Source organism: Agelaius tricolor, unplaced genomic scaffold (genome assembly GCF_023055355.1).
Source record: "Agelaius tricolor isolate 1412-34295 unplaced genomic scaffold, bAgeTri1.0.p SCAF_50, whole genome shotgun sequence".
In the NCBI taxonomy this organism is placed as follows: Eukaryota; Metazoa; Chordata; class Aves; order Passeriformes; family Icteridae; genus Agelaius; species Agelaius tricolor.
The window spans coordinates 309,358-379,481 of NW_027269310.1; the positions used below are offsets into that span (position 1 = coordinate 309,358).

The 70,124-nt window shown below is 50.8% G+C and overlaps 2 protein-coding genes and 1 pseudogene across 2 annotated transcripts; 1 reads left to right on the plus strand and 2 right to left on the minus strand.

Annotated features, from left to right (window-relative positions):
- Positions 1-11,883: 11,883 nt before the first annotated feature.
- On the plus strand, positions 11,884-34,077 carry LOC139604362 (synaptonemal complex protein 1-like; annotated as a pseudogene).
- Positions 34,078-37,175: 3,098 nt separating this feature from the next.
- Positions 37,176-40,911, minus strand: LOC139604363 (zinc finger protein GLI4-like). The gene is made up of 4 exons (XM_071455536.1): positions 40,731-40,911; positions 39,680-40,128; positions 39,386-39,464; positions 37,176-39,199 (listed from the first exon to the last, which is right to left on the minus strand). The coding sequence occupies exons 1-4, from the start codon at positions 40,909-40,911 to the stop codon at positions 38,736-38,738; spliced, it is 1,173 nt and encodes a 390-aa protein (XP_071311637.1). The 3' UTR covers positions 37,176-38,735.
- Positions 40,912-55,932: 15,021 nt separating this feature from the next.
- Positions 55,933-58,440, minus strand: LOC139604378 (serine/threonine-protein kinase pim-1-like; the record flags this gene model as incomplete). The annotated part of the gene is made up of 5 exons (XM_071455549.1): positions 55,933-56,039; positions 56,288-56,464; positions 57,110-57,476; positions 57,680-57,730; positions 57,856-58,440. Coding segments are annotated over 5 exons (1,287 nt in total), but the record flags the coding sequence as incomplete, so codon positions are not given.
- Positions 58,441-70,124: the final 11,684 nt, after the last annotated feature.

The following is a 70,124-nucleotide window of genomic DNA, read 5'->3' on the forward strand; positions in this document are numbered from 1 at the left end:
TACATTTTACTGCAAAAATTGTAATATTCATAATCCTTCCTTCCTCTTGGATCCTTCCCTCAGATCCCACCTTAACCCCTCCCCATAAATAAATGTATAAATATCCCTGCAGGACCCTAGACCCAGGCTTTTTTCTGCTTTGCTCTGTGTACTGTGCACGCCGTCCTGTTTGTTGTGTTTGCCTTCATTAAAGTTCTGTTTCCAGACAAGCAGATGAAAGCAGTCTCTGTCTGTAAAGTGGCCAGAGCTGGTTCTCAGGGAAACCACTGGCCAATGGTCCGGACGAGGACCAGAAGGTTTCACTGGTGTTTGCTGGCACCGCCAGTGCCCAGATCTGGAAATTTCCCTATTCTGACACAGCCCAAGGGCAGCAATTTGCTGGCACAGAAATCCAAAACCTGGCAACTTTCTACTACTGGGTCTGGCACTGCCCACATCTTGTGTTTGCTGTGCCAGTACCCAGATTTGGAAATTTCCCGGTGCCAGCAGAGCCCAAATCCAGCAGATTTCTGTTGCTGCCAACGACACCACCCAGATCTGGTGTTTGCTGGCAGCGCCAGCGCCCAGATCTGAAAACTTCCTGGTGCCAGCACAGCCCAAGTGCAGTGATTTGCTGGCACAGAAAGCCAAAAGTGTGAAATTTCCAGGTTCTGGCTCCAGCACCATCCAGATCTGGTGTTTGCTGGCAGTGCCAGTGCCCAGATTTGGAAATTTCCCGGTGCCTTCACAGCCCAGGTCCAGCAATTTGGTTTTATCTTGCTTAGGCAGAGAAGTTCCTGGGACTGTGACTTTCCTTTTTCTTGCTCTGGACTGAAAACCCAGAAAAACACCTGCAGCTCACACCTGTGGCCCACCGAGGTCTGGGACGCTGCATTCCAGCACCAGAGGGACTTAGAAGAGACCGAGTGAGCCAACTACAACCCACAAAAAAGGACTTTCTGAATTTGCCATCTCTTCAGCACAGTCAGAGGTTTTATTTAGTATTATTCATTTTTCATGCTTGTGAATACTTTACTTGATAAATAAACTGGGGTTTTATTACTTTTCCCGAGGGAAGTCTTTTTCTGAACTAGTAGGAGGAGAGGCCACTGGAACTTGATTTCTAGACGGACCCCTTTTGGAGGTTTCCTCCCAAAATTTGCCCTAAACCAGCAAAACAGTCACAATGGAAACTTCACCAGTGGCATAATTTCCTGGTGGCAAATCGTGTGACAGAAGCTTGAGCTTGTCCTCCAGGAGAGATTCTTGGCAAGAGCAGACAGGAGAAGATTCCTGGAAAACTGAAACAGCTTTCCAGAAGCGAAATTAAAATGAAAGAAACAATCCAAGATATTTTTCTCTATTTATTTCTGTGCTCCCCTTTTCCATGGGGCACTACTTCTCCATCCCAGTAATTCCAGATGCACTGCACCTCTAAGATCAGTGGCTTAGTGATTTTTAGACACTCTAAAGTACCATGAGCCACACAGAGTTTTCCTTCCCCTGTTTTTACTGGAAGGCAACACTGGAGATGTAAGTGCAGTGCTGGGCTCAGGTAGGAATCCTAGCCCAAGGGAAGGTGTCCCGCCAGTGTTTGCCCCTCAGCCAGGCCAATGCAGAGCAGCAAGCGAGGGGATTGCTGTGCCAGTGTGCAGGAGTCAGGGCTCTGCACCTGGGCTCAAGGCTGCAAAGTTCCCGTGTTTGGACAGACTCAGGGGCTGTGCCCGGGGCGCGCGGGGCTCGAACGTGGGGCTCGTGGGGCGAGCGGGGAACGGACACGGGGACGAACGGCCCCGGTGCTTCAGTTGCAGCGGCGGCAGCGGCGGCAGCGGCGGCAGCGGCGGCAGCGGCGGCAGCGGCGGCAGCAGCAGCGGCGGCAGCAGCGGCAGAAGCAGCATAACGAGATAATCGATAACGATCTTTCTCTTTCTCTCTTTCTTGGTCTTTCTCTCTTTCTGTCTCTGTGTCTCCCTTTCCCGTTGTCGGGCACCCTTCTCCCGGGGTCCCTTGCCCGGCGTCCCTCTCCTCTCCCCGCCTCCCTCTCGTGTCCCCGCCTCCCTCTCCCCCTGCCGGGCCGGGCCATGCCCCCGGCCCGCCCCCGGCCCCGGGCGGGGCTGCCCCGTGCCCGGCCCCGCCCGTCCCGCCGCGGTCTCGCCTCCGCCCGGCTCTGGCCCTACTGGCGGTGGCGCTGCTGGGCGGGCATCAGTGCCGTGTGCGGGGGCGGCATCGCCGCCCTTCGCCTCCGCCTGGCCCGAGCCCGGCCGCGGCCCCGAGGCAGGCTCCAGCCCCGAGCCCGGCCCCGGCCCCGGCCCCGGCCCCGGCCCCGGCTCCTCCCGGGGCCCGCGGAGGACACAGGCGGCGCGGCCGCTGCCGCCGCCTCCGCTGCGGCTTCCCCGGCCCGAGCTCCGCCGCTCGGCAGCGCGGCCGCCGGCCCCGAGCCTCCCGTGCCGCGTTGCGAGGAGCGAAGGCCTGGGCATGGCCGGCCCGGGGCGGCTGAGGGGCGCTCGGGGGCCGTTGCTGGCCCCGGGCCGAGCTCTGACAGCCGCGTCCCGCCCGCAGGGACGGCGCCCGAGGCCCTGCAGGAGCGCTACCGCCTGGGTTCGCTGCTGGGGCGCGGAGGATTCGGCAGCGTCTTCGCGGCCACGCGGCTCTCGGACGGCGCCCCGGTGAGCGGCGGGGCCGGCGGAGGGCGCAGGACGAGGGGACGGAGGAGGAGGAGGATGGGGCTGGGCAGGGCGGGCGGCGAGCTGAGGCCGCTGCTGTCCTTGGCTTGCAGGTGGCCATCAAGAGGGTGCCACGGAACCGCGTCCGGCACTGGGGCGAGCTGGTGAGTGAGCGGGGCCAGCGGCAGCAGCCGGGGCTGCCGGGCGGGGATGAGCCGAGGCCCGGCACGGTGGAAGCCGCCAGGACGCCTCGAGGGGGAGCGGGCGTGGGCGCAGCGCAGGGCGCAGAGCATCCCGGGCTGGCTCAGGGCTTCCCCAGGCCTGGCACGGCATCGGCCCCACTGAGGGCATCGTGCTCCTCCCGCAGCCCGACGGCAGCAGGGCCCCGCTGGAGATCGTGCTGCAGGCCAAGGTGTCCACTGGCTTCCCCGGCGTGGTGCAGCTCCTGGAGTGGCTTGAGCTCCCCAACGACATCGTGATGGTTCTGGAGCGGCCAGAGCGATGTTTGGACCTGCATCGTGTCATTCGGGCATGCCGGTTCGTGCCCGAGGAGGTGGCGCGGGAGCTGTTCCGCCAGGTGCTGGAGGCCGTGCGGCACTGCACCAGCTGCGGGGTCCTGCACCGCGACATCAAGCCAGGGAACATCGTGCTTGACCTGGCCACCGGGCAGGCCAAACTGATTGACTTTGGCTGTGGCACCTACCTGCAAGACACAGCCTACACCCACTTTGCAGGTGAGCCCACGTAAGGGTGTACTCCTGGTCCCGGGATCTCATGGCCCAACATCTCCCAGCCCAAGGTGGCTGTGGCAGCGGGGATTCTCCCTTTTGCTGCCAGTCAGGGGACTGAGTCTTCAGCTGAGTTGCTTTAGAGCGGGGCTGGGTGGGGAGCCATCTTCCAGCCCTGCTGGCAGCCTTTGCCAGCCACTCTGCCCAGGACTGGGGCTGGGCTGGGGCAGCCAGCCCGACCAAAACCCCCGTGGGTGGGGGTAGCAGAGAGGGGGGCGGAACCTGTGCCCCAGCCAGTTTGGTGTGCAGGCGAGAGGAAGGGCTTGCACTGCTCCACTCGCCCTGTTTGCCTTGGCTTCCTAATATTTTTGGGGCAATGCAGACAGGGAGGAAAAGGGCATGTTTTCCCCAGCACAGAGGGCTTTTCCTTTGCATGTCATGGTCAGGCTTAGCTGGGGCTTCCTCTGCCCTCTTCTGACACCAGTGGCTTCTTTTCCAAGCCTAAGTTTGTGCACAAGTCCCAGGTGCTGGCGAGAGGGCAGTGGTCACCCTGTGTGCCACTGATGCAGCCCCCACAGGCCCAGGGATGCTGGGGCCAGGCTCTGGGAGCAGCAGCATCCCCCTGCTGAACTCCATCTGTATTCCATAGGAACACCGTCCTACAGCCCCCCGGAATGGACCCACTTTGGCTGGTACCATGGCGAGGCAGCAACGATCTGGTCCCTGGGCATCCTGCTGCACCAGATGGTCTGCGGGGAGCACCCTTTCAGGAGGGGCCGGAACCTCAGCTGGGGCCAGCTCCCGCTGCCACAAGGGCTCTCTCAAGGTGGATCCTCTTCTCTGGGCACGGGGGGAATCCCAGTGCTGGGAGCCAGCAGCGGGCTCGTGAGCATCCCGCTCTGGCAGCTGCTGAGGAGGTGGCACATGTCCTGCTCTCCTCCAAAACAGGGAATTGATGGGAAAGTTTAGGCCCAGCCCTGAGCACATCCAGAATGGCCTGGGCATGGCAATAGTGGGGCAAAGCAGACAGGAGCCTTCTCTGGCTGACCGGCAATTTCTGCTTTCTGTGCCCAGAGTGCCAAGATCTGATCAGGTGGTGTTTATCCGTGAACTCCTTGGAAAGACCCACATTAGAAGACCTGTTCTGTGATCCTTGGGTGCAGGATATTCCTCGGCCGTAGAAGAAGGGAGAGAGCCACAGGCACACTTTCATCCAGGGCCCTGGTAAGTTGCAGCTCCACACATGCCTTGGCAATCAGAAGCAAAGGAACCCAGACCTTTTTGTGCTGCCTGTGTCACTGCACCGGGGTCATGGGATGGGCACACGCAGCCCTTGTGCTGCAGCTGAGCTGCTCTGCCCAGCACTGGTGGCTGCCATCCAAGCTGGTTTTGCTTGTGCTGGTTCCCTGACAGCTGGGGCCCTGGGCAGAGCCCTGAGAGCCTGGTCTCCCCCCAGGGAAGGAGAAGGAGCCCCTGGAGAAGCTGTACCGGGTGGGGATGCTGCTGCTGCTGCTGCTGCTGCTGCTGCTGCTGCTGCTGCTGCTGCTGCTGCTGCTGCTGCTGCTGCTGCTGCTGGAGACAGCCAGGATGGCACCAAGGATGAGAAGCTCTTCCTCAGCCTGGCCACTGGAGGCTGAAGGTGATGGACTTTGATTCTGGCACCTTCTTCAAAGCCAAACTCCACAGGGAATTTGCAGGTGAGTCCCCACCTGGGGAAATGCTGCCAGATTTGGGCATGGCCCAGCCTGGCTGGGAAGCAAAGGTTCCCCCTTTGCTGGGGCAGATGCAACTCATTCTTCAGTCACTGCCCAGCTGTTTTTGGCAGGGCTGGGGCATGGGCTGGGCTGGGTACAAATGGGAGTGGGCTCCTGGCCCTGCCAACAGCCCCCAGCAGCCACCGTGGCCTGGGCTGGGGCTGGGGCTGGGGCAGCCAGCCCGACACAAACAAAGCCCCATGGTGGGAGCAGAGGTGGGACTCCAGAAGCTGTGCAGGGGCTGCTTTGCTCTGCAGGCAAGGAAGGGCTGGGCTGCTGCACTGCCCTTGTTTGCTTTGGGATGACCGTGATTTTGGGGGGCAGTGCAGGGTGGAAGTGAGAAAGTGTGGGCTTCCCTCAGCCATGGCTGGGTTTTTCCCTAACATGTGGGAGTTGGGCCTTCCTCAAGGCCCTGACAGTGATAAGATTTTTTCCCGTTTTTCTTGTTTTCCCTTTTTGTCTCTAATCTCTTTTCAAGAATGTGTTGTTTGTTTTTCCAGAGGAAGCGTTCCAGGTGGTCCAGTGTGGATGGGGAAGTGCTTGGGAGCAGCTGTGGCGTGGATGGGCGGTGGCCTTGGAGAAGGCTGAGGCCATGGTTTGGGAGCAGCTTTTCTTGCAGCCGTGGCTGGCGTGAGGTGGGTCCCTGTGTGCTTGGCAGGGTGGGATCAGAGCTTTTGGGAGATGGCAGCGAGCACAGGAGCATCCTGCTCTGGGCAGCTGCTGAGGGCTGGATGTGCCGTGGCTGGCTGCAGGCTGGGCACATGTCCTGCCCTCCTGCTCTGCTGCCAAAGGCAGCAGGGATGGGCAGCTCTGGGCACAGCTCTGGGCACAGCCAGCATGGCCTGGGCACCGCAGGCCTTGGCACAAGGGCACAGGAGCCCTCAGCTGAGGGGCACTTTCTGCTTTCTCTCCTTGCAGCCGGGCTCTGCGGCTGCTGAGGCTGCTCTGGGCTCTGCCAGGGCTCTGCTGGGCTCAGCCCTGGGCCCAGCTGGGCTGGCTCTGCCCTCCCATTGCTCTGACAGCTTTGCATCAGACGAGCCCGTTGCCAGCACAGCGCCTGAGCTTTCTGCTTTGGCAGCTGAGTGAGACTCTGCTGCAGGCCCAGAGATTGCAGCTGGGGACACACATCCAATTGGCAAGAACCCAAACCCTCCACAGTCCCAGCTGAATACCTGGATCTGCACAGGGTGTTTGTCTGTCCCATTCTTCCTTCTTGTTTGGCTGGAATTGTGCAATTGCACTTTCTTCCTCCTCTAGAAGTGCCTGAGTGGGCCAAAGCTGGCGAGTGGGCCGTGTTCCTGAGGCAGTGCAGTCTGGAGCTGATGGATGGAGAATTGCCCTTCTGCACTGCCAAACCAGAGCAAAAAGCCCTAAGTGGGACTTGGTGTCTCTAAGAAATCCCTGACAGTTTCAAAGGGAATGTGCAGCTCCTTGCCAGGCTGGGAAGGAAGGGCATCTTCTAAAGGATTTGGGCTTTGACAGAGTTTCCATTCCCAGTCCTGCTTGGAGCGGGAAGGGCACAAAGCAATTTCCTCTTGCTTTGAGCAAAATTTCAAATGGCAATGTTGGAAACAAAGCCCAAAATCATTTAAAAGGCTACTGGGATAAGTAAGATGGATCCATGCCATCAGCACATTTACAATGTAAATAACTGAGTTCCCCTTTAAAAAAGATCATTTACCTCTTATTGCAAAGTTTCAGAAGTTTTTCACTAACACTTGGGTTTTGTTTTCATCTTTCACATTTTATATAGTTTTTTTTCTTTTTCCTTTTTTTCCTTTAAATAGAAAACATGTCCTAGAGAAGGAGTGTCCTTTGCTCCTGGTTCCTGTGTGGAGCAGCTCCCTTGCTGCTGGCTGAGCTGCTCAGGCAGAGCCCGGCAGCTCCTGGCCCTGCAGGGCTGAGGCTTTTCCCCGTTGCTGGGCACAGACTGATGGAGCAGCACTGCTGAACACGGGCACACACAGAGGGCCCAGCAGCAGCTGCCTTTGGCCACCTGAGGCTCCAAGGCCCAACCTCTGAGCAGCCAGGGCTGGAAGAGACTGGCAGCATCGGATCCCTGACTCTGGGCCAGGGCTGCACAAATGACCCCACAGCAGCAGCAGCAGCAGCAGCAGCAGCAGCAGCAGATGGAGCTGACTTTCAGCACAGCCCCTGGCCCTGTTCCCTCCTGTGTGCAGCGGTGTCAGAGCAGCCTGAGGCACCTGGGAGCCCCCAGTGCCAGCAGGGACTTGAGATGGCAGCCCTGGGCTCCTGGAGGCTGTGCAAGGAACGCAGCTGGGCACTCCCTGTCCATGGGGAGCTTCCAGATGGAAAAGGCTGCTGTGCCCAGGCAGCTCCAGGGGCACAGAAAGGAGGCTCTGGAGCACTGGATCTGTGCCAGTGCCACAGTCCTGGGCAGCAGCCAGCCAGCCCTGGGGGAACAGAGGGCACAGCAAGAGGGACAGAAGCAGGCAAGGGCAGAGACTGGGAAGAGCCCGGCCCGCGAGCAGGAACAGCTGCTCCATTGCACTCTTGGAGAAAGCTCTTGGCTGCTTCAAAGCACTGAAAGGCGTGAAGGGCAGAGAGGAGGCCACAGCAAACAATGCTCCTGTTTGCACAGCCTCCCCTCTGCGTGTCCCAGAAGGAATTGGATGGACTGGATTCGTCTCTCCGAGTGCTCTCGTTCAGCATGAGCAGCTCAGCACCAGAAGCTGAAGGAGCTGAAGCCTCAGGCCACAGGAGCTGGGCAAGAGGGAACTTCTGGAGCAAAGTAATGCTGCTGAAATAGCCCCAGCTGAATGCAGCGGATCTCATCATGGAATCACAGAATCCTTTCTGTTGGAAAAGCCCTCTGAGCTCACCCAGTGCAGCCGCTCAGCCAGCAGTGCCAAGCCCAGCACTAAAGCACGTCCCTGAAGTGCCAAGGCCTGGACAGCAGCCCTGAGTGAGGCCTGGACAGCAGGCCCTGAGCCCAAGGTGGCCTCTGGATGAACCTTCCAAGCAAAGGTTATCTTTGTATCTGCTCCCTGATGAGATATGCATGGTCATTAGCACTGTGATAGATGTAGCCACTCCTTAGTGAAACATGGATGGACCTTTGTGTATTTAGAAGCCAGAGAAGGCCATGAAATCTGACATCTGGCCTTGTGTGGGGCTGAAGGATCAAAGTCAGCTGCCTTGGCTCCTCCTTGAGGCCTGGCCAGGCTTTGGGAGGGAGCCAAGAGGAGGATGAAAGCAGATGTTGGCACACTAGCAGTGCTGTCAGTTTGTTCATGCAGCACTGTCAGAGCTGGGCCCTCTCCCAGCGGGCTTGGAGCCTCAGCTGGGGCTGGAGGCACCTGCAGGAATTGCCAGTGCCCAGGAGTGGCTCTGCAGCCCTTGGCTGTGACAGCTTCCCCAGCTGCTGTGTGCATCTGGGGGATGGCAAAGGCTGAGGGGAAATGCTGCTGCATCTTTCTTAATCACTGCAGGCAATCTTTGGTGGGGATGATTGGGTGCATTGCTGAGCTGCTCCTTTTGTGATTCTTTGCTGCTCTGAACTGCAGGAAATGACACTGATTCCTTCAGTTGGAGTCTGTGTCTTTGGTGCTGACTTTGGCCACTGGTCAAACCAAACTGGCCCAGTCTGGCCAGATCCCAACCAAATGTCACTTGTTCAATGTCAATGTGAGGCATCAGTGCCATCAGAAATTCCCAGATGGGAAGCCCTTCCCTGGAGTTCCCTGGCTCTGGAGTGGGCTGAGGTGGGAGCCCCGTGGCAGCAGTGGGGCAGTCGGGTAAAAGAAGCTGCAGCCCTGGATGTCTTCAAATGCATCCAAAAATTGTACATGGAAAAGGAAAAGAACTTGTGGGTTTGGGCAGACAAAGATGAATTTGTTAAGAGTCCATTGGAAACAGCACCTTCAGAAGGAACAATTATTGTTGGAATGCTCCCACATGGAGCAAGAGAAGAAGGTTTTAATCTTGAGCTCAGCTGCATTTGTACCAGTGAAATAACAATATAATAAATAACTATATGTATTTATTGTATAATAAGACCTTAATATATATATATAGTTGTGTATTTATGTATATATATATTATATATATGTCTGTATTTATCTGTCTATATGTATATCAATATGTATATCTACATATGAAATAATAATAATGTGATAGGATATTGTTTTACACATGCTGCCAGACCAAATCTCCCTGTTTGCCCCAAGGGCCCCTTTGGCAAATGCTCTGATCCACGGGGCTCCATGGGAAGGCTGCTGTGACACTGAGGGACTTGCACAGGAATTGCATCCAGGAGCCTGGGTGCCCCTCAGGGACTGGGACCCGGCCCCTTCCAGCCAGAGGGGAAAGGGCCCCCCAAGCCTTGTTAGCCCCAGACAACATGGTAAAGCTGAACAGCAAAGGGCCTGGGGGCATTATTCTGGAATTAAAAAGGTGCCAGCTCCATGGACAACAGAATTCTTGTTCCTAACTCCAAGGAGATTGAGAAAAAAGAATGAAGAACGGTGTCACTGAAGCACTACTGATGTTTGTAAGGTGTACCTTGATAGTCAGCCAGAATCTTTGTCTGCCACAAACACCTCTAGTGTTTGACCAAGGGGTTAATCATCAAAATGTAATGATGAGTTCTGAAGGATTGCTGAGCTTCTTTTGTAATTCTTTGCTAATGCTGATGTGCTTTGCTGAGCTTATCCTTTTGTAATGCTTTGCAGCTGTGCATGATATAAATGCCACAATTCCTTCAGTTGGTGTCTGTGTCTTTGGTAGTGACCCTGCCCACTGGTGAAACAGGGCCCCCTCTTGCCTAAGTGTTAGCTGGGAAGGCAAAAAGCCTCCCTCCAAAATTCCCCCCTTGCTCCTTGTTCCCCCCTTCATAGCCTGAGCATGATGTGCTCTGGTCTGGGCTGTGCCCGGGGTCAGCTGGGGTCACCTGTCCTGGCTGTGTCCCCTGCCAAGCTCCCCCGCAGCCCCAGCCCCTCCCCAGCGTGGCTGGACGAGGGGCAGGACAGGCCTTGGCTGTGCTGCAGCTCAGCAAGAACAAAACCATCTCTGCGTGCTCAGCGCTGTGCTCAGCACCCGGCCCAGCAGTGTCTCAGTGCCAGGGGCTGTGCCCTCAGTGCCTGCCAGGGCTTTCCATGGCAACTGCCAGGCCAGGTGCCCCAGGTGTCCCCCCCAGTGCCGGTTGCCATGGAAACAGTGCCCAGCCCTGCCCCTTTCTGTCTGGCTGACCTGGCCTTTGGCCCTGGCAGTGCCCTTGGCTGCTGGTTCCTGGTGCCCGAGCGGCCAGCGCGGCACAGGGCAGGTGGCCATGGCACAGCCCCCAGCAAGGGATCCCCTCTGGCTCTGGGCACTGACACCAGCCCTGAGCAAGGGGCCCAGGGCAGCTTTCCATGCCCACCAACCATCACAATGCTTTTGCCCAGAAAAAGGTACTTGGACATCCGTAACTCTTTGTTCTTATTGTCTCGGATTCTCCTAAATCCTAATTGTCCAAATTTTTATTACTTTAATTATATTACTGTTTTATAAAACAATTTAATTGTTTTATAACAATTTTTTAAAAGTTTAAAAACAAGTGATTGGTGTTTTTCACACAGTGCCCAACACACAACATCCCATGTACTGATGTTTCTGGGGGAGCCATTTACAACACCAGGGGGTCACAGGATGTGAAAAACGCCAATCACTTGTTTTTTGAATTTTTAAAAGTTTCATAGTTAGAAAATAGCAATATAATTTGAGTAATAATAACTTGGATAATTTGGATTAGGACAATATGAGGCAATACCAAGAAAAACTTACGGACATCTGGGTACCTTTTTCTGGGCAAAAGAAGCCTGAAAAAAGACACACTTTAAGAGAGGATTCACCCTTAAAAACAATAACCTGTTGCATATTCATACACCTCATACATGATGCATAAATTCCATTGAAACCAAGGAGTCTGTTCAGTGTCAACTTCTTCCTCTGAATCCTGACAGCATCTTCAGAGCTGAGCAGGCAGGAAGAAGTTTGTTTCCTCTGATAGGAAAGCAATAAATTCTCTTTCTCTGAAAGATTTAGGTGTCCTGTGACTGCTATCTTGCTGCAAGTCCTTTCTTTAAAAAAAAAGTATCTCACATAGCATAGTTTTTATTTTAACATTATGTTATACCCTAAAACTAGATTTAACACACTACTTAAGAAAATTAATACAGCATAACTTTCTGACATAAATACATATAATATTGATTTGAGTATTTGCGAAAAGCCAATCATAAAATACGCATTTTTCCCACAGGAGGACTGGGCTCCCCCAGTTATTCCCTGTACAGGCGGGACCCCCCCTTCCCTCAGACCTCTCCCGCCTTCCCCGCGACGGCCAAAGTCCCGCTGTGCTGCCCCCGGCCGGCGACCACGGCGACATCGCCAACCCGCCCGGGCCCCCGGGCTGCCCCGAGACCTCTCTGGCGTCCACGGGCGACGAGCAAGCCCCGCCGATGGCCCCGATGGTGCCGATGGCCCCGCCGATGGCCCCGATGGTGCCGTTGGCCCCGCCGATGGCCCCGCCGATGGCCCCGCCGATGGCCCCGCCGATGGCCCCGCCGATGGCCCCGCCGATGGCCCCGCGGCCGCCGCTCTGTCCGGCCGGGCCGTGCCTGGGCCGTGCCCCGCGAGCTCCGCTAGGCGGCGCCCCCGCCCCCGCGCTGAGGGGCCGCTGCCGCTTCCCGCCCTTCGCGCCCGCCCTCAGCGGCCGCCGGGAGCTGGGGCCGCTCCGCCTGCCCTTTTATCGGAGCCATGGAGAAGGAAAAACGCTTTAAATTGTTCATGCCGCCGCGCCTGAGCGCTGGGCAGGTGTCTGCGGGCAGATCCCAGGTGAGCGCTCGGCCGCGGGGCCGCTGAGGGCGGCCCCAAACCCCCCCTCCTCGGCCGCCCCCTCGGGCTGTGCTGCTCTGGAGGCCGCGGCTGAGGAGGGGACGGGGGGAAAGCGCTGGGGCCCTTCCCCGGGGACACGGGGACAGTGCTGGGCCCGGGGAGTGCCCCGGCAGAGTCCCGGGCTGGAGCACACACACACCTGCCCCTTGCCCCGGCACAGCCCCGGCCTGGAGCACACACACACCTGCCCCTTGCCCCGGCACAGCCCCGGCCTGGAGCACACACACACCTGCCCCTGCGTGGGCCGAGACGGCTCCTGCCTACTCGTTTCTGGCATATGCACAGACATCTTCGGTTTGAATTTCAAAGACTTCTGTTGTTGTTTTCCATCAAAACTGAAGGGAATCATCTCGAGCATCCGCTCTGTGCTGTAAGTCCGCGTTTGATGTGGGTGATTCAGCCAAGAGAGCGAGCAGGGCTCTATCGCCGGCCGGGCTCTGTGTACAAATCACAAACGGGACGGGACTGCTGAGGAACTGCCTTGAGCTGTTTTCTTTTCCAGCATCAGTCTCATTACATGGTGATGACAATGGGAAGATGCCAGCAGCTCACATCCCAGGCAGCAGACCAAGAACTTAATGTTACAACTTACTTTCAAAGTTTTTTGACCAATCACACAAAGCAAAAGCATATTGACAGTAGTTCTATCCATCCACTGTAAGCACAGGTACCTTTGGTTCAAACAATGCTTGCCTTTTTTGAATACAATACCTGCTGCTTGTAAGCCTTAAAACACAATGCACAGAGCTCCATTATTAAGCTTAGAACTTCCTAATATCTCGCTAGATAAACTTTTCTGTAATTTAGGGAGTTATTCTAGACAAGCGTTAATACACAGACCATTGTTCTATTTGCCCTTACTTTTCTACTTTTTAAATAATTTTTCTGCTGACCTATCTCATGGCTCCTGCTTGGCTCTAATCACAGTTCTGCTGTCTCTGAGGCTGCCTTTTGCAGCTTTCCCAAACCCCTCTGATTTGATGGATTCCCACTGGCCCCACTCAGATGCTCGCACTGGTGTTGGTGTCTTGGTCTCACCAGATCAGGTGTGCAGTGAAAATGTTCTGTCCCCACACTGAGTTATGGGAATTCAACAAGTTATTTTTTCATGTCAAAGCTCCTTATGAAATATGTTGAGATTCAACAGGATATTCTGACAGCAGATGAGTTAGCTGTTTACAGGATGAACCTCTGTGACTTAAAAACCTTGTAAAAGGGTATTTTCATGCTGAAACATAATCAGATATAGTTTAGAAGTGCCCTTGGAAGCAAAGCAAGAAAGAAATATCACTACTGGTCTTCAAAAAAATAATTTGTCTCCTTGAGTCCTTTGCCATGCACCAGGGCCCAGCCAGGCAGGAGCTGCTGAGTTCCCTGCATTGAAAGCTCCCCTTTGGCCACAGTCTATAAATCAAACTGCAGGACACCAACAGTTTGATCAACCACTGGGCAGGAAGAAGTGAGTTCCAAAGCCATTACCAATACCTTGGGCTTTGAAATTTGTAGGCAGCTGTTTTATTAATGACCAATTCTATTTTCACATCATCTGTAGGGATTTTTTATGGATTTTATAATTCTTCTTTACAAATGTACCCATAAGGAACTAATGTTTAAATTTGTGCAGGGTTTGAACAGATGCTCAGATGATGACTTTAAGCTGCCATTTGATGTGTCGAACCGTGGCGAAATCACTGATTCAGGTACGATTGGAATATTTGCCATGCACCTTCTTTAGATTTTTATATATTGTCAAGGTTTAATTTTCATGAGTAGTCTCACAGTTTCATATCTGTAACTGTTAAATACAGTTTCACTGTTACTTTTTTTAGAAAGACATTGATCAAAATCTCTTCATGTTTCAGATACAATTTCACAGCAAGTGAAACTTTGCTCTGAAGTAGATGAAGAGGTCAGCTAAGTATCAACTCTGCACATCTAATTCCTTGGGGTCTTTTGAATTTGTTCCCAAACAGTGCCTAAAGCATTATTCAGTAGATATTTCAGGGCTAAAGGAAGTAGTTAAAAGGGAATAATGTTTTCTGTCTCCTGTTTAAAGCTGAATCACTTAGAGGAGATATTTGTGATTTAGTGAACATGCCTGGAAACAAATCTTTAAAAATTAAGGTGATTGCAATATTGCTGTTGTTCTTTCTTTGTTTGAAGTGCCTGTGAAGTCCATGAGCTTTAATTAGAGTAAGATTTAAACACTTAAGTATCCTTGTGGAACTGTATCTGAATATTCTGTTGAGGGGCAGAAGGATTGAAATCAGAGTATTCTTTGGAAAACTGAAGTAGATTATCCCCATTGCCTTGTCTGGCTTTGTTTTATCTGTAAAACAATGAATTCAGTGGTTTCCAGCCTTGTCTGGCTTTGTTTTATCTGTAAAACAATGAATTCAGTGGTTTCCTCAAGCACTGGATTCTTTTGACAGTGTCTTTACCAGCAGATCTCTGCTTTAGCACAACTCAGTCCAGCTCATTTTTTTTTTAAATAGCTTTTGTACTTTGCAGCTACAAAACACTCTTTGCTACCACAAAATAAAACACATTTCTTGAACTCTCCCTGCTGATTTTCATACCCCTGACAACTTTTTAGACTTTTTTAATCCTAAGCTATTAAAGCACCATCAGGACTGGAACAAAACTGTGATGCAGCCAAAACAAGGATGGTGTTTGGGGGTGTTGTAAGTGAACCAAAGGGCCCTTTGGGCTCGTGTGTTGCTCTCCCTGCCTCGACCACTGGCCCAGCACTGCTTGTAGGACACTTTCAAGGTGTTCTAAGGGCACAAGGGGGGTGGTTTTCCTTCCTGCTCTGTGTGTGAGCAGAGAACTGCTGGGACACTTGGATATTTGTAAATCCCTGGGTCCAGATGGGATCCATGCCAGGGTGAGGAGGGAGCTGGCAGATGAGCTTGCCAAGCCTCTCTCCATCATTTATCAAGAGTTGTGGCTCACTGCTGAGGTTCCAGATGACTGGACACTGGCCAGTGTGACACCCATTTACACAAAAGGTAGGAAGGAGGATGCTGGTAATCACAGGCCAGTTAGCCTGGCCTCAGTGCCAGGTGAGATAATGGAGCAGTTCATACTGAGTGCTATCCCACAGCACTCACAGGATGGCCAGGCTATCAGGCCCAGCCAGCGTGGCTCTACGAAGGGTAGGGCATGTCTGACCAACCTGGTCTCCTTCTGTGACCAGGTGACCGCCTGGTGCATGCAGGAAAGGCTGTGGATGTTGTGTATCTGGACTCCAGCAGGGCCTTTGGCACTGTCTCCCCCAGCACACTCCTGGAGAAGCTGCAGCCCATGGCTTGGACAGGAGCACTCTGTGCTGGGCTCAGAACTGGCTGCATGGCCGGGCCAGAGAGTGATGGTGAATGGTGCTGCATGCAGCTGGCAGCCAGGCACCAGTGCTGTCCCTCAGGGCTCTGTACTGGGACCAGTTCTGTTCAATGTTCTTATAGACGACGGGGATGAGGGCATCGAGTCCTTCATGAGTAAATTTGCAGAGGGCACTAAGCTGGGAGCTTGTGATGATCTATTGGAAGGAAGGAAGGAAGGAGGGCTCTGCAGAGAGACTTAGATCAGTTGGATGGATGGGCAGAGTGCAGCAGCATGAAGTTCAATAAGTCCAAGTGCTGAGTTCCACATTTTGGCCACAGAAATCCCCCACAACGTTCCAAGCTGGGGACAGTGTGGCTGGACAGTGTTGAGACAGAAAGGGCCCTGGGGGTGCTGCTGACAGCCGGTTGAATATGAGCCAGCAATGTGCCCTGGTGGCCAAGAAGGCCAATGGCTCCTGGCCTGCATCAGGAATGGTGTGGGCAGCAGGAGCAGGGAGGTCATTCTGCCCCTGTGCTGGGCACTGGGGAGGCTGCACCTTGAGTGCTGGGTCCAGTTCTGGGCCCTCAGTTTAGGAAGGATGTTGAGGTGCTTGAGCACATCCAGAGGAGGGCAACAAGGCTGCTGAGGGGTTTGGAGCACAAGCCCTGTGAGGAACGTTGGAAGGAGCTGGGCTTGTTTAGCCTGGAGAAGAGGAGGCTTAGGGGTGACCTTTTTGCTCTCTCCAACTGCCTGAAGGGAGGTTGTAGCCAGGTGGGGTCGGTCTCTTCCACCGGGCAGCACTGACAGAACCAGAGGACACAGTCTCAGGCTACAGCAGGGGAGGGATAGGTTGGATATTTGGAGGAAATTTTTCACCAAAAGAATAATGAAGCACTGGAATGCTCTTCCCAGGGAGGTGGTAGAATCACCATCTCTGGATGTGTTTATAAAAAGACTGGACATGGCACTTGGTGCTATAGCCCAGGTGTTGGGGCAGAGGTTGGACTCGATGATCTGAGAGGTCTCTTCCAACCTCATTATTCTGTGACTCTGTGATTCTGTGTGTGTTCATGGCAAGATCACAGGTACTCTTGGGCAAAGTCTCTGAAGCTGCTTTTACTTAACTCAGCAGTGTCTGTCAGAAGGAGAGGACAGAAATGGTGTGAAGAACCTGCTAGAAGGAATTTTGGCTTCACTGATAATTCTGACAAAACTTTTATTGATTTTGGTGGACTGCAGTTATCCATGTCTTTAAGCCCATCTATTTGGTGATGTCTGAAGGGGGTTTGGGATATTTCATTGTATTTGTTTCTCCTGTGTGCTCTGTAAAGCCTTTTGATACATACATAGAGGATGCACAAAGATTTGTGCATCCTGTGCATAAACTTGGGCTCCTGATCATATATCAACTTATATCACCATCTGTAGAAAAATATTACTCTTGTGATATTTCTAAGAGATAAATACATTATCTACAACAGTATTAATTAGATATTATGTACTATTAATTAGATAGTATTTGAGATCAAATTGTGGAACCTGTTTCAATAGAATACAGAAACAATGAATGAATTGTTCTCAAAACTCTACAAAGAGGCTGAGAAGATCAAGCAGTGGAAACTGACTGTAGAAACTGAATTAAACCAGAAAGAAAGAAAGCTCCAGGAAAATAAAAAGACTATTGAAGCACAGAATAAAGCCATTCAAGAACTGCAGGCCAGTATTGTATAGTGTACATTCAATAAACAAAGTTAAGTGCTTCCTGATTCAGTATGACACTATTATTGATACAATTAAATCTTAAAGACTGTTGCAGTTTGGTTTGTGCCTTGAGAAAATGATTATTTTGAGAAGTTGCAGGCACCTGTCCCGTGTGAGTGTTTGTCTGAAGAATATACCTGTAAGTGTCTCATTTGCTGGTAAATTATTGTCCATTAATTATTGCATCTTTCATGCAAAAGATGACTCAGCATGTAATACCAGATAAAACAGACTTCTGTCTACTGATGCCCCAAATTACATTTTCATGAGGGATTTGAGAAGTCAAAGTGCATTTCTAATCTATTTTTCAATAACAGTGTCTTTTTGCATTTGTTCCCTATGAAATTAGTTTGAAAATGAAAAACTCCATTTGAAACTGGAAGATGAGATATGTGAAAATAAAGATCTCTTGAAAGAGTAAGTAATAGAACCAAGTATATATTCTTGTGGTGGAAAGAATCAGTTTCCATGTGGGCAGTTTTATGTAGCTGTGAAATTTTGAAGGTCATTTCCATTGTTACTCCTTAGGCACACAAAGTACTGTGCACTCCTGTGCAAACAGGATATTTTTTCCCTCCTTTAGAGCTGCTGCTTCGAGGCATCTGTGTAACCTGCTCAAGGAAACCTGCACTCGCTTCACAGAGAAGACCAGCAAACGTAAATGCTTTTTTAGCTTTTATTGATCAGAGTAAATGTACTTCTAGCTTGCTCTAAATTCACAAACAGAAGAAAGAAGAAGAAATTTCTCGTGCTGTTCAGAGAAGTTCTCCAGTTGGGATCGACTGGATGTGGCTCTCAGAGTGAAAAGTGAATTTTAAGTGGCTTACAAAATTGGAAGTGAAGCCCCAGGTCTAACAGACTTTTGGTTTGTAATGCTGAATGCAGAGGGCTTTTGAAGCCAGTGAAATTGTTTGCTGAAAGGTGCCAGCCTGGGAGCTCTTTGGGTGCCCAAACAGTGACCCAGGGTTGAGGCAGTGCCCACAGCCCTGCCTGGCCCTGGCAGCCGCTCCAGAGCAGGGCAGGGCTCCTCAAGGCTGCTCAGCCCATTGAAGGTTTGCAGGGCCATCCACACACTGGGAATATATTAAGACAGAAGAAGTGACCCTTCATGCCTGTTTTTAGGCAGTAGAATCTACTCTAAATTCCCAGCACTCTCTAACAAATTTCCAGAGCTGACATTTCCTGTTTTCAGCCATCACACATTTATGGGGAGAAAAGGTCTTAACCCCAAGGTATAATGAGTAACTGGAATTCTTCTCATGCAACTGAAGAAGCCAAGACAGTTGGATAACTTAATGAAGTTTAAATTCTTGAGGTTTTAAAATATGTTCTTGATTGGAAGTTCTACTTTATATGCAATTTAGAATTGTTATTATAATCATTAGAATTTTACTAACTTGATCCTGGATACTTAAGAAGTGTCTATTTCTTTTTAGCCTTAATTCTAGAAACACTTGTATATAGATGTACTGTTCTTGTTTGATAGCTGTTTCTATTACTGTTCTCTTTTTAATTGTTTTCTTGGGGAAAAATAGTATCAATTACAAAAGTGAAAGAAGGAAAATATGGACATGGAGTGTTGCAATTTTCTAATGGCAGCTCTGTGGTTATAGGTATCTGCTGATAGGAAGAAATTCAGTGCTAAACCCTAGATTACAGTTTAGAAATACTGACAGTGTTGATACATTATTATTCAACAGCATTAATACTGTAATAATTAATATGGTCACATCAACTGATCCAGAATTACATTTTTCACAGAAAAAAGTATCTTAGGAAGGAAATTTAAAAGCTGAGCTTGCTTAATGTTTCAATGAAATGCACATTTTCCCTAAATTCTGTAACTTTTGGCACCATGTTTCATAAGGACTTATTTAATAAGAATGGAGCTGGTAATTCCTTTTTTAATTCATGCTGATTAAGTATAATGACTTGGACAGCTGGCATTCTTGTTCAAAAGAAAAACTTTCTCATGTGTTCTTGCTTTGATAGATGAACAGGAAAAGGCAGAAACAATACAATTGTATGAGGAACTTCATAGCAACATAGAAGTAAGTGACCGAGCTTGATGAAAGGAATGTGAGTTATGTGAGCTGAGCTGAGTTCCATGTTTATGTTGGGATACTGTTTGTATCCATCATGTGTGGGTATCATGTCGTGTGTGATGCAGGAAGTTGGGTTTTCAATCCCTTTTCAAGAATGATTTTTGTGTTCCATAAAACACATTCAATGGAGAAAGTGCAGCAGTGTGTGGGATGTGGATCCCTGTGATCTGTGGGATGGGTGCTTAGTGCTGGGTCACTGCCACAACTTCTGGCTTCTTTCTGGGCTCTGTTTCACCTCCCTGCTGGTTCCTCAGAATGGCTGAGGTGGGCAGCAGCCCCTGGAGAAGTTCCAGGGTTTCCAGTATTGAACTTCAGATATTAAATTTTGTTTTTAGAGACTGACAGCGGCATTTGAAGAGCTTCGTGTGCAAGCAGAGAACGACAGATTGGAAATGAGTTTCAAATGTGAGAATTCAGTTTATTGTGTTTATGCAGCTGGCTCAATTTTGTACTTCATAGCTTGTGTTCCACATGCAGGGCCAGGGCAGACAGATGTGAAGGGCTGGAATGGTGAGCAGGTCACCCTGAGACACTGGGACCCTTCTTTTATTCATGCAGCCTTTGTTCACTGCCTGGCCCCTTCTGTTGCTGTTCCACTGGGCCAAATTTGGAACTTTATTTTTCAAACAGTCACTCAACATTGAAGTTTTGTCTGTGAAGTACAGTCTAGAGATCAGTGCTTATTTCACATAGTTGGTTTATTTAAATGATAATGCACTAGTGTATAGCTACAGAAACTTTAGCTAAATGCTCTCTCTCTGTATGTATAGCCTGGTGTGTTCCTGTTTCATTTTCACATGCTCTTTTCTGTTTGTATTTTGATTATAAAACCAAACATTGCCTCAACAATTACTCTTGGGAAACAAAAGGTACAGCTGTACAATTCCAAGCAATCTTAAAGTGGAAGTTGTATTGAACTTGGAGTATATTTCAGCTAGAATGTTAACTGTGGATGTTACTGTATCTCAAAAGTAAAAGAAGAAGCAGAAAAAGTGGACAAGTTTGAAAAAGAATGCAAACTGGAAGTCAGTCAAAAGGAAAAGCAGGTTTGCTCATTTTACCATCTCATATGTAGAGCTTTGTTTGTGACTAAAGGGGCAATGCAAGAGCCAAGAAGTGTTTCTGGGTATTAGTAAAAAAGACAAAATAACATCTGAAGCTGCATTTAAGTCAAATTCTGCTAAGTTTAGTGATCTTTCAGTACCTTTAGTCTACTGGAATTTATGGTTTGATTTTGAATTGGAGAACTTTTTTCTTTAGAGTAATGTGACTTGATCAATATTTGGCTAAGATTATATCTAGCCAAATATTTTCTATCTGTCTGTCTATCTCTCTATCTATCTCTCTATCTATCTAATCTAACTTGAATGACAGCAAAATGTCTGCTTATCATACCTGGGGTACAAATGAAAATTAGCATCTGTCCCTTTTCCAGACTTCATGATGATATTTCTTGCATTTTTCTAGATTTCAGCTCTCACCATAGAGAGAGATGAAAAAGATGATGTCATAAAAGACATCAAGGCTCAGCTGCAGACGTCACAAAATAAGATTGCTGACTTAATGGAAGCAAAATGTAAGAGTTCTGCCTGCTGTGTTTAAATGTAATTGTTTATAGAATTTAAATGTAATTGCTTATGATTGTTTATTTATGATATGTAATTGTTTATAGAAGCATAGGAAACAGGGTCATGATAGTTTTATTCTGTTGCTGGTTGGCAGCAGAATTTTGGGGCCTTGAAGGCCTTATTTTTGTTTGGAGCAGGAGCTGCTCATGTGGGAGCAGGACTGGCAGGGTCGTTTTTAGGGTGAGTCAAGCACTGAGAGCTTTGGAAGATTGCAAGGGGAAAATATGTTGCTTCAGTTTTGCAAATTTACAGTCAGGCAGATGTCACTGAGGAAACTTACTTTTCAGAACTTGATTTTCAATATGTTTAAGCCATCTATATTCAAATTTTATCTATTATTTTATAGTATATGATGTCAGTACCATTGGTCTTTGTTAAATTCTTAAATGTATGTAGTTTTCCATTTTTAGCAGTACTTTTTAGTAAATATCCTATTTTTTAAAATATTGACATCTTTTTTTGTTTAGTACATAATGAAGAAATGTTAAAGGAATCCCAGGTCAGTAAAGAACATTTGAGGACAGAGCTGGAAGAGGCTAAAATGTCATTGCAAAAGGCAGAGGTACCCCTTGCTTATAGTTTTACAGTAGAAATAGACTAGAGGAGTATTTGCATCAATAATTATGGATACTTTAGACATGAAACAGCTGTAGCTGTTTGTGCAAAACATGTTTAGAAATGATATCATGTCTTGAAGGTTACTCAAAAGAACTTGGAAACTGAGCTCCAGACTAGAGTGAAAACATTAATTCAGGTTACTGGAGAAAAGGAAGAGCAGGAGGAAGAATGTAAAAAAATGAAGGCTTTGCTTGCAGCCCTGACAGAGGAGTTTGAGACTTCTGTTGCCAATTTGAAAAGCTTGCTGCAAGAAGAGCAAAATAGGTAAATTAATGAGTTTCAATTCCAAGAGTGATCTTACAGGTTGCAGTCTATGACAAAATCAAGAACAATTGGAAATGAAGCTGAAATTTGGAGGTTTTTTCCACACAGTGGTCTAAATGCAGAGAATTGAATGTAAATTTTTTTGTTGGTGATAGTTGATACTGGTCTATAAAAAGTAAATTTTTGCCCCCTCCAACTTTCATAACTCTGTCTTTAAGAAATAGAGATTTCTGTAGGTATAGATTTGTTTACTTTTATGTCTACTGTTCTGAGGTTGTAAAAGTGTAATTTGATATGTGCTGCAGGCAGATAGATCATCTGCCTGTTGAAAGGTAAATGTTCTTAAAGTGCTTGTGCTAAGACTTTGTCTTATTGTCCTTGAAGTTTCAAATGCAGTGAGTGCTTTGTACCCTACATTTGGGGTTTTTAATTTACCATTTTCTTAGATTAAAGAAATATGAAGATGATTCAAAGCTGCTTACCTTGGAGCTCCAAAAGAAATCTGCTGAACTGGGTAAGGCTTGTAGAAAGGCAGAAAATGAGCCAGGCAGTAATAAAAATGCTTTCTGCTGTTGTCTGGAAATGGACTGTCTCTAGTAGGTGGAGAAATGATTTTACAGTACCTGTACCTATCAGGAATGCCTGAATTTATTTTGACTCAGCTGATCCCTTTTCTTTGGGGGTCATTGGTGCTGGCAGCAGCCAAAGGGCAGTGCTGTGCAGAGCTCCAATAGTGAGACCATTCCTGCATGAATTCTTCTGGAGGTAATTTTGGTTTCCAGCTAAGAGCAGCAGCACTGCAGGTGCCAGGAGTGACTTCTGTAGCAGAGATAAAACCCTCCCATTGAGGTTTCTGGGACCCTCCCCGTGCTGGAAGTGGAATGATGCTGGCAGGGGTTGTCTTTAAATATCATCAATGTGATATCCTGTGCTTTCTAGGGATGTGCTCCTTAGTCCCCAGAGTGAGAGCTCTGCCTTGCTGCTGAGAACTTGCAAAAAATACCAGCACTGTCAATGTGCACATAGAAACCATTTGGAAGTCAGTAACAACTGGTTTCCTTTCTCAGCATATCCATGTGGTACCTTCAGCAGTTCAGATTTTTTTCTGGAACAATGCAGGTGCATCAATACTTGCAGAATACTCTAGTCTAACAGTCCATGGTTATTTGAAGTTATAATTGTGGAAAACATAGAAAGGCTCTAAATTTTATTTAAGATAAATATTTAGTTTCTCTTCAGATAGAGATTTGCTAATGTCTGAATCATTTTTTCAAGTCTACATTTAGATTAAGTCATAAATTAGCTTTTCAGCTTCTTAACTTAATCCAACAAGTTTTGAGAACTGGGTATTGCAAAGGGGTAAATGTTTTATACTGCCTGCTAAATCTGAAAAATCATTTTTGTTCCATTAATTTTACATTCCATGTGCTGTAGAAGCGATGACTAAAGTAAAATGTGATAAAGAAGTGCAACTTGAAGAGCTGTCAGAAACTCTGGTAAATATTCATTTTATTAATCTCATGGCATTTGCTCTTCATATGAAATTCCTCTTGCTTTGTAAGCATCTTAAATGTCATAAATAAACACCATCTAGTCTACCTTAACATTTCTACTAAACTTTCTCACACACAATTTCAGTGTTTTCTTTGGAGAACTTTTTTATTGCCACTGTTTTTCTTGTCTCCTGTGCTTTTGGTTTTTCTTGTCTCCCATGGTTTTGGTTTTCCTTCTCAAGGTTTTTGGTTATTTCCTTCTTTGTTCATGCCCATTCAAATGCCACTCCCTCTGGATATAAAGTTTTCCCATTTGTTCTTCCTTACAGGCAGGTAATTAGCTCTGGCCTCTGTGAACCCTGCTGTACTGTGACACAGGCCCATTTTCTGTCACAGAAGTCTCAGCTGTATGAAATACACTCTGAACAGAGGTTTCTTTTCATTATGATTTTAGATTTACAAGCCTAACAAGAATCCATATCAACTCAAGTTAAGATAGTGGGAAATCAGGTGTGCATTTCACTGTGTTTGCTTGTTGTTCTAATCTGTGCATTGAGTGTTCTGAACTGAGTTTCCCTCATTTTCTAAAATGGGCAAATTGGAGGACTTTTACTGAAGAAGAGTCTTGAGGCTACTGTAGAAAATATGCAGAGAGAGAAAAATGTGGAGAGAGCAATGAAAATGCTCTCCAGATGAGAGAGGTCTGAAGTAGGGCAACAGTAACATGTTTTTAGAAATAGTGAAGTTGCACATCATGACTTGGACACAAGTTTCTGCATAAGAAACAGCACCCAGAGCAGTGTCCCACCCTAATTTTGCAGCCCAGGTAATTAAACTCACAGCAGGGGACAGACATGAACAGCACTGGTGTCACAGTTCACTGTCTCACAGCACTTCCAGATCCCAGCAGAGACTGGAAAGATCCAACCTGGATAATCCATGCCATGGATGTTGTTGGGTTCTTCTGAAAGCCTTGTGCTCTTAGTTCATGTCTGATAACCTCCAGCAGTTGGAGTTTGCACATGGATACTCAAAACTCTTCCTTTTCATTTTGCAGAAAGAATTCCAGGATTTGAAAGCACAGCTGACAAGTACAGCTGAGAAGGAACAAGATTATTTAAAGCAGCTTGTGACTCTGAAAACAGATCTTGAACAAGAGGCGTATGACCATTTTGAAAATATAATATTTAATTAGTTTTGGTGGAGTTGCTTTAATCCACAGTGAAATGAACTAGGATTGTTTTCTAATCAAACTTTTGAACTACATATATGCCATTAATTCTAGACTTACATTTCTAAATTCCACATTCTCCATTTGTATGTATTCTATGGCATATGTAGTTGTTCCATATCTCTTTGACTTATTTAACAAGAAGAGAAAGTTTCTGAATTCATGGTTAATCTTGCTTTGAACTACATCATCTTCACTAACCATGAGATTTATATAAAAGTTGACTCTGATTTTCTTTCCTTCTTCTGTCACCTTTTGACATCTCTCTGACTCTGCTGCAAAGCTCATATTTGTAGATAAAGGCCTGGACTTCTTTCAGCATGGAATAAGACTTGATAAGGGGTATGTTTAATTTAAAAGGAGATTTCAAAATGCATCTTCTTATTCCTCTTGGCCATTTGTTTGAAATTAGGTTAAGGAATGAACAACTAACAGTGTATCTCAGTAAGCTTTCACTAGAGAAAGAACAAACAGCACAAGAGAAAAATGCTGTGGCTGCAGAAGTCAAGAAACTGCAAGAACAACAAGAGGCAAGTTGTAAACTTCCAGGTTTCATGAAAGGACAATACTCAATTTGACAAATTACTCAGTTTTACAAATTAGATGATGAGCTGCAACATGACTTGGGTCTGTAGAGTACCTGAGCTGTTTTTTGTGTTTGAGTTGGAAAGGAAGTGTATTTACACTTGTGAGCAAGGCAGGTCAGTGTGCTTTGGATGTCTTTGAATTTTTTAAGAAGTCGCTTTGAATTTTATTTCTTTGCTGACACATGGGTCTTTATTTAGGATAGTAAGAAAAAAGAAGAAAATACAAAGCAGTTAGTTGAAAATCTAGAAGAGGCAAATAGCCAGCTAAGGCAAGTAAAAACAAATATTAAGAACTGATATTGTGAAAGGAAGTAGACTCAAATAGTTAATTGTGTTCAAATGCTGCTTTCTGGGATTTTTTGATTAATGTTTTTCTAGATTATATAGCTAAACAGAAACTATTCAGAATTGCTGTTGGCCAAGTAGAAATTTTCTCAGATTAGAAATACCAATTGCTGCAGGAACAGTGTTTGCCATCATTTTGTATTACATAGTAGGAGCTGTCTTGTTGTGCATTAGACACCTCAGGTGAGAAGGCAATGAAAATGGAAGGTGAAGGTTATGGATTAAATGTGACAAGGCAAAACTGGGTAAGAGTTACTCTCTGTATCACCAGTTCAATAGACAGGCAGCTCCCATGTTTCACAGCTGCATTGCAATAGTCCAGGTGAGGATGTATTTTCCTTGGCTTAGCTGGAACATCTTTTCCTACTTCAAAAAAGTATGGACAGTTCACACATTGACTTACTGGGCATGCTGCTGCATTTTAAGAACATTTTCATTGAGCAGCTTATGAAGTTCCCATCAACATTAGCAGCTCTTTTTAGAAAATAAAAGAAGGGTTTCTTAGAAGTACTGAAAATAAGTGAAAGGCAAGAAGGAAATATTTACTAATGCTTGTTAATTTGGCACTTAGAAATGAACTGGAGTCTTGGAAGGAGAAAATGGCAAAGACAGGTGAAGAGATGAGAAGTACCCTGGATGAAAGAGAAGAAAATGTATGTCCTGTGTCATGCAAATATCTTACAGAACCTGTAGGACAGCATTAAATGTAAAATCTGTGTTGGGATTTTTCTGCAAAGCTCTGCCTGGGGGATGTGATCTCTGCCAGAGGTTTCTTCTCTCTCAGCTGCTGCCAGCTGTGCCATTGTGTGTGCCCATGCTGAGCCCTGGTATTTCAAAAGACAAGCACAGTCACGGGGATCTTCACTCTTTGCTGCAAGTTTCATATTAAAGATTTGGTTCTTTTCAGGCAAACAGAGAACCTGCTTTTCTGATTTTTCATATACCCACACAGTGATGGATGGGCTCTGGATTAGCTTTTTATATGTAGTGTGAGTTTTAGCTTAAATAGATTCAAACATTTTTACTTTTCTTTCTATTGGTTCAAAGCCACCTGGGGTTTTTAGCAAATTTCAAAATTTCATTGTAACAGTCAAAGATTTACAATTGTCATTTCAGGTAAAGAGTACTGAAAATGAAATTTCAAGAAAGGAAAACCAAAATTCTAGAAAATAATTGGGACAATTAATTTTTTCATGGATGTAGGGAACTTCCTACAAGTGTATTTTTAAATTGTGAAGATATTGGGGTATTTTTCTTCTTCTTTCTTAATTCCATAACCACTAAGGAACTGGTTCACTGCTATTAATTAACATCTTGTGGTACTTTATGCCTAAAACTCTGATTATTCTAACATGTCAGCTGGTGTTGCAGTCCCATTGGAACAAACCAGACTGGTGCAAGTGCAGGTTTGAGAACATTTACAGGAATTGCTCACACAGGGAGTCATTTGTAGAACTTACTAATGAATGTCTGAAATCTCTCTTTCAGATGGACAATTTAAAGCAGCAGGTGGAAAATAAAACCAAATGCATTGAAGAGTTGCAGCAGGAGGTGGGGAGAGATTTTCATTTCACAAATACATAAACACATTATATTTTGGGTTGCCTTTTCAGCAGGTTTGTGTCTGCTGTGATGTCTTTAGATACACCTATGTAATTTAAAAATTCTCCTTTCTTATCCTAACCCTGAGCAAATTAGGGAGTCATCTCAGGAATCACTTGATTTGTTAAATGTGCCTTAATTTGAAAAGAGCAATTACAAAAATAATACCTTTAATGAACTTTTACTCTTTTTCATTTAGTGCATAGTGTTATTTTTGTACTTGTAATAAGTATCTCAGTTACCACTTGTAGAAAATAATTCTGCACTGGCACAAACTGTAGTAACTTCACTGTAAATATAAAGAACTTGTATTTTTTGTCATGACATCTTCACACCTTCTGTCAGCAGCATCTTAGTTGTAATTCCCATTCTGCACCTCATTTGTTATTCCCTGCTCTTGCTCAGGAGGAGCCTTTCTTAAGGTCCTGAAGAAACAGTAATTATCACAGAAATGAGTTGAACATTCATTTGTTTGAAGAATTGTTCTGGAACCTGAGCTGCACAACAGAGAGTTATTTGCCTGATGAAAGCTGGAATTTCTTGATGCAGTTAAACCATTACATAATTCTATTTACTTATTAAGGTACAGTGCTTGTTTTGTTTTATTTCACCAGAATAAGGTGCTGAAAAAGAAACTTACTGCAGAAAGCAAGAAAAGCAATACTTATGAAGGGAAGGTAGGTTTAAATAACATCCTGTAGAAGATGAGGTGAGTGTTTTTAAGTGCCACTGTAAGTAATGATAATACTTGTTAAACACGTTCTGAGCTGCTTTGGGATCTGGGATACAGACTTTGCAGGAATGAGCTCACAGTTTTTAGAAGATGCTTCCATTTTTAATCATTGGGCACTGACTGTTGGACATTTAAGAGATGGATTCACATTGCAATTAATGATGTTTCTAATCTGTTCCTTTTTTTTTTTCTTTTGTTGATAGTGGACTGAACAGGGTTCAGCAACCTCATTGTAACAGAAAAGCATTTAAAAGACATATACATATATGTATATATATATATATTACTTTTTTAAGGCTGTTCTGCAGTGGTAATCCCTCTGATGGGAATATTGTGTCCAGCTTTGGGTACTGCACTTGAAGAAAAGTGGACTTTTTTGAGGATATTCATATGATAACCTTAAAAGGAAAAACTGTAATCAAGATGCACAGCTGGGAGAAAAATGTACCATAAAAGCTGTGAAAATCTGATACAGATTTACAAGAGAGGGAATCAAATCTCCATCTGTATTTGTTTTTTTCTGAGGCATTCACAGCATTTAGGGTGACTGCTTAGGGCAGTCTTCCCCACTGGGCTGTTGCCATTCTTTCTTTGAGTATTTTCCAACTCACTTCAGGCCAAAGTTCAACTCTTTATTAAAAAAAAAGCTGAACTTTTAAATAGGAAACACTTTATTCATATACCTGAACAGTAACAGTGTGTTTGTGCTCAAAAACAAGAGGTAAGAAAAAATCATTAACACAGTAATTCCTAAACAAATAACAGCAGCAATTCTGCATTCTCAAAAGGTGAATAAATTGCAGTTAGAGATGGAAAATATGAACAAGCAACATAAGGAAGCAGTTGACATCTATCAAAAAGACATAGAAACAAGAAAAGGAAATGAAAATAAACTTCGTGAAGAGGTGAGAGGTGTTAATTTTTACTGCAATTTAATTTTTTTTAATTAAAAATGTTTTTCTGAAGCTTTATTGGCCAGAGTCCTTGCTCTTCCATTTCAGACATAAATGGAATTTGTGTATGCCTGTGAGCAAAGCTTCAGTACATGAGGTGCTTAGGCTGACGTATTTGAATATGTCTTTGAAAATAAGAACTCCATTAAAACTTCTTGCTTTCAAGATATAGTTCAAAGAAATTCCACCCTTGGTATAAAGTCAGCATAGTTAAATTAGATTATAACTTCTCCCATATTAGTATTTTTCTGCCCACACTTTTTTTTTTGATGGCAATGCTAAGAAATGTTAGGGCAGAGTGCTTGAAATGGCCTTTTGGTTTGAAGTGAACTTGCCTGCCATGGCTGTACCTTTGATCCTGCCCATTTTAACAATCTGCAGAAAAGATGAGGGATTTGAAAGGGATCTGAAAAGCAAATAAAGCCCAAGTGGGACTGCAAACTTTGCACCCACAGGGGAAAGAAGAAATTAAGATTAAAAAGAAATATATGGTTATGTTGATGAATGAAATGCAATTTATTACTGACAGGTAGAAAAGATGAGGTTGCTTTGTGATGAAACAGCAATGATACAGAGAGAAACTGATGCCAGATGTCAGCACAAGATAACTGAGATGATGGCACTGATGGAAAAGCACAAGGGAAGAGATTTTCCTGCTTGCTGTGGTTTGCAGTGTGTGATACCATGTTAACAGCATGTTTATAACTTGTGGTACCACGTTCATGACCTTTCCAAAGCAGAAACAGGCCTGAATCTGGGAAAAGGAAGCTGAACACATGCTGGACTTTGCATCATCTAAAATCAAATTCATTTGAAGATTTTCAAAAGATTCCTATGGGCAGATAAATTCCATTCATCCAAACTTCTGGGATTTTTAGATTTTTTTCAGTTCAGGCTTCCTTTGATACCATCTGAGTGCAATATTTTTCAGTATCAGTTTGGCTCTTTCTCTGAGATGCCTTAGTGACTGTCAGCAGTTTAGCTGACACATTTTAGTTTTCCTTTCTGTTCCTCTATTTTTCAATATCTTTAGCAGATACATTAATAAAGATGGCACAGCTGGCTCTTAGTCCTGAGCACATATTGCTGCACAGAAATCAAGCACTCTCTGCCAGTCCACAAAATAATACTTGAATTGAGCATTTTCTGGTTTACAGTTTCTGCAGAAGCATCAATGAATCTTTTCTTTCTGAATCTTAAGAGCCTGGTTTGAAAAAAATGATGTTTTAAGACTGGATAACTCTATAATTGTAACATTTAGTCACATGTTTTGAGTTTGTTGTTGGTTTGGTTTTTTTAACCCAGAATGAATATGATAAAATGGTTGAAGAAAAAGATGCAGAGTTAAAAGTCTATAAAATGAAACAGCAAAAGCAGTTCTCATCAGCAAGAGCACTGGTAAGGAGTACTTTCCAATGTTCAATAATTCAGTGAAGGGGCTGATGTCCTTGTGGAGTGGTTTTATACTGGCTAAGGGCCAGGCACACACAACAAAAACCATTCACTCATTTTTCTCTGCTGTAGTTGAGCAGAGGAGGGGAAAGAAAAATTCAAGTTGAGATAAGGATTAGGAGAAAAACACTTTGAGGGTAAAGCAGATTCGAACTTAAATAGCATCACAATTTTTATTATTAATAGAATTAAAAATGGGTAATGAGAATTAAAATAAACCTTTAAAACACCTTTTTTCCCAATCCCTGCCTCTTGCCCAGCGACAGCACAGAGAGACAAAAGATGTGATCTTCAGTCAGTTTGTGACTTCTAAAAATCTTTTTTCAGGTTGCTTAGAGAGTTTCTTTTTCCTGCTGTGCTCTGGGGTCTTTCCCACCAGAGACAGTTCTCTGGGAACTTTTCCAGTGTGGTTTTAATTTTTACCAGTAGCAGTCCCACCCAAGCTGCTGCAGCAGATCTTATTCTGGGCACTAAAAACTCCAAATGTTTCTAGAAATGAATTGGAGTAGCAGTGTGTTTGTGTCTGCTCTTGCAGATAGTGTGTCATGCTCTGACTTCCCACTTGGAATAGGAAACTTTTGTTTTAAATATTTCGATTGTGCCCTCTCAGCCGTGTTCTCCCAAGTGTTTTAAGGTCTTACCTTGAACATTTCTGATCAAGTTCCTGTTTCTTATAGTGCTTCAGTCTTTTTAAACAAGCTAAAGCAAAGCTTCAAGTATAGGGCTGAAAAGCAAATAGAATTCTCTTGTGTATCTAATGAGTGTCCCTGTTAATTACTGTCTCACCTGGGACTGTTTTCTTTTTTCTGGGCTGTGCATAGTTAACCCTGTCCTTTATTTAATGGTTTGTAGGAAAATGAGCTGTCATGTTTGAAAAGTGAACTGGCCTCCCTTAAGGAACAACTGAAAGCAGAAATTGAAGAGAAGGTGGAGTTTTTTATTCACTGAGCAGTGGGGGTGAGAGGTGTGGCCTGGGCTTGTGCTGTGGGAGGAGTTGGATAAGAAATGAAACTGAACAGAAAAACAGGGACTTTTGAATGCTGGGGTTGTGCTAAACCTGGTCATATATTTGTGTGAACTGTATAACACTCTGTGATTATAGATTATATATAAATTAACAACAAAACAAAACTCTCCTTTATTTTAGTTAACTTTAACTAGCTAAAGCAAAAAAGTTCCCTAAACTGTAGGGGTTTTTTCAGTGACTTTTGAATGCTGAGGTTGTGCTAAACCTGGTCCTATTTTTGTGTGAGCTTTGTAACAGTCTGTGATTATAGACTGTGCTCTGTAATTACACCAAGAAGATTTTTAACAACTGAATTCAAAGAAATATTTCCTTGCTCTCACATAACTCTTTTGTAGGAGAATCTTGTAAAAGAGCACTCTCACAGTATGATTCCTGAAAGTGAAAAGAAACACAAGGTAACTTCAACTTTTTAATTGCTTTTAGAATTTGGTAGTGTTTATATGTGTAGAATCAATTGAAGTGCCATGATAATTTATTTGCATTCAACAAAAGACACTGGAATGCTTTGGACTTCAAACTTTTTAAATTATAGAAAATAAAAATTTATGTTCCTGAGACTCCTAAACCTTGTTTAGATCTATACAGTGAATCTACTCATGTAAAAATAGAAAGTCTCCAAATTATATTCCTAAAATAAAAAAGATAAAAATAAAAAATATCTCCTTCAGTGCAGGAAGCCCCTTGGGCAGTCCAACACTGAAGTTTTGTAACTCCTAACAGTGAATTTTTCTTGTTGCATTTTTCTGCCTGTATTTCTTACTTCTCTGTAGGTGATTTTTTTTCCCCTGGGATAAGAAGGGATTTTAAAGGGTCCTACCATTCCATGGAGATATTAGACAGCAGTTTCTGGAAGGGCTCCCACTGTGTAATTTTTCTTGCTCAGTTGTTGATTTTTTTATGTCTCTGGAATTGTTTTACTTAGTCTTAAACGTGTCCATTTGTAAAGGCACTTTTCCTCTATGGAAGAGAACAAAGCTGATCTAGCTGTAAAAATGGTCAAAGTGTCAAAGTAGTCCTGACTGCAGAACTTACCCTTCTTCCCTGTCAGGAGTTCACTTGTGGGTTTCATATTGGAGCAATGGAATCCAGCACCACTTTGATGTTATCTGTCTGAAAAAGGACTGCACTGGACCATTCAATGCTTCTCAGTTTAACTTCTAGTGAAAAGACTATTTTAAGTAACACCAATCTTGATATAGCTATCAATCTTTCTCTGAAAGCCTTTCCCTGCAGTTTTGTTTGTTCCCATTTTCTTTGATGTTTGATATGGTCCACATGTAGTGGCTACAGTTCAGAATAACCTGAATTTCTGCAGATAAGCATGAAGAACTGAAATACAATGTGCCATGAAACTCAGCTCTTCCATAGCTTCCCCTTCATTCTCCTCATTTGGCAACAAAAATAATATAAAAAATGCTATTTCCACCCCACCCCACTTTGTTTGGGTCATTGCTTCATGTTTGGATGGAAAGAGAAGAGTTCCACCATTTCTCTCAGGTGAATTCTTGGACACTCAGACTGTAAACTGGCTCCTGAGTTGGGCTTTAGATTCCATTCTTGCCCCATAAAATAAAATCTAAAAATAGAAACATTTTCTTTCCCAGACATATGCTATAAAGACTCCTCCAATGGATAAAATGCACAGTGGAAGAAGCACAAACCTGCCTTCAGAGCAGAGCAGCAGGAAAAAGCAGAAAGTGCTTGTGCAGCTGGACACTCAGTCAGACAGCTCTGAGCACACTGACCTCCTGGTAAGAGTCAGAGAGCAAATCCTGTGCTGAGCACTTCTTTGTGCTCACTGCTGGGTCTGAGAATGAAAATAAACAGTTTGGGCTTCCACATTCAAGCCAATATTTATGTGTATATTTTTAATTGATTGGTTCTTTCTGGAATTGTATGTACATAATTAACATGCTTTTTATTGAACTGTTTTGCCTCATAATGACATCTTAATTTTTTTTATTTTTCATAGTTTAATATCCTTAGGGGGAAAGAAAAAGTAGTTTTTAATATAGTGTGAGTAAGTAACTTTTTCATTTATTAGAGCATAGTCTCGGAAGAAGAAATGTTTAAAAATTTGTACAAAGATTTTCCACAAGCTTCACAATTACATTCCACAGCACCAAAAAAGGTATGTTAGCCTTTCCTAAGATTAAAGCAAGCAGTTAATCAGATTGTTTACAGAAACTAAAGGATGGCTTTATTTTCCTTCCTAGACCCCAGCTCCATCCAGTGTGAAATCTCCAGGCTCTGCTCTGAAACTCAAAACCATGAGGAGAATGCGCGAGGCGGGCTGGGCTGCGCTCTCCAAAATGGACAGGAAAAGGAAAATTAAAGATGTTGTAAAGTTCTTTGCTTGAAATGCAGAAATACCCAGCGCCCTGGCATTGCTTGCAGGGTTGTTTTTCTCTCAGAGTTAGTGCTTTGTTGCATTTTTCTGTCATACTCAGTGTGTTCAATACTGTGTTCATTCCTTCACACATATGAACTTTATAGATCTATAACTGCAACCCCTGCAGAGCCTTTTCCACCTTTGCTCCCTTGTGCTTCAAAATGTTGGGACAAAAATTGGCCAATTTTAAATTTTGAAATAAATAGAACTGCATAGAAAGTTGTTTCAAAGCTGTTTCTGGCATTAGAAAGTCTGGTTTTAAAGAACTTCTGTTCTTTTAAATTTACTCCATTTTTCTTAACACATAAATACATAGTGGAAGAAATGTTGCTGTTCAATGTATGTTCTTTTACCTGAAGTCCTCTTGCTTTTTCCTGCATTTTAATGGCTGTTAGACATGTCTTTTTAGACTGTTTTGTTTTCAGTATGTTAAAATGGTTTTGAAACTTCTAAAATTGCAGTAGAATTGCTTGTATTTAAAAAGATTTCAGCTTCACAAGGAGTAAAAGATGCACAGTATAAGATTGTGAAAACAATGTTCAGATGCCATTCAATTGTTTATCTGAAATATCAAGTATGGGACTATTTGTTATTGCTTTAAATATTTGAACACAGACAGAAATCACCCACCAGCTTTCCTAGGGACCAGCAGAAGTGTAAGGATAGATTAGAACATCTATTTCTGTATTAATCCTTGATTAATCTTGGTTTCACAACAGCGACAAACCCTACTTCAGAGCCTAGACATAACAAGAAAACTACAAGTACATGTTAAAATATAATGCAAAATCAAAAATCCCAAATGCAGGTGAAGTGGGAAGCAAAATAGATTTGTTTTCTTCTTTTTGTGTAGTCTTAGGGATAGGCCAGTAGTTTGGGTTCCTTATGTTGAGCTGTTGAGCAGCGATGTAAATGAGATTTGTTATTGTACGTAGCTAACAAATACTGTGCAGAGATCTGGAAGAATCTGCTGTGCTTTCCCCATGAGCACTTGAAAGTGAAAAATGGAAGTTTGTACTGCCCACTTCTGGACTCAAACAGTAACTAATCAACTAGAGCCTTGGTATATCCTAGGGACATGAATCCATGGGATATCACAGAATTCTCCTGATCCCGTGAGTGTGTCCTGTGAGGTGCTGTGTAAATCACCTGAAAAAGTACAAAAATATTGCCAGCAACACTGCAGAAAGCTTGCAGGAAATGCAAACAGCAGGGAAGGGTGTAAAATCCCATCTGCCCGTTTCTGTGCCTGATTTTATTTATGGGCTGAGGGTGCCCTGCTTGTTGCCATGGCCACAGTGCACAGCTCCATCTCTCCTGTCTCCTTCTCTGGCCTCAGGCCCAGTTCCTGGGAGCACCCCATGGGGGAGAATCCAGGCAGTGAAAGAGACAAAGAGCCCAAACTCCTGGGCTCAGACTCAGACAGGTCCATGGGGGAAGGAAAAGCTGTGCAAGGAAGCAAAACCAGGAATTCATTCCCTGCTTCCCACGGGCAGGTGGGTGTTCATCCGTGCCCAGGTGAGCAGGGCTCCAGCCCAGGCAATGGTGACCTGGGGACACAAATGCCATCACTGCCAGCATCCCCCCCTTTCTGCTTCTTCCCCCTCTTTCCAGACTGATTCTTCTTCCACATGGTCTGGGAATGCCCTGGGGTCAAGTCAGGTCACTGTCCCAGCTGCATCTCTGCCCCTTTCTGGTGCTCCCCAAGCCCTCGCTGCCAGGGCAGGATGAGGAACAGGAAAGGCCTCGGCTCTGGGCAGGAACAAAACCCTCCTGGAACCTTCCCTCTGTTTCCAGGCCAAATCCAAGCCCTGCCCCAGAGAAGCCCCTGGAAGGAAGTTCAGTCTCCCCAGCCCAAAGCAGTCCCCAGTGCCCATCCCCAGCACCAGGCACTGCCTTCCCCAGGGCGTCTCCTCTAGGAAAGGGATGGCTCAGCGAGCACCAGGCCGATGGCGATTGCAGCTCGGGGGGAAAACAGGCGGGAGGGGATCCCTGCTTGGAGTTCCAGGGGTGCTTTATGGGCCAACACACCCGAGGGGTCCAGGCACCAAGAACCAAGAACAAAGCAGGGTCCAGGCTTTTATATGGGACAAGGGAGGGGGAGCTTTGGTGTCGCCATGATATTTTCTGAAACTGAGAAGCTCAGAAGCCTCACAGCAAAAGAAAAACAAGAATTATCTGCTGCTGTGGAATGCAACAGGTGCATCTTTGATTGGTCCATGTTAGTTGTTTCTAATTAATGGCCAGTCACAGTCAGCTGGCCCGGACTCTCTGAGAGTCATGAGCTTTTGTTGTCATTCTTTTCTATTCCCTGCTTGCCTTCTGATGAAATCCTCTCTTCAATTCTTTTAGTATAGTTTTAATATATCATTTTCTTTTAAGATAATATATATCATCAATAATAAATCAGCCTTCTGAAACATGGAGTCAAGATTCTCGTCTCTTCCCTCGTCCTGGGACCCCTGCAAACACCAGCGCACTTTGGGCCTGAGGGCCAATGGGCAGAGGGAACAAGGGTGGTGCAAAGGCGGGACAAAAGGGCAGCAACCAACTGGGATTCAGGGGAGGAGCTGCAGGCAACGGGAACCAATAGGAAAGCGGGAGTGGGGAACATTCTAGAACTGGGGAGGAGAACAAGGATGATGTAACTTGAGTCATCAACATGTAAGGGACAGGATGCCACCAGGACACACACCAGGGGACAATGTCACCACACCTGTGGGGATGCTGCCACCAGGACGCCTCCAGTGACACCCAGCATGGGCCCACATGGCCCCTGTGGGTGACACTGACCCTTGCCCTGTCCCCAGGGGCAGTTGGGGTCCCCTGAGCACGGTGGCCCTGGGACACCCTGGTGGCTGTCACTCTCTCCTGGGCCACTTGTCACCAGCTGAACAAGGTCCCATCCTGCCCTGGTGGGTGGTGACATTCGTCTGGGACACCACAATGGTGGCAGGGGGGACGTGGTGACAGGAACTGCATCAGGCAGCGCTATGGATGAGATGAAGGTGCTGGTGGCACTGTGGTGGCACAGGTGGTGGCCTTGATGCTGTCCCAGTTCATGTCCCCATCCATGATCATGTCCTCTCATGTCACCATCCATGGCTGTGTCCCCCCATGTCCCTGTCCATGGCCACTTCCAACTCAGGTCCCCACCCAGGGCTGTGTCCCCACGTGTTCCTATCCAAGCCTTAGTTCAATGTCTTGATTTTTACCCCAATTTCAGGGCTTTCAAAGGTATGAACAGAAACCTTTGTGTTTGAAGGCAAAACCAAAAGGATTTATGTGTCCCTGCCAGAAGAGCATCCACGTGCTTGGGTGGGTGGGAAGAACCTTTTTTGGAGGGGTTTCCAACCCCACTGTCTCCAAAATCATGGGTTTTGCCCCAGTCTGACCCGATTTGGTTGTAGAAGATGCCTGTGGGGCAGAGAGAATTAAAATGATGGATTTGTATTGGAGAAGACCTCCAAGGCCACCCAGCGTTACTTGATGCCACCAGGAAGACACAAGAAGTGAGATTTTTCTGGGGTCAGAAGTCGACAAATCTGCTCCATGTCGCTATAGGACATGAAACAACACGAGCGCACACACCACTGTTCTCAAGGGGAAAAAAGGGAAGTTTATTTCCTGACTCCAACATTTATAGTTTTCCAAAAGTGACAGTGGATTGGAGGGTGACAGTGCCACCTCTCCAATGACACTGGACAAACCAACAGTCCATCAAATTTCTTCTCCTCCATAAAAGAATGCAAAACAATAAGTTATTTACAGGAAGTATGTGAGAAAGTTTGCTACAAGAATGTAAACATCAGAAGGCCTAGAAAAATCTTCAAAAGTCAGGGCGACAGCTCTCCACAATGGATTTCTGATGTTGGTCTGTGGGTGTGTCCAGGTGCTCACGGGGAGCCAGGAGCCAGCCAGGTGTCTTCCTAACACAAATCAGCAGCACCACGGATCACCAGGGCTCTGCCCAACGGGGTCACTGGGGATCATCCAGTGCTGATCCTCCAATGAGGAATGGAGCTGTGGAGCTGGAGCAGCACACAAAGCTCTTCCCGCCCTGGGAGCACTCCCACAGCTTCCCTCAGTGCTGGATGAAGCGGTCCAGCTGGAGAAAGATTGATTGATTGTCCTTCTCGGACGTCCCGGCCGGCTGTCCAGCACCGCTAGCAGTAGGGGGGCACTATCCCGATCTCCGTGGTTCGGGACAGCACCTAAGGCAAACGCTCTGTGCCGTGACAGCAGTGTTACCTTGTGGCAGGACGTGGCTTGGCTTATGGCTACAGTCAGCAGAAATGAGAGAGCGCTCTCCAGCTGTGGTGAATCCAGGTTTATTGGGTCCCAGGGGAAACCGACAACCAAAGAGAGCGAGGGGGAAGTTGCAACAGCTCATAAGGAGGGAGGGACACAGGGGAGGAGTCAGTCCTTGGACGAATAGGGTTTCAGAGGGGAGTGGGATACAAAAGATTGACTTAGGGAAAACCCCAATGGGGATAACTTGAGGGTGGGGCCCCGGCCCCTGAGCCAATCACTCGACGCTCCAGCTGAAAGTTTCTAGAGAGTTCTAGAGAGAAGGGTGGGAGCGCCGAGTGATGAACAGGGCACCGGGGAGGGATTTGAGAAAGGGTACATTAATCTCCAAGACAACTGGGGAGGAGTTGGGATAACTGGCAGCATAAAGGAGGAAAGGGAGAACCAGGGCAGAACCATTGCATGATAGGGGGAACAGAACAGTCCAACTTATACAGACAACACAACAGCTGGATGCATTGGTGTTGGGTCAAGGCTGACCTGTGGGAGAAGCTCTTCCCACACCAGGCACACTCATAGGGCCTCTCCCCGCTGTGGATGCGCTGGTGGGCACTCAGGTGGGCGCTCGTCCTGAAGCTCTTCCCACACTCCCCACGCTCGTAGGGCCGTTCCCCCGTGTGGCTCCTCTGGTGGGCAGTCACTTCATAGCTGGTCTTGAAGCTCTTCCCACACCTGGGACACTCGTAGGGCCTCTCCCCGGAGTGGATGAGCTGGTGCCTGAGGAGGCTGCACTTGTCCCTGAAGCCCTTCCCGCAGTCGGGGCAGCGGAAGGGCCTCTCCTCTGTGTGAGTGCGCTGGTGATGGAGGAGATTGGAGCTGATCTGAAACCTCTTGCTGCATTCATCACACTCGTAGGGCCGTTCCCCGTGTGGCTCCTCTGGTGGAAAATCAGGCTGGATCTGGCTCTGAAGCTCTTCCCACACTCAGGACATCCGTAGGGCCTCTCCCGGTGTGGACGCGCTGGTGGTGGATCAGGTTGGAGTTGTGGCTGAAGCTCTTCCCACACTGCCCACACTCATAGGGCCTCTCCCTGGTGTGGATTCCCCTGTGGGAGTTCAGGCGGGAGCTCCACCTGAAGCTCTCCCCACATTCCGAGCACTCGTGGGGCTTCTCCCCATCCTGAAGCTCCTCAGGGACCCCCAACTCTGACCTGTGGTCACCTTCCCGGCCCAAGGTGGGTCTTTCCTCCTCGGATCCCCGTGATCTGCGTTTGCAGCCCCTCCTTGTGTGGGATCTCTGGGACTTTTCCTCCCCGTTGGATTCCTGTGCCCTGGAGCCACTCCAAACGGCCTCAGCCACCAGGTTCTGCTGTGGGGATTTGTCCTCCCTGCTCTCCATGCTCAGCTCCTTCCCTGGGGGAGGAAGGACAAGGAGAGGATGGGATTTGCCTCCGTGCCACAGGGAAGGGGAAGGAGATCCCCCCAGTGCATCCCTGGCTGGACAGCATCAGCAGTGGGGCTGTCCTGCAGCCGGGGGCCGTGCTGGGCTGGGAGATGGAGCAGGAGAGAGGGGGAAAGGGGCACTGACTTCCTCCTCACCTGCCTGGGTGTCCTGGGGCATCTTCTTCCTCCTCGCAGCCTCCTCCTCCACCTGGCCAAGGTTTGGGAATGGGAAATCCTGGTTTGGGGGGCAAAACAAGGGCTGAGCGTGTCGGGTTTGATGGTCCCGGTGCCCAAGTGCAGCTGGAGAAGTCAGCGCCCCTTTCAGCCTCGGGGGGCCCGGACCCCGCTCATCCCCAGCCTCCCCCACCCCTCCAGGCTGCCGGGGGTCCCTCGGCACCGGGATCGCCCCTCTCCGCCATGGATTTGGGGCGACTCCCCCTCCCCGCTCACCTGCGGCTTCCGGAGGGGGCGGAACCGGGGCAGCCGCGGCCCGAGCGGGGGAACCGCGTGGGGTTGGTGCTGCGGCTCCTCCTCCCGCTGCTCCTCTTCCTCCTCCTCTGGCCCTCCTCTTCCTCTTCTTCCCGCTCCTCTCTCTCTCTTTCCCTTTCCTTTTCCTCCTCCTCTGTCCCTGCTCTCCCTCCCGCTCCTCCTCCGCTCCCAGCCCGGCCCGGGCAGTGCCGGCACCCAAAAGCAGCCGCGCTCTGCCCTGTGGGGGTTCCAAAGCGGCCCCGCCACGCCCGGCACTGGGAGCGATACTGGGAGCACTGGGAACGATGGTGAGAGCAGCGGGCAGGAACTGGGAGCGCTCTCCCTGCCGGTCCCGCTCTTACTGGGAGCACTGGGAACGATGGTGAGAGCAGCGGGCGGGAACTGGGAGCGCTCTCCCTGCCGGTCCCGCTCTTACTGGGAGCACTGGGACGGAACTGGGAGCAAACAGCGCCCGGACGCGGCTGCAGCCGGCGGGGGCGGGGCCTAATCTGAGGTCGTGGTTATGCAAATTTGGGAGCGATCGCGCGCTGGGATTGGTGGGCGGGAGCAGGGCGGGATTTGCGCGGTCACGTGAGGGCCGAGGGGAGCCGGAGCGATGGCGGCGGCGTCCGGGGAGAGGGAATGGGGAATGGGAATGGGGACAGGGAATAGGGAATGAGGACGGGGAATGGGGACGGGGAATGGGGATGGGAGATGGGGAATGCGGACAGGGAATGGGGAATGGGGACAGGGAATGGGAATGAGGATAGGGAATGGGGGATGGGGACAGGGAATCGGGAATGGGGAATGGGGACAGGGAATGGGGGATGGGGGATGGGGACGGGGAATGGGGAATGGAATGAGGACAGGGAATGGGAATGGGAATGGGGACCGGGAATGGGAATGGGGAATGGGGACAGGGAATGGGAATGAGGAATGGGAATGGGAATGGGGACAGGGAATGGGAATGAGAAATGGGAATGGGGGATGGGGATAGGGAATGGGGAATGGGGGCAGGGAATGGGGTCCATACTGGGAATGGAGCAGGACGGGACTGGGAGTGGGGTGACACGGGAATGGGCGGAGGAAAGGGGAGTGACAGCAGGGAGGCGGGTATCCGCTACAGGGGACACCAGGAAGCGGGACAAGGGGACACAGGGACAGTTCCAGGCCGGGAGGTCCTTGATCAGCAGCCCCAGAATCTCCACCAGCATCTTCCAAAGCACCCGGAGCCGCTCAGCCTCGTGTCCCCAAAGCCCTGAGCAAGCCCCAAGTCCTTCCCAGGAACTCTCAGCTCCCTCGGACCCAGCATCCCCCACACCTCTGGAACAGCCCCCCACTTCTCTAGCCCCATCTTAGTTCAACATCTTTACTTTTACCCAGGTTTTGAGTGTTTTGAAAGAATGAAGAAATGTGAAAAGAAGACCCAGGCCATGAGGAGCCAGGAGGATGTGGAGCCCCCAGCCAGGTGTCTTCCCACCAGGGATCACCGGCACCACGGATCACCGGGGCTCTGCCCACCGGGGTCACTGGGGATAATCCAGCGCGGATCCTCCCGTGGGGATGGAGCTGGAGCAGCGCACGGAGCTCTTCCCACACTGGGGGCACTGGCAGGGCTTCCCTCAGTGCTGGCTGCATTGGTGTTGGGTCAAGGCTGACCTCTGGGAGAAGCTCTTCCCACACCTGGTACACTTGTAGGGGCTGTGACATCCCAGGAACAGGGCTGGGATGGGCTCTGGTGCCTGGGACATCCCCAGCAGCAGCGGGGCTGGGATGGGCTCTGGTGCCCGGGACATGCCCAGCAGCAGCGGGGCTGGGATGGGTTCTGGTGCCTGGGACATCCCCAGCAGCAGCGGGGCTGGGATGGGCTCTGGTGCCTGGGACATCCCCAGCAGCAGCGGGGCTGGGATGGGCTCTGGTGCCTGGGACATCCCCAGCAGCAGCAGGGCTGGCTGTGATGCTCTCCAGTGCCTGGGCCGTGCCCAGGGGTGCTGCTGGCTGGGGTTGGGTTGGTGCCTGTGCAGTGCCCAGGGCAGGGTCACAGCGGGGCAGCTCTCAGTGTCCCCAGCAGGCCACGCTGTCCAGGGCAGCCGTGCCAGCGCTCGCTGCGCACTCGGGGCAGGCTGGGCTGGACGGGGCTCGGGGCACAAACGCCGCCCCCGGGGCTGGGCTCTGCCCCTGCCTCTGGGGCCCAGCCCCTGCTGGCAGCGCCTTGGGCAGGGCACGGGGCTGCTGCTGGCCCAGGGGGACAGGCCTTGCCCCCTGCCAGCTGCCCGGGCCCCTCGGGTGCCTGTGCCACAGCCCTGTGCCTCCTGTCCCCGCTACTCCCCGCCACCTCCACTCCCTCCATCAAAGCCCCACTCAACCTCTGCACTGTGACCTCTGGAAAGAACAAAAGAACAGGAAAGAAAGAATGAGAGAGAAAAAGGAAAAAGGAAAGGAAAGGAAAGGAAAGGAAAGGAAAGGAAAGGAAAGGAAAGGAAAGGAAAGGAAAGGAAAGGAAAAAGGAAAAGAAAGGAAAGGAAAGGAAAGGAAAGGAAAGGAAAGGAAAGGAAAGGAAAGGAAAAAGGAAAGGGGAAAGGAAAAAGAGTAAAAAGAAAAGAGAAACATGTAGCCATTTGGCCCTGCCTGGATGCCAGGCACCCACCAAAGCTGCTCTCTCACTCCCCTCCAGAGATGGACAGGAGAAAAAACAGAATGAAGGCTTCATGGCTTGAGTTAAGGACTGGGACAGATCATTCAGCAAATGCCACCATAGGCAAAACATTTTTGAAATTACAGGTATTAATTGAATTTATTTCTATCCAGATCAGGGCAGGATAGTGAGAAGTAAAATAAAGCTTCACAAACACCTTCTGCCTGTTCCTCCCTCCTTCCCAGCTCTGCTCCTCCCCCAGTGGTGCAGGCAGACAGGCACTGGGGGCTCTGCTCCGTTCATCACCCGTTGTTTCTCTGCTGCTCGGGGAGAGGAGTCGTTCCCCTGCTGTGCCAGGGGTCCCTCCTGAGACACTTCTCCATGAACTTCTGCAGGGTGAGTTCATCTCACGGACAGCAGCTCTTCACAAACTGCTGCAGCTGCCTCACTCTCCCAGGGGCTCACAAGTCCTGCCAGGACCCTGCTCCAGCGTGGGCTCCTCTCTCCACGGCTTTGCAGGTCCCTGCTGGGTCCCTGCTCCAGCACAGGTTTCTCATGGGGTCCCAGCCCCTGCTCAGGCACCCCCTGCTCCAGCACGGGCTCCTCCAGGCGCTACAGGTGCATCTCTGCTCTCCGGGCCCTCCATGGGCTGCAGGGGCCCAGCTGCCTCCCCAGGGGCTGCCCAGGGAATCTCAGGGCAATCAGCTCCAGCCCCTGGAGCAGCTCCTGCCCCTCCTCCTGCCCTGCCCTGGGGTGTGCAGAGTTGTTCCTCTCACGTGTTCTCACCCTGCTCTTCCCTGCTCACAGTTACACCTACACCATCACCCATTTTCCTAAATCTCTTGCCCCAAAGGTGTTACCACCATTTCCAAGTGGCCCAGCCTTGGCCAGCGGCCGGTGCATCCTGGAGCTGGCTGGAATTGACTCTGTGGGACACAGAGGAGCAGCTGCTTCCAGCAGCCTCTCACAGAAGGTGCTCCTCGAGCTCCCCTTACCAAAACCTGGCCATGCAAACCAAGTATAAGCATGGCAGGGTTTTTATTACCATTATTAATTCTTCTTTTTGCTATTGTCACTATTATTGCCCCTGTGATGTCACACTTTCCCTGTGATGTCACGCTGCCCCTGTGATGTCACAGAGCCAACTCTATGTCACCTTGTGATGTCATACAGCAGTGCTGTGAAATCACAGAAGACTGATATCCCAAAGTCATCCTGTCATGTCACAATCTGTTTTGTGACGTCACAGCCTGCTCTATGATGTCACACAGCCACCAGGTGATGTCACAACCCACTCTCTCGTGCCACAGAGCCACCCTCTGTGATGGCAGACTCTGCTCTATGGCCTCATATCCTGCTCTGTGACGTCACAGCCAGCTCTGTGATGTCACAGCCAGTTCTGTGATGTCACCACCCCCTCAGTGATGTCACAAAACCCTCAAGAACTCAGCTATAATAAAACACTGAAGTTTCATGTACTTTGAAGAGATCCCTGTCAGGGACACAGCTGAGAAAGTGTCCTCAGGTTCCAGCTAGAGCAGAACACTGCAGGCAGTGATGCCAGGTGGGCACAAGCAAGGCAAAGGTGTCTCTGGTGCTGAGCACACCTGGATGTGTTTGAGGAATGCAAAGGGCCAAGGCCTGAGCCCCAGGGCCTGGCCAGGCAGATCCTGTCCCTCCCTCCTGGCTCAGGGCTCTTCCCGGGATGGGCACTGGCATGTGGGGATGTGCAATGCCAGGGGCAGGAGCGTGGGGCGGCCCCTGCCAGGCTGCTGAGCAGGGACAAGGAGGCAATGAGGCCCCAGGCCTGCAAGGGTCACTTGTCCCCTCCTGGCCCCAGGCCCAGCAGCCATGGCCAAAGTGCTGCCCAAGCTGGCTCTGGCAGGGCTGTCTTGCAGCTGCTGCCCATCCCTGTGCCCTGTGCAGCCCAGGCTGTCCCATGGTGTCCCTGCCCTGCGCCTCTGTCCCTGCAGGCTGTGGGCATCCCCCGGCTGCCCCACCTGGCTGGGCCCTTCCTTTGCTGACAGCTCTGCCTGGCCACTGCATGGTGTTTGCAGGGATTGAGCAATTAGGGCAAAGCTGTATCGCACTGTCTGTAAGGGGAGGAGTTCCTTAATAAGTACAGTAGGATATGATATAATATAGTAGAATAAAGCCATGGATCAGCCTTCTGCAATCATGGAGACAATGCTAATTATGACCTGGCTGGGAGCCTGCAACAACAGGCAAACACTGCAGTACTGATAAACAGAGGTACAGCCAGGGGAGGGAGGCAGGTGGAAAAGGCTTTGTGCTGTCCCTGCTCTGAGGGGATGCTCAGCATGGCCTGAAGGTCTGCATATAGGAGAAAACAAGGAACACAGAACAGCCAAATGATAAACAGGCACAAACAGCAAGAAGCCCAAGTTCCCTGGGGTTGGAAGTTGAGGATCTGGGGGATTTCACAGAAGAACTGGCCCAGGGCATTGCCATGGCACAGGGGCAGGGAAAATGTATTGGCCATGTGCAGCAGAGCAGTGAGAAAGTCCCTGGCCCAGGCAGCTGCTGCCATGTGGGCACAAGCTCTGCTGCCCAGCAGGGTCCCGTGGTGCAGGGCTTTGCAGATGGACACGTAGCAGTCGGAGCACGTGAGGGTCAGGAATGAAAGCTCTGCTGTGATAAAGAACAAAAAGAAAAAGACCTGTGCAGCACATCCAGTGTAGGAGATGGTGCTGGAGTCCCAGAGGGAATTGTGCATGGCTCTGGGCACAGTGGTGCAGATGGAGCCCAGGTCAGGGAGGGCCAGGCTGAGCAGGAAGAAGAACATGGGCGTGTGCAGGGGGTGGCCGCAGGCTACGGCGCTGATGATGAGGCCGTTGCCCAGGAGGGCAGCCAGGGAGATGCCCAGCAAGAGGCAGAAGTGCAGGAGCTGCAGCTGCCCCGGCTCTGCCAATGCCAGCAGGAGGAAGTGGCTGATGCAGCTGCTGTTGGACATTTGCTGTGGCTGCACATGGGCACCTGTTCATGGAGAAAAGGACAGTGAAGGGTTAGAGGAGATACCTGTAACCAAAATCAAAGCCATTTCCCACACACCCTCCTTTGTAACACACACGGACCTGCTCTTGTGTTTCAGAGTTCTGATGTTTTCTTTTTAAGCTCCTTCCATGGACTTCCTGGTACTCTTGGATATCAGAAACCCTGAGCATTTCTGCTGCCCTCTGGTAGAACAGAGTGATTTCCCTGAGGCAAGATAATGAGTGGAGGCTGGGGGCAGATGATCTGTCACTTCATTCTGTTTGCAGTTCCTCTGGGCTTTCACTTTTCTCAGCTGGAGGATGTTCACACTCCCACGTTTCTCTTACAAACGCCCAGGTACTGTGAGAGCAGATGGATCCAGCACAGCCCAGCTCCACTTCTGTAGCCAAGGACTCACGTTGCTCATTCCACCAGCCCAGCAGCATTTTCAGTGTCACAACACCTCTGCCTTTGCCCATGGATGTTATCACTCAGAGATGCTCTAGGACAGGTTTGCACGCTGGGGTGAAGCTCCCAGCCTGGACTGAAATGTCAGAGGGACTTGCAAGTGTCCTTCTGCTGGCATTGGCTGAAGGGAGATGCAGCTCCTTCCCTGGCTGCCCTGACAGCATTGCCCAGAGCCGGGCCCTGGGGACAGCGTCACCCTGAGCCAGCTGTGCCCCTCCAGAGCCCCCAGGGCCGGGCAGCTGCTCCCAGCCCTGTGCTCTGCAGAGGGAACTGGGCCTGGGCCTGCAGAGCTGCCCCACGGCTCTGCTGCAGCTCTGCCTGCACAGGAGGGGCTGCACACCTTGGAGCCCCGGGCCTGAGGGCAGAGGCTTGGCTGGGGCACAGGAGGGAGGGGGCTTGTTCAGAGGCAGGGGCTGCACTGCAGGGGATCCTGTGCACATCTCTCAACTCTCCCTGCCACAGCATTGCTGGGTTCTGTTTTCTCTCCTTCCCTGATCCTCTCTCTGCTTCCTGGAGATTTTCCTCCTGCAGGGGTTTCCCTGTGCCTGATCTCTCTGTGCCAGCACTCACAGAGCCCAAAGCTCTGTGCACTCTCCTTGGCCTGACAGAACCCTGCCTGTTTGCAGGGCACTGCCTGGGGGCAGCTTCTCTTTGCAGCTTGGAGAAAGGACAGCTCAGACTGAGCCTGATGGCTCCAGCAAAGCTGCTGCTGCTGCTGTCCATGGGCACAGTGGCTGAAGGCACATTAGGGATCTCCTGTGAGCCTGCTGGTCACTAAAAGGAACAGTTTGGTGATCTCAGGCACCACTTGCCAAAATTCAGAACTAATAATTCATAATCGTCCTTTAATAATTATCCTCCCTCCCTGGCACTCTCCAGTAGTAGGAATCTGAAGACAAAGTCTTAGGAAATTGCCTCATTTTAATCAAAATCCTTGTCTTGGAAATATTCTGTGACTGCTCAGCATGTGGGAGCTTCATGAGCATTTCAGCTCCCCTGCAGCAGAAATCCTCAGAGATGCACTCCCAGAGTCTGCAGGCATTGGGATGTTGCAGCTTTAGGAGATCAGTGCAGGAGCTGCAGCTGCATTGTCCTGCAGCCAGAGGTTGCTGTGCCAAGGGCTGGCAGTGATTGTGCCCCAGGCCCTTCCCAGCCCCTTCCCAGCCCTGCCTGCTTGAAGCTCTCTGTGCCTCTGTGCTGTGCCCGGGCTGGCTGCAGGCAGTGCCCCAGCCCTGCTGGGCTGTGCACAGGAGCTGCTCCTGCCCAGAGCTGTCTCTCTGCAGCTCTGCTGCCCTTGCCAGGAGCTGCCTCTGGGCCAGGAGCCCGGCCCAGCTCAGCAGCACAGACACAGCACAAGGACTTTAGGACCCTCTGGGGCTTTGTGCTGAGGCCCTGAACATCAGGCCCTGAGAGGGAGCTGAAGAAGCCTCTGCAGAACTCCAAGTCACAATCCAACTCCAAAGTTTCTGGGACTTGTAGTGGCTCCCACTGAGGGACACGACAGAGAAAGTGTCCCCAGGCCCCAGGCAGAGCAGAGAACTGGAGGCACTGATGGCAGCTGGGGACAAAGAGAAGCCAAGGCTTGGTGCCCTGGGGCACAGCAGGGTCTGTGCCAGCAAGGGCTGGGAGGAGACACCTTGTGCTGAGGCCCTGGGGCCTCCTGGCCCAGCCCCAGCCAGGCTGGGCACTGCCAGCCCCTTGTGCTGCCCTCTGCATCCCCCCCTAGCCCACATCCCAGGGGCCTCAAGGATCTGCTGCAAGGAGTCCCTGGGGAGCCTTGCTCAGCAATGGCCCTGGCGGCTCCTGAATGCTCCCTGCAGGGGCTGCAGCTTTTTCAAAGGACTTGGGGTTTGCCTTTGGCCTTGCAGTCTCTGAGAGCTTTGTGCAATCATGGCCTCCAATTACCTGCTGTAATTAGTCCCTGCAGAGGCTCTGTCAGTAACACCACTCAGTGGGGCTCATGAATGCTTCAAGGTACTTCAGTTCTTTTAAGGTACTTGGTGTTTCCCCTTGGATCCAGACTCTGGGAGAGCTTTGTGCAATCATGGCCCCAATTATCTGCGTTAGTGAGTCCCTGGAGAGCTTTGTACTGACATTCAGTGGGGCTCATTCATGCTCTGAGACACTCGAGGTGTTGAAGGTACTTTGGATTTTCCTTTCCACACTGAGTGTCTGAGAGGTTTTTGTGCCATCCTGGCCACCAATTCTCTCCTCCAAGGAGTCCATGAGGAGCCTGTGTTGGACAGGGACCTCAGTGGGAGCCATGAATGCCTGGAGACACTTTGGGTGTTTCCTCTGACTCTGACTCCTGGCAAGGTTTGTGCAATCTCCTCCCAGGCCCTGAGGTTCAAGGGCTCAGCTCCAAATGCACAGTGAGGCTCATGAGGATCAAGCAAGTCCTGACAAACCATGGCTCTGCCTTGATTTCCCTCTGCTCCAGTGCAGTTCATTAGGAGGGTTATGGAGAAATAGTTATGGAGAAATAGTTCAAAGAGCTTCTAGGAAATATGTATTCCTATTTGAAAGGGTGTCTTTTATTGCTTTTCTTATTACACAAGAAGTGATTGCAGCATTCAGTGACTGATATTGATGCAGGGACTGTCCTAAGGAGGTCTGGCCTGCTCAGAGAAGCTGTGCCTTGAGCTCTGAGCCAGTGTGGACAACCTTGCTCCACATTCCCCAAGCCCATGGTGTCTCTCCTCACTCACCTGGGAGCTGCTTTGCTTGGAGAAGTGGCTGCACTCAGGCAAAGAGGGATTTTCCTTCTTTGAGTTTTGAAGCCATCTAAAACTCCTGAGTTTCCCCATTGCAAACAGACATCCTCCTCAAGTGTGTGCCAAGCCCAAGGTGGCACCAAGAGCACTCCAGCCCTGCCCTGGGCCAGCTGTGAGGGTGGATCATCATCCCAACAGGCAGTGGGCCATTGCAAGGGGCTGTTGCCATGGACACTGCAGGGACCCCAGTGCTGGGTTTGGGTGCCATGGCAACCGCCATCAGTTCAGGTTTCCTTGGAAAGCAGCCCCAGGAGCCATTTCTGCAGCCAGGCTCCATGGCCCCTTGCCTGCAGAGCTGCTGCTGCCCTGGGCTGCCATGGCAACCCTGAGGACAAAGCGGTGCCAGGGCTGTTCCAGGCACAATTGCAGTGACACTGGTTGGTGCCAGCAGGTGCCATGGCAACGGCCACGGGGACCCGTTCCTTGGTTTGGTGCCATGGCAAGCAATGCCCGGAGCCGTTGTGATGGTTGGTGGGCATGGAAAGCTGGCCTGGGCCCCTTGCTCAGGGCTGGTGTCAGTGCCCAGAGCCAGAGGGGATCCCTTGCTGGGGGCTGTGCCATGGCCACCTGCCCTGTGCCGCGCTGGCCGCTCAGGCACCAGGAACCAGCAGCCAAGGGCACTGCCAGGGCCAAAGGCCAGGTCAGCCAGACAGAAAGGGGCAGGGCTGGGCACTGTTTCCATGGCAACCGGCACTGGGGGGGACACCTGGGGCACCTGGCCTGGCAGTTGCCATGGAAAGCCCTGGCAGGCACTGAGGGCACAGCCCCTGGCACTGAGACACTGCTGGGCCGGGTGCTGAGCACAGCGCTGAGCACGCAGAGATGGTTTTGTTCTTGCTGAGCTGCAGCACAGCCAAGGCCTGTCCTGCCCCTCGTCCAGCCACGCTGGGGAGGGGCTGGGGCTGCGGGGGAGCTTGGCAGGGGACACAGCCAGGACAGGTGACCCCAGCTGACCCCGGGCACAGCCCAGACCAGAGCACATCATGCTCAGGCTATGAAGGGGGGGAACAAGGAGCAAGGGGGCAATTTTGGAGGGAGGCTTTTTGCCTTCCCAGCTAACACTTAGGCAAGAGGGGGCCCTGTTTCACCAGTGGGCAGGGTCACTACCAAAGACACAGACACCAACTGAAGGAATTGTGGCATTTATATCATGCACAGCTGCAAAGCATTACAAAAGGATAAGCTCAGCAAAGCACATCATCATTAGCAAAGAATTACAAAAGGATAAGCTCAGCAATCCATCAGAACTCATCATTACATTTTGATGACTAACCCCTTGGTCAAACACTAGAGGTGTTTGTGGCAGACAAAGATTCTGGCTGACTATCAAGGTACACCTTACACACATCAGTAGTACTTCAGTGACACCGTTCTTCATTCTTTTTTCTCAATCTCCTTGGAGTTAGGAACAAGAATTCTGTTGTCCATGGAGCTGGCACCTTTTTAATTCCAGAATAATGCCCCCAGGCCCTTTGCTGTTCAGCTTTACCATGTTGTCTGGGGCTAACAAGGCTTGGGGGGCCCTTTCCCCTCTGGCTGGAAGGGGCCGGGTCCCAGTCCCTGAGGGGCACCCAGGCTCCTGGATGCAATTCCTGTGCAAGTCCCTCAGTGTCACAGCAGCCTTCCCATGGAGCCCCGTGGATCAGAGCATTTGCCAAAGGGGCCCTTGGGGCAAACAGGGAGATTTGGTCTGGCAGCATGTGTAAAACAATATCCTGTCAGATCTACTTGTTCTCACACACAATCCTTGGCTGCAGGGACACATTCCCATTGTTCCTGCCCAGCTTTCAGGACTCAGAGTTGTCTTTCCCAGGAGCTGCTCCTTCAGCTGCCTCGGGAGGGCCATTTGGCCTCCGGACCCACACTCTGGCTCCATTATTAGGACGGCTGCATCCAAACCCTTTATCTCCACAAACGGTGGGGATTGGAGCTGGAGCTCCTTTTTTCACAATCGTTCCTAAAATTGCAATATCAATAATTGTGCTACCCTGTCATGGGGTTGAATAATCCAATCCTGGTCACTATTGTTTCACAGAATTACTGTAATTTCTCCTGGATATTCTGCATCAATTCCTCCTGCCATGACATGAACACTTTGCAAGGCCAAGCTCCAAGGGAGCAGTTACCAAAGCAAAGTGTCCTGGAGGAATCTGAATTCCTGTTTCAGTATTGATGGCTTTCATTTGCTTTGAATTTCTCCTCATTAATTCCAATGCATGAAGGCCCAGCCCTGCAGCCTCTGGGCTGGCCCTGCCAGGGGCCATCACAGCCAGAACAATTTCCCAGGCAGTCCAAGTCTCACTGCCCATGGTTGGATTTGCAAATTGGGGGCAGCCGTGCACAGCCAGGGGGTTTCCATTTCCCCCGTGGGCCATTGTTAAGGGCATGGAGCACATCAGGGAGATGGGTTCTCCATGGGCAAAGGTTCCCATCTCCTCATTTTATCAACTGCTCTTTTAACAACCCCTTCACCCGTTCAACCAATCCTGCAGCTTGTGCATAGTCTGGTACATGGAAAACCCTGCAGGCTTCATCCCTGTATTTTTCACAGCAACAGACAAAGCCCTCTGCATCACAGTATCACCAAACCCTGGGGAAATAGCCAATTTCCTCCCTTCCTCCTTTTTACATTGTATACAATCTCACAAAGTTGACCACTGACAGTAGGGTCCTGGCCAATCCTGTTCTGTAGGGTATTTAGAGTTACATTCTTGAGCAGCCAAAGCTACCAAATTAGTATTGTCAGCACTATTTCACATTATTATTATTTCATATGTAGATATACATATTGATATACATATAGACAGATAGATACAGACATATATCTATAATATATCTATAATATATATATTAAGGTCTTATTATACAATAAATACATATAGTTATGTAGTATATTGATATTTCACTGGCACAAATGCAGCTGAGCTCAAGATTAAAACCTTCTGCTCTTGCTCCATGTGGGAGCATTCCAACAATAATGGTTCCTTCTGAAGGTGCTGTTTCCATTGGACTCTTAACAAATTCATCTTTGTCTGCCCAAACCCACAAGTCCTTTTCCTTTTCCATGTGCAGTTTTTGGATGCATTTGAAGACATCCAGGGCTGCAGCTTCTTTTACCCGACTGCCCCACTGCTCCCACGGGGCTCCCACCTCAGCCCACTCCAGAGCCAGGGAACTCCAGGGAAGGGCTTCCCATCTGGGAATTTCTGATGGCACTGATGCCTCACATTGACATTGAACAAGTGACATTTGGTTGGGATCTGGCCAGACTGGGCCAGTTTGGTTTGACCAGTGGCCAAAGTCAGCACCAAAGACACAGACTCCAACTGAAGGAATCAGTGTCATTTCCTGCAGTTCAGAGCAGCAAAGAATCACAAAAGGAGCAGCTCAGCAATGCACCCAATCATCCCCACCAAAGATTGCCTGCAGTGATTGAGAAAGATGCAGCAGCATTTCCCCTCAGCCTTTGCCATCCCCCAGATGCACACAGCAGCTGGGGAAGCTGCCACAGCCAAGGGCTGCAGAGCCACTCCTGGGCACTGGCAATTCCTGCAGGTGCCTCCAGCCCCAGCTGAGGCTCCAAGCCCGCTGGGAGAGGGCCCAGCTCTGGCAGTGCTGCATGAACAAACTGACAGCACTGCTAGTGTGCCAACATCTGCTTTCATCCTCCTCTTTGCTCCCTCCCAAAGCCTGGCCAGGCCTCAAGGAGGAGCCAAGGCAGCTGACTTTGATCCTTTAGCCCCACACAAGGCCAGATGTCAGATTTCATGGCCTTGTCTGGCTTCTAAATACACAAAGGTCCATCCATGTTTCACTAAGGAGTGGCTACATCTATCACAGTGCTAATGACCATGCAGATCTCAGCAGGGAGCAGATACAAAGATAACCTTTGCTTGGAAGGTTCATCCAGAGGCCACCTTTGGCTCAGGGCCTGCTGTCCAGGCCTCACTCAGGGCTGCTGTGCAGGCCTTGGCACTTCAGGGACGTGCTTTAGTGCTGGGCTTGGCACTGCTGGCTGAGCGGCTGCACTGGGTGAGCTCAGAGGGCTTTTCCAACAGAAAGGATTCTGTGATTCCATGATGAGATCCGCTGCATTCAGCTGGAGCTATTTCAGCAGCATTACTTTGCTCCAGAAGTTCCCTCTTGCCCAGCTCCTGTGGCCTGAGGCTTCAGCTCCTTCAGCTCCTGGTGCTGAGCTGCTCATGCTGAACGAGAGCACTCGGAGAGACGAATCCAGTCCATGCAATTCCTTCTGGGACACGCAGAGGGGAGGCTGTGCAAACAGGAGCATTGTTTGCTGTGGCCTCCTCTCTGCCCTTCACGCCTTCCAGCGCTTTGAAGCAGCCAAGAGCTTTCTCCAAGAGTGCAATGGAGCAGCTGTTCCTGCTCGCGGGCCTGGCTCTTCCCAGTCTCTGCCCTTGCCTGCTTCTGTCCCTCTTGCTGTGCCCTCTGTTCCCCCAGGGCTGGCTGGCTGCTGCCCAGGACTGTGGCACTGGCACAGATCCAGTGCTCCAGAGCCTCCTTTCTGTGCCCTTGGAGCTGCCTGGGCACAGCAGCCTTTTCCATCTGCAAGCTCCCCATGGACAGGGAGTGCCCAGCTCCGTTCCTTGCACAGCCTCCAGTAGCCCAGGGCTGCCATCTCAAATCCCTGCTGGCACTGGGGGCTCCCAGGTGCCTCAGGCTGCTCTGACACCGCTGCACACGGGAGGGAACAGGGCCAGGGGCTGTGCTGAAAGTCAGCTCCATCTGCTGCTGCTGCTGCTGCTGCTGCTGCTGCTGCCGCTGCTGTGGGGTCATTTGTGCAGCCCTGGCCCAGAGTCAGGGATCAGATGCTGCCAGTCTCTTCCAGCCCTGGCTGCTCAGAGGTTGGGCCTTGGAGCCTCAGGTGGCCAAAGGCAGCTGCTGCTGGGCCCTCTGTGTGTGCCCGTGTTCAGCAGTGCTGCTCCATCAGTCTGTGCCCAGCAACGGGGAAAAGCCTCAGCCCTGCAGGGCCAGGAGCTGCCGGGCTCTGCCTGAGCAGCTCAGCCAGCAGCAAGGGAGCTGCTCCACACAGGAACCAGGAGCAAAGGACACTCCTTTTGTAGGACATGTTTTCTATTTAAAGGAAAAAAAGGCAAAAGAAAAAAAACTATATAAAATGTGAAAGATGAAAACAAAACCCAAGTGTTAGTGAAAAAGTTCTGAAACTTTGCATTAAGAGGTAAATGATCTTTTTTAAAGGGGAACTCAGTTATTTACATTGTAAATGTGCTGATGGCATGGATCCATCTTACTGACCTCAGCAGCCTTTGAAAAGATTCTGGGCTTTGTTTCCAACATTGCCATTTGAAATTGTGCTCAAAGCAAGAGGAAATTGCTTTGTGCCCTTCCTGCTCCAAGCAGGACTGGGAATGGAAACTCTGTCAAAGCCCAAATCCTTTAGAAGATGCCCTTCCTTCTCAGCCTGGCAAGGAGCTGCACATTCCCTTTGAAACTGTCAGGGATTTCTTAGAGACACAAAGTGCCACTTAGGGCTTTTTGCTCTGGTTTGGCAGTGCAGAAGGGCAATTCTCCATCCATCAGCTCCAGACTGCACTGCCTCAGGAACACGGCCCACTCGCCACCTTTGGCCCACTCAGGCACTTCTAGAGGAGGAAGAAAGTGCAATTGCACAATTCCAGCCAATCAAGAAGGAAGAATGGGACAGACAAACACCCTGTGCAGATCCAGGCGTTCAGCTGGGACTGTGGAGGGTTTGGGTTCTTGCCAATTGGATGTGTGTCCCCAGCTGCAATCTCTGGGCCTGCAGCAGAGTCTCACTCAGCTGCCAAAGCAGAAAGCTCAGGCGCTGTGCTCGCAAGGGGCTCGTCTGATGCAAAGCTGTCAGAGCAATGTGAGGGCAGAGCCAGCCCAGCTGGGCCCAGGGCTGAGCCCAGCAGAGCCCTGGCAGAGCCCAGAGCAGCCTCAGCAGCCGCAGAGCCCGGCTGCAAGGAGAGAAAGCAGAAAGTGCCCGTCAGCTGAGGGCTCCTGTGCCCTTGTGCCAAGGCCTGCGGGGCCCAGGCCATGCTGGCTGTGCCCAGAGCTGTGCCCAGAGCTGCCCATCCCTGCTGCCTTTGGCAGCAGAGCAGGAGGGCAGGACATGTGCCCAGCCTGCAGCCAGCCACGGCACATCCAGCCCTCAGCAGCTGCCCAGAGCAGGATGCTCCTGTGCTCGCTGCCATCTCCCAAAAGCTCTGATCCCACCCTGCCAAGCACACAGGCACCCACCTCACGCCAGCCACGGCTGCAAGAAAAGCTGCTCCCAAACCATGGCCTCAGCCTTCTCCAAGGCCACCGCCCATCCACGCCACAGCTGCTCCCAAGCACTTCCCCATCCACACTGGACCACCTGGAATGCTTCCTCTGGAAAAACAAACAACACATTCTTGAAAAGAGATTAGAGACAAAAAGGGAAAACAAGAAAAACGGGAAAAAATCTTATCTCTGTCAGGGCCTTGAGGAAGGCCCAACTCCTACATGGTAGGGAAAAACCCAGCCATGGCTGAGGGAAGCCCACACTTTCTCACTTCCACCCTGCAGAGCAAAGCAGCCCCTGCACAGCTTCTGGAGTCCCACCTCTGCTCCCAGCATGGGGCTTTGTTTGTGTCGGGCTGGCTGCCCCAGCCCCAGCCCCAGCCCAGGCCACGGTGGCTGCTGGGGGCTGTTGGCAGGGCCAGGAGCCCACTCCCATTTCGTACCCAGCCCAGCCCATGCCCCAGCCCTGCCAAAAGCAGCTGGGCAGCGACTGAAGAATGAGTTGCATCTGCCCCAGCAAAGGGGGAACCTTTGCTTCCCAGCCAGGCTGGGCCATGCCCAAATCTGGCAGCATTTCCCCGCGTGGGGACTCACCTGCAAATTCCCTGTGGAGTTCGGCTTTGAAGAAGGTGCCAGAATCAAAGTCCATCACCTTCAGCCTCCAGTGGCCAGGCTGAGGAAGAGCTTCTCATCCTTGGTGCCATCCTGGCTGTCTCCAGCAGCAGCAGCAGCAGCAGCAGCAGCAGCAGCAGCAGCAGCAGCAGCAGCAGCAGCATCCCCACCCGGTACAGCTTCTCCAGGGGCTCCTGCTCCTTCCCTGGGGGCAGACCAGGCTCTCAGGGCTCTGCCCAGGGCCCCAGCTGTCAGGGAACCAGCACAAGCAAAACCAGCTTGGATGGCGGCCACCAGTGCTGGGCAGAGCAGCTCAGCTGCAGCACAAGGGCTGAGTGTGCCCATCCCATGACCCTGTGCAGTGACACAGGCAGCACAAAAAGGTCTGGGTTCCTTTGCTTCTGATTGCCAAGGCATGTGTGGAGCTGCAACTTACCAGGGCCCTGGATGAAAGTGTGCCTGTGGCTCTCTCCCTTCTTCTACGGCCGAGGAATATCCTGCACCCAAGGATCACAGAACAGGTCTTCTAATGTGGGTCTTTCCAAGGAGTTCACGGATAAACACCACCTGATCAGATCTTTGCACTCTGGGCAGAGAAAGCAGAAAGTGCCGGTCAGCCAGAGAAGGCTCCTGTCTGCTTTGCCCCACTATTGCCATGCCCAGGCCTTGCTGGATGCACTCAGGGCTGGACCTAAACTTTCCCATCAATTCCCTGTTTTGGAGGAGAGCAGGACATGTGCCACCTCCTCAGCAGCTGCCAGAGCGGGATGCTCACGAGCCCGCTGCTGGCTCCCAGCACTGGGATTCCCCCCGTGCCCAGAGAAGAGGATCCACCTTGAGAGAGCCCTTGTGGCAGCGGGAGCTGGCCCCAGCTGAGGTTCCGGCCCCTCCTGAAAGGGTGCTCCCCGCAGACCATCTGGTGCAGCAGGATGCCCAGGGACCAGATCGTTGCTGCCTCGCCATGGTACCAGCCAAAGTCGTTCCATTCCGGGGGGCTGTAGGATGGTGTTCCTATGGAATACAGATGGAGTTCAGCAGGGGGATGCTGCTGCTCCCAGAGCCTGGCCCCACCATCCCTGGGCCTGCGGGGGCTGCATCAGTGGCACACAGGGTGACCACTGCCCTCTCGCCAGCACCTGGGACTTGTGCACAAACTTAGGCTTGGAAAAGAAGTCACTGGTGTCAGAAGAGGGCAGAGGAAGCCCTGGCTAAGCCTGACCATGACAAGCAAAGGAAAAACCCTCTCTGTGCTGGGGAAAACATGCCCTTATCCTCCCTGCCTGCATTGCCCCAAAAATATTAGGAAGCCAAGGCAAACAGGGCGAGTGGAGCAGTGCAAGCCCTTCCTCTCGCCTGCACACCAAACTGGCTGGGGCACAGGTTCCGCCCCCCTCTCTGCTACCCCCACCCACGGGGGTTTTGGTCGGGCTGGCTGCCCCAGCCCAGCCCCAGTCCTGGGCAGAGTGGCTGGCAAAGGCTGCCAGCAGGGCTGGAAGATGGCTCCCCACCCAGCCCCGCTCTAAAGCAACTCAGCTGAAGACTCAGTCCCCTGACTGGCAGCAAAAGGGAGAATCCCCGCTGCCACAGCCACCTTGGGCTGGGAGATGTTGGGCCATGAGATCCCGGGACCAGGAGTACACCCTTACGTGGGCTCACCTGCAAAGTGGGTGTAGGCTGTGTCTTTCAGGTAGGTGCCACAGCCAAAGTCAATCAGTTTGGCCTGCCCGGTGGCCAGGTCAAGCACGATGTTCTCTGGCTTGATGTCGCGGTGCAGGACCCCGCAGCTGGTGCAGTGCCGCACGGCCTCCAGCACCTGGCGGAACAGCTCCCGCGCCACCTCCTCGGGCACGAACCGCCGTGCCCGAATGACACGATGCAGGTCCTGACACCGCTCTGGCCGCTCCATCACCATCACGATGTGGTTGGGCAGCTCGAACCACTCCAGGAGCTGCACCACGCCGGGGAAGCCAGTGGACACCTTGGCCTGCAGCACGATCTCCAGCGGGGCCCTGCTGCCGTCGGGCTGCGGGAGGAGCACGATGCCCTCAGTGGGGCCGATGCCGTGCCAGGCCTGGGGAAGCCCTGAGCCAGCCCGGGATGCTCTGCGCCCTGCGCTGCGCCCACGCCCGCTCCCCCTCGAGGCGTCCTGGCGGCTTCCACCGTGCCGGGCCTCGGCTCATCCCCGCCCGGCAGCCCCGGCTGCTGCCGCTGGCCCCGCTCACTCACCAGCTCGCCCCAGTGCCGGACGCGGTTCCGTGGCACCCTCTTGATGGCCACCTGCAAGCCAAGGACAGCAGCGGGCTCAGCTCGCCGCCCGCCCTGCCCAGCCCCATCCTCCTCCTCCTCCTCCTCCTCCTCCTCCGCCCCCTCGTCCTGCGCCCGCCGCCGGCCCCGCCGCTCACCGGGGCGCCGTCCGAGAGCCGCGTGGCCGCGAAGACGCTGCCGAATCCTCCGCGCCCCAGCAGCGAACCCAGGCGGTAGCGCTCCTGCAGGGCCTCGGGCGCCGTCCCTGCGGGCGGGACGCGGCTGTCAGCGCTCGGCCCGGGGCCAGCAACGGCCCCCGAGCGCCCCTCAGCCGCCCCGGGCCAGCCATGCCCAGGCCTTCGCTCCTCGCAACGCGGCACGGGAGGCTCGGGGCCGGCGGCCGCGCTGCCGAGCGGCGGAGCTCGGGCCGGGGAAGCCGCAGCGGAGGCGGCGGCAGCGGCCGCGCCGCCTGTGTCCTCCGCGGGCCCCGGGAGGGGCCGGGGCCGGGGCCGGGCTCGGGGCTGGAGCCTGCCTCGGGGCCGGGGCCGGGCTCGGGCCAGGCGGAGGCAAAGGGCGGCGATGCCGCCCCCGCACACGGCACTGATGCCCGCCCAGCAGCGCCACCGCCAGTAGGGCCAGAGCCGGGCGGAGGCGAGACCGCGGCGGGACGGGCGGGGCCGGGCACGGGGCAGCCCCGCCCGGGGCCGGGGGCGGGCCGGGGGCATGGCCCGGCCCGGCAGGGGGAGAGGGAGGCGGGGAGAGGAGAGGGAGGCGGGGAGAGGAGAGGGACGCCGGGCAAGGGACCCCGGGAGAAGGGTGCCCGACGGCGGGAAAGGGAGACACAGAGAAAGAAAGAGAGAAAGACCAAGAAAGAGAGACAGAGAAAGAAGGATAGAAAGAGAAAGATCGTTATAGAATATCTGCTTTTCTGCTTCTGCCGCTGCTGCCGCCGCTGCTGCTGCCGCCGCTGCCGCCGCTGCAACTGAAGCACCGGGGCCGTTCGTCCCCGTGTCCGTTCCCCGCTCGCCCCACGAGCCCCACGTTCGAGCCCCGCGCGCCCCGGGCACAGCCCCTGAGTCTGTCCAAACACGGGAACTTTGCAGCCTTGAGCCCAGGTGCAGAGCCCTGACTCCTGCACACTGGCACAGCAATGCCCTCGCTTGCTGCTCTGCATTGGCCTGGCTGAGGGGCAAACACTGGCGGGACACCTTCCCTTGGGCTAGGATTCCTACCTGAGCCCAGCACTGCACTTACATCTCCAGTGTTGCCTTCCAGTAAAAACAGGGGAAGCAAAACTCTGTGTGGCTCATGGTATTTTAGAGTGTCTAAAAATCACTAAGCCACTGATCTTAGAGGTGCAGTGCATCTGGAATTACTGGGATGGAGAAGTAGTGCAACATGGAAAAGGGGAGCATAGAAATAAATAAAGGAAAACATCTTGGATTGTTTCTTTCATTTACATTTCCCTTCTGGAAAGCTGTTTCAGTTTTCCAGGAATCTTCTCCTGTCTGCTCTTGCCAAGAATCTCTCCTGGAGAACAAGGTCAAGCTTCTGTCCCAAGATTTGCCACCAGCTGCAGCTTCTCTTGGCTTTCCACACTGCACAGTGTCTGCAGCAGGACTTTTGCAGCAAAGCAGGACAAATGTTTGGAGAACTTTACATGTCCTTTCTTTTCCTGGTGGGCTGGGGTGTTGTGCCACTGGTGAAGTTTCCATTGTGACTGTTTGTGCTGGTTTAGGGCAAATTTTGGGAGGAAACCTCCAAAAGGGGTCCATCTAGAAATCAAGTTCCAGTGGCCTCTCCCCCTACTAGTTCAGAAAAAGACTTCCCTTGGGAAAAGTAATAAAACCCCAGTTTATTTATCAAGTAAAATATTCCCAAGCATGAAAAATGAATAATATTAAATGAAACCTCTGACAGTGCTGAAGGGATGGCAAATTCAGAAAATCCTTTTTGTGGGTTGTAGTTGGCTCACTCGGTCTCTTCTAAGTCCCTCTGGTGCTGGAATGCAGCGTCCCAGACCTCGGTGGGCCACAGGTGTGAGCTGCAGGTGTTTTTCTGGGTTTTCAGTCCAGAGCAGGTTTCAACAGTTCCAAGAAAAAGGAAAGTCCCAGTCCCAGGAACTTCTCTGCCTAAGCTAGCTAAAACCAAATTGCTGGACCTGGGCTGTGAAGGCACTGGGAAATTTCCAAATCTGGGCACTGGCGCTGCCAGCAAACACCAGATCAGGATGGTGCTGGAGCCAGAACCTGGAAATTTCCAACTTTTGGCTTTCTGTGCCAGCAAATCACTGCACTTGGGCTGTGCTGGCACCAGGAAGTTTTCAGATCTGGGTGCTGGCACTGCCAGCAAACACCAGATCTGGGTGGTGTCGTTGGCAGCGACAGAAATCTGCCGGATTTGGGCTCTGCTGGCACCGGGAAATTTCCAAATCTGGGTACTGGCACAGCAAACACAAGATGTGGGCAGTGCCAGAGCCAGTAGCAGAAAGTGGCCGGGTTTTGGAATTCTGTGCCAGCAAATTGCTGCTCCTGGGCTGTGTCAGAATAGGGAAATTTCCAGCTCTGGGCGCTGGCGGTGCCAGCAAACACCAGTGAAACCTTCTGGTCCTCGTCCGGACCATTGGCCAGTGGTTTCCCTGAGAACCAGCTCTGGCCACTTTACAGACAGAGACTGCTTTCATCTGCTTGTCTGGAAACACAACTTTAATGAAGGCAAACACAACAAACAGGACGGCGTGCACAGTACACAGAGCAAAGCAGAAAAAAGCCTGGGCCCAGGGTCCTGCAGGGATATTTATCCATTTATATATGGGGAGGGGTTAAGGTGGGATCTGAGGGAAGGATCCAAGAGGAAGGAAGGATTATGAATATTACAATTTTTGCAGTAATATGTAACCAATGGTAGCAAAGAGAACTCAGAACTTTCTAGTAACAATCTGCATAACTGAACAAGAGGATTATGGGCGGGAGCTCCTGCTGACCCCAACTAAAGAGGGTTTTCCCACAGCCTTAAGCCAAGGTCTCCTTCTTCTTTTAAACCAACCCCAACACACCAGATCTGGGAGGTGCCGGGTTTTGGCTTTCTTTGCCAGACAATTGCTGCATTTGGGCTGTGCTGGCACAGGGAAATTGCCAGATCTGGGCACTGGCGGTGCCAGCTCACCGCAGATCTGGGTGGTGCCGGTGCTGACACCAGAAAATTGCCAGGTTTTGTCTTTCTGTGCCAGCAAACTGCTGGACTTGGGCTGTGCTGCCCCTGGGAAACTGCTGGATCTGAGCACTGGCAGTGCCAGCAAACACCAGATCTGGGTGGGGCCAGCACCAGGTGTTTGCAAGGTTTTGGCTTTCTTTACCAGAAAATTCCTTGACTCGGGCTGTGCCGGCACTGGGAAATTCCCGCATCTGGGCACTGGTGGTGCCAGCAAACACCGGATCTTGGCATTGCCAATGATGGTAGCAGGGAATTGCCAGATTTTGGCTTTCTTTGCCAGAAAATTGCTGGACTTGGCTCTGCCAGAACGGGGAAATATCCAGATGTGAGCACTGGCAGTGGCAGCAAACACCAGGTCTGGGCGCCTGTATTGGTATCAGGAAATTGCCGGATTTTGGTTTTCTGTGCCAGCAAATTGCTGGACTTGGGCTGTGCCAGCACTGGGAAATTTCCGGATCTGGGCACTTGCGCAGCAGGCACCAGATCTGCGTGGTGTGTTGTAGTGTGTTTTCATACATTGTAATACTTTGTGATAGTTTAGGTTTTGAATCCCCATATTTTTCCCAAATGGTTCATCCCAGATGGTACCCCCCTCCCTTTCCCTGTGTAATCCTTTGCCCTTGCTGAGATCATCCCCAAATCCCCACCCTGGCTCTCTGTCAATCACTCAGCATCCCATCCCCTCCCTCTAGAAGCTTTGGTCCAGGATGTCGAGTGATCAGCCAGAGGCCAGGGGTCAGCCCCCCAAGCCTTGCCCCATACGCTGTCCTAAATGTCCATCCCCCAGGACCCATCCCTTAGGGTCACTTCTTGGTTAGTCAAATGTTCTCTACTTTGGCTTTCCACCTCCCTTTAAATGTAACCTTGGCACATCTCCCGGGGCTCTCGGCAGGAGGCCCCTGAGGTGTAGGGGCTCCTTTGGGACACCTGGAATAAAACCTTGGATTAACCCCTGCTAAGAGTCGGCCCTTTCTCTTCTACCGCTGTCTCTGGTGTCTCTTGTGCTGCAAAGGCGGCCAGCCCAGGTGGCCTCAGTACCCTCGGGGCACAGAGAGTGTCTCCCCGCTGTCGGCCGTGTCGGGGCTGCCCCCGGTGTCTGCCGACTCGGGACTGGCCCAGGGTTCCTGAGAGGCTCCCAGAGAGACAGAGACAGTGGTGCTGGTGGCAGCACCGGGAAGCTGCCGGGTTTTGGCTTTCTTTGCCAGAAAATGGCTGCATTTGGGTTGTGCCAGCACTGGGAAATTGCCAGATGTGACCTTTCTGTGCCAGCAAACTGCTGGAATTGTGCTGTGCAGGCATCTGAAAAATTCCGGATCTGGGCACTGGCGGTGTCAGCACACACGAGATCGGAGTAGTGTAGGCACCAGGTATTTGCCTGGTTTTGGCTTTCTTTGCCAGCCAATTGCTGGACTTGGGCTGTGGTGGCACAGGGAAATGTTCAGATCTGGGCATGGGTGGTGCCATCAAACACCAGGTCTGGGTGGTGACAGTCTTGGCACCAGGAAATTGCTGCGTTTTGTCTTCTTTTTCCAAAAAACTGCTGCACTTGGGCTGTGTTAGAACCGATAAATGTCCAGACTGGGGTACGGGCGGTGGCAGCAAACACCAGATCTTGGCATTGCCAGTGTCAGCAGTGGGAAATTGCCAGATTTTGGCTTTCTTTACCAGAAAATTGCTGGACTTGGCTCTGCCAGAACAAGGGAATTTCCAGATCTGGGCACTGGAGGTGGCAGCAAACACCAGATCTGGGCGGTGCCAGACCCAGTAATGTTGGAAATGAATTTGTAGAGAATTTTTAAGGTTTGATAGAAGGGTTCTATAGTATGTATGCAAGTGTCACAATCCATCCTTACGAACGGGTTTTGTGATGGTTTGTGGGTTGATCTCAGAGTGCAAAAAACACCGGCACGGTACAGGGGGCTGCAGTGATAATCAAAAGAAATGTACCTTTATTGAATAACCACAAGAAAATGCATTGGGGAGGAATTGGGGAAAAGGGAAAAAGAGGGAGGAAGAGAAAGGAAGGTATAGAGCTACCAAACGTAGAAAAGGCACAGTCCTTTGATGTCCAGCCAATGGAGTTCACCAGGTCACGTCTGGGGAGATCTCAGGGTTGCAGTTCATCCGAACTCTTATTATACTCTTTTTGTTGATGGGGGAAGGGGTAAAACATGAAACTGAATCAAAGGTAATCTATTGTATTTTTGGGGGAAAAAATGGTATTTAGAGAAGGGTACACACAGTCCATGTTCTCTGCAGTGGGTGAGAGCCATTGTCTTCTTGGTCCACTGCTTGCACCTGCAACATCCATCTTGCTTTGGTTAGCTTGCCTCCCCCACACACCTCCCCCAGGTTAGGGGTCTCAGTGCCAGTCCTTGGAAAGAGTGTGGGGGGGCCTTTTCACATAGGGATTTCATGTCTCGGTCTTTGATGGACAGGCCTTGTACATCTCAGTCTGTCTGTCACGGCCGTTGTAAGACAAGTGAGGGGTCTTCTGTGGGGGACCACCCAAAACTCAGGAGGAGTCCAGCCAGGCCGAGAGGTGGGACAACTTCCAAGGCTATTGTTGCAAAAAGGCAAGGGGCCCCCTTCTTCCTTTCATTGGGTTCAGTGTAGCATACAGCAAACACACCTGTGAACAATAGCTTAGCAATGCCAGCAGCTGTGCTCAGGTCTCGGGGCCCATGGCATGTAACTTTCTCCACCAGGGCCAGAAACTTCAGACAAGGGGCTTTTCTTCAGTGGTCCCCAATGACGATTGTGAGGCAGATGAGAGAAACTTTGGACAGAGTCTCACACCTACATTACATGGATGACGTACTAATCTGTGCTTCCACCAAGTCTTACTCAGACGCAGCACTTTCCAAAACTGTCGCAGCTGTCAAAAGTGCGGGGTTTCAGATAGCTCAGGAAAAAATCCAGCTATGGAGCCCATGGAAGTACCTCGGGTTTTTAATCACAGGAAGGACCGTCGTGCCTCAAACTCTGTCCATCAACGAGCACCCCCAGACATTAAGAGACACGCAACAGCTGTGCGGCGTCATCACGTGGATCTGACCTCTCCTGGGCCTCACCACAGAAGAACTGGCACCGCTCTTCGACCTTCTACGAGGAGACGGCGACCTGGCTTCCCCACGCTCGCTAACGCCAGAAGCCTGGGAGGCTTTGCAGAGAGTCGCCAGCGCCATCAAACACCGCCAGGCACATCGGACAGACCGGTCCCTTCCCCTCAGCCTCGGTATTTTTGGTAAGTGCCCAAACTTCCATGTGCTGCTCTTTCAGTGGGATGATACTTCAAAAACCCCACTCATCATCATCGAGTGGCTTTTTCTGCTGCACCAACCACATCAAACATTTACCACCCCACCAGAACTTGTAGCCAAACTTATTATTAAAGGCCGGCATTGCCTCCGGACCCTCGCAGCTTGCGATCCGGCGTGCATTTACCTCCCTTATACTTTGGAACCATTGGATTCTCTACTACAAACAAATGAACATCTGCAAATTTCATTCAACAGCTATCCCAGAAAAATTTCAAGTCATTATCCTGAACACAGACTTTTTAAAGATTCACTGCATTTGGCCCCAAAATCAGATAAAAGTAAAACACCACTCAAAAATGCTATCACGGTGTTCACTGACGGTTCAGGCAAATCTCACCAGTCAGTGTTCACCTGGAGGGACCTGGACACCCAGAAGTGGGAGTCTGATATCCAGGTTGTTGAAGGTTCCCCCCAGACTGCAGAACTTGCTGCAGCTGTGAGGGCGTTTCGAACATTCCAACAACCCTTCAATTCAGTCACAGGTTCTGCATATGTCACTGGGATAGCAGAGCGGGCAGAGCGTGCCCTGCTCAAGGAAGTCCAAAATAAAAAATTCTACAGCTTGCTCTCTGAATTAATTTGGTTCATCTCCCACAGAGAGCAACCTTATCACGTTCTGCATGTCCGGTTGCACACAGAGCTGCCAAGATACATCACTGAGGGCAAGCGGAGAGCAGACTTGTTAGCAATGGCAGCAAGTGCCACCCACATTTTCCCCGCTGCACCACATGTCTTTCAACAGGCTCGTCTAAGCCATGCATTCTTCCCTCAGAATGCTCCAGCTTTAGTAGGTCAATTTAAGATTTCCAGAGACCAAGCCAAGGCTATTCTCTCCACCTGCCCCAATTGCCAATCCCTCGCCCTCGCTACCATAGGGACAAAACGAAGAAAATTACAGTGACAACTAACTTGACAACTAACTAACTTGACTAAAAACGAAGAAAATTACAGTGACAACTAACTTGAACACTAACTAACTTCATGTTTCCATCAGTGCTCAAACAGTCGATACCTGACTCACTGGAGGACCAGATGGCCACTCCCAGGACACCCCGAAATACCTTAACAGCTGCTGCCACCGTCACTGTGCTCCTGTGCATCCAAACAGCAGTTGGATGGGTCGTGCCACAACCAACAGAAAACCTATGGGTCACACTGGGGAAATCTCTCAAGCAGGATAACTTTTGCACGGCCATGGGAGCTGCAAAAGACCCGCTGTCTACATGTCTGGTGGGAATCCCCCTGTCACCAAATGAATATCCCTGTGCAGGTAAGAAGCCCACCCTGGTAGACACCTGGGACGAGTGGATGAAGATCTTACCCCATGCACCACAGGACCTCCAAGAACTAGACCTACCAGGCTCCTCAAAGCGACTTCTTGTGTCAACTTTTTCGACAAGCCACCCCAACAAAATTGGCATGAGAAATCTAAACCACAGATGATAGTGAGAAAAGATAGATCACCAAATGATAAGAGATACAATGATGTTGACTGGTGCAATTATACTGCCAAAACATTATCTAAGTCCTCTCCGTTTCCCAGAGTGCTTCCTGAGGGAATGTTTCTCATCTGTGGTGACAGGGTGTGGGCAGGGATCCCCTCGAAGATCAAAGGGGGCCCCTGCAGTCTTGGCCAGCTTACTACCCTCAGCCCAAACACTACCCAAATTAAAAATTGGAAACAAGAAACTCAATTGGCGCCCCAGAAAAGATCGTACTCCCAATTCAATCAAAATTGTGATGGCCAACTTTATAATTGGGGCAAGACGAAGAGGGTCACTGTTTCCATCTTTGTAGCATGGGTTGCAGCTCGAAGGCCCTCGGTGAGCTTTCTCACCTGGAGTGCTGGCTTAGTAAGCAGACCAAGGCTACATCCGCTGCCTTATCAGACCTTCTAGCAGACGAGGAAACCACCAGACATGCCACCCTTCAGAACAGAGCGGCCATCGACTTCCTGCTGCTCTCCCATGGCCATGGTTGTGAAGATTTCAAAGGACTTTGTTGTTTTAACCTGTCATGGAAAAGCACATCGATCCAGGCCACCATCAAACAAATGCAAGAGCAAATGAAGACTCTTCTTACTGAAAATAAAGTTGTGGACATGATGGACAAAACGCTCATGCAGTGGAGCCTCCCTGTGTGGGTGCCCCCATTCTTAAAAGTTTATTGTGCGTCCTTCTCATAGTTGTTATCGTTTGAGCAGCACTGATGTGTTTTAAGAAAAGAATTCACAAAAGACTGGGAAATGTTTATTTAATAAATAAAAAAAGGGGGAGATGTGAGACATTGGCATGGAGAAGACGAACCTGGGATGTCATTGGAGAACACCACTGTTTAAGTTAAGGTGAGAGACTGGTGCAATTCCCCATGGTTCTTTGCTTGTTTATGTGAATGTGCTTTTATGAATTGACTGCTGCTCGTCCCCCAGTTCCAGAATGTTCTGTACTCCCCGTTCCTCCATTGGCTTTCCTGAGAGACCCCTCCCACTCTGCTCCCCCATTGGTGCGTCCCGTGTCACCCCACCTTAACTCCAGCCCTGACTCCCTTCCCCATTGGATAATTTGTACCCTGAGCCCTCCTGCCTTCCTCCAGTTATATACCCTGGCCCCAGCCCTGCTCCTGGCTCTTTGCCTCTGGTTCCCTTCAGCAGAGGTTGTGTTCCTGCTTGCTCCTGTTTCCCTCTTCCCCCTCACTTCAGCTGGGCCCTTGGATTTTCCCTTACTAAACCTGGCTGGATCTGCTCTGCGAGGAGTCCTCTCGTCCCTCTGGTGAGGCTTTGATTGCACCATCCGGGCTCAGGCGTCTGCTGGGCTGGGGCAGTTGTCAAGGCAGCCCCAAGTGGAGACGCTTTCGGTGCTGCAGGCGCCTGACAGCGCCTGCCTGGGGAAGCTGCTCTGGCCACCCGCAGCAACCAATTCCTTTTCCCAGGCAGCAGCTCCCAGCGTCCTCCTGCGAAGCCCAGAGAGAGAGGGAGCAGCTGCCCTCAGCCCTGTCCTTTACCGCATCCCAATTCTCATGTAATGTCCCCCCTGGGAGAGAAACTGCCAGAGAAGAGAAGTGCGACCAGATCCCCTCCTCCCCTGAGCTTGAACACTTCTTTTGTTTCTTAAGGACCCAGTCTTATCAGAGCAGTGGTATTGCACTGACAGCTGGGACACCAGCAGGGGATCACCCCACAGTGCCCAGTGTGCACCAGGCTCAACAAGGTCTCCTTCCCCCCTGATTCCACCAGGCCTCTTCCCTTGGCTGTGGTTTTGCTGGATAGTGGGTCAGGACAGTGAGAATCTCCTTCATCCATTCATTCACTGTTGAGGGTCCTGCAGACACTTCCTCAATTTCTCTCCAAGGTGACCTCAGAAAACCAATGATATCCCAGCTCTTGTCCATCTGGTCAAGAATCCCCCACGAGGACACTCTGGTCTCTCCTCCAAGGGCACAAAGCAGCAAAACCCCTGAGGAAAATTTTCCCCCATGGGCCCTGCGCCTCCTTGGGTGAGTTCCAGAGCAAACAATCAAGGCAGTGGCCTGAAATATTTTCCCAGCTGGGCCATAACACTTCTCTGATGGATGCACATTGTCCCTGGGGAAAGAGATGTGCAGAACCCTTCACTAATGCCCTGGAATGTCAAACAGGATTCACAGCCATGGACAGCTCTCAGGAACCACTTCACTGTGGATTTTCCTTCCTGGAAGCCCAAGATGTCTGAATGTGCTCCTGGTGCCTCAGGGCCTGGGTAAACAGGGCTTGTCAGAGAGGCTGGCAGGGCACCAACACCCCTCCTCCTCACAGGGCACCTCTGTTACCCCAATTAGCTCTGAGTGGCTGCCTGGGGACAGGTGCCCACTTCCCCATGTCCCTGGGATGGGCACATCCTGCTCAGGGCCAGTGCTGGCCTGGGCCCAGAGCCAAGGCCATGACCCAGGTGCTCTGGGAGGGCTCGGTGGCTGCAGGTGTGACAGGATGAGGGGCAGGGCAGGGCATATTCCCCTCGGACAGGGCTGTGGGCATGGAGCTTGGTGGGGTTTGGCATCTGCAGGGAAAGGGCTATCGGGTTGTGTGGATGTGGGAATTGTCACTCCTGAGGCATTCCCCAGGCCTCAGCCTTGTCTGCAGGTGCTCAGCATTGCCCAGTGCTCCCCAGTGTCTGCAGTGACTGAGATGCCAATCAGCCACCTGATCCCATGTCCCTTGTTCCCCTTGTTCTCCCACATGTTGGGTTTGGGGCCGTGCTCAGCTCTGGGGTGTCCCCCAGGGAAAGCTCTGGGAGGGGAGGGGCAGCAGGAGATGGGGGATCTGGCACTGGGGGCTGTTGGAGGATGGATTGTGTTGGACTGGGGGCTGTCCCCACAGGGTCCCCAGGTGCCTTTGGCTCCCTGCCTGCCCCCCTTGGCCCCCCAGGTGCCTGGGCCCTTCCAGGGGCAGCTGCCCCGTGCAGGAAGCTGGAGGGATGCCGGGCAAGGGGGCTGGATCCGTGCCACAGGTGGGGTGGGGTGGACTCTGTGCCAGGGCTGGGCTTGTGGCCAGGGCTGGGGGCTGTGCCAAGCCGGGCTTTGGCCTGGGGGCTGGCAGGGAGGGTGCAGGGAGGAGTCCCGGCAGGGATAAAGGTGCTCCTCACCTGCTGCAGCCTCAGGCAGCGCTGCCCAGAGCCAGAGGAAGATGAAGGTGGCTGTGCTCAGCGTGGCCCTGCTCTTCTCCATCCTGCTGTGCCCCCCGGCACAGGCCAAGGTGAGGCACCAGCCAAACGCTGTCCCCACATCCTGCCCTCCTTTCTGGCCTCCCTTCCCACCCTTTTGGTCCCTACTCTGTGTCCTATTCACAGTCCCCAAACGCCCTCCCACTGACCATTCCTGAGCCCTTTGCTTCCATGTCCCCCCTAAATCCTTTGCCTTTCTTCCTGGCCACTGCAGCAGGGTCCTCCTATAGAATTCCCTGACTCACTCCCCATACTCCAATGATCTCCCAGTCCCGTTGGTTTTGTCCCCACCTGTCCTCATTCTTCTGTCCCCACCAAGCCCCTCCCTTGCACTCCCATGTCCCTACACCTCAATTCCTTTCTCCCCCCCTGTACCTCACACCCTGTTCCTTCCACAGCCCCAGCCCTGTCCCCTGGGCCCTCAAGTGACCCCAGATCAGTGTCTTTGGGTCTCCCCCCACCTCAAACAGATCTCCTTGGAGGCCCTGAATTCCCATCCCTCTGCCTGTGCCCTGCTCCCTGCACCCGTGTCCCCCCCAGCCCCACAAGGTCCGGTCCAGACCCAGCCTTTGTTCTCCTTTCCAGGCACTCCTGGAAGGAACCCAAGATGATCTGCGGGAGGTGAGTGGGCTGCTGGCATGGGAGGGCATCCCCTCAGGGCATTGGGGGGCAGGGGTGTCCCCCCATCCCTTGCTGGCACCGGGGACATCCCAGTGACCAGCGAGGTCTCCTGGTCTCTCTGCAGTTGGATTTAGACAATGTCGCGGTCCTGGAGACGCCTCTGGTGGGTACCACGAGTTCTGCCGCTGTCAGAGCCTCCCCTTGCCTGGCCAGCACAGCCCAGGCCATCCCAGTCTGTCCCAGCAGAGCCCAGTGCACCCCTCCTGACAGCCCAGACAGTGCCCTGGCCCAGGGCTGCTCCCCAGGGAAGCCTTTGCCCAGGGCCCTGCTGCATTCCCATCCCTGTCAGCCCAGGAGCCCCTGGATGAGCCAGGACGCAGCCCCTGCCCCAGCTGTGCCTCTTGGCCAAGGGCCCAGTGCTTCTGGGCAGCAGCACAGCAGCTCCTGCACCCCATTGCCCCCACAGCCCCTTCCCCAAGGCGCCCCTGCTCTCCCCTGCCTCCCAGTGCAGCCCAGTGCCCCCAGTGTGTCTCTAACGCTGCCTTTGTCCCCAGCCCCCTGTGGCTGAAGAGCTGC

Excerpts from the sequence above, each read along its gene's own strand:
- LOC139604363 (XM_071455536.1), bottom strand. The coding sequence starts at position 40,911 with ATGCTGGTGGAGATTCTGGGGCTGCTGATCAAGGACCTCCCGGCCTGG. Across the intron at positions 40,129-40,730 it reads CCCGTCCTGCTCCATTCCCA|AGCGGGACCGGCAGGGAGAG; the intron begins GTATGGACCCCA and ends GCTCCCAGTAAG. Across the intron at positions 39,200-39,385 it reads GCCCCAGGACACCCAGGCAG|GGAAGGAGCTGAGCATGGAG; the intron begins GTGAGGAGGAAG and ends TTCCTCCCCCAG.